General features: G+C 41.4%; 1 protein-coding gene across 1 annotated transcript; it reads right to left on the reverse strand.

The window, feature by feature from the left end:
* Window positions 1–11,672: 11,672 nt before the first annotated feature.
* ACSL3 (acyl-CoA synthetase long chain family member 3) lies at window positions 11,673–43,855 on the reverse strand. Its single transcript, XM_069865165.1, has 14 exons — window positions 43,467–43,855; window positions 36,406–36,583; window positions 30,270–30,379; window positions 28,899–29,037; window positions 28,414–28,564; window positions 27,834–27,957; window positions 27,488–27,559; window positions 26,856–26,995; window positions 25,998–26,170; window positions 24,838–24,912; window positions 23,665–23,856; window positions 22,316–22,430; window positions 18,759–18,916; window positions 11,673–14,742 (listed from the first exon to the last, which is right to left on the reverse strand). The coding sequence occupies exons 1-14, from the start codon at window positions 43,815–43,817 to the stop codon at window positions 14,579–14,581; spliced, it is 2,142 nt and encodes a 713-aa protein (XP_069721266.1). The 5' UTR covers window positions 43,818–43,855; the 3' UTR covers window positions 11,673–14,578.
* Window positions 43,856–72,089: the final 28,234 nt, after the last annotated feature.

The following is a 72,089-nucleotide window of genomic DNA, read 5'->3' on the forward strand; positions in this document are numbered from 1 at the left end:
AAAATCACGGTGAAACTGGATGATGAGCTGTGCCAGGCTGCAAGGTTGAGGCAGTAGGGCAAGAGCCACCTTGTTCTGGTCTTCTGCATGATGTGGGAGTAAATAAAATAAAATTAATCTCTTGCAGTTATGAGCAGGAGAAAAAGCAGCTGCAAAGTTATTCAGAATAGGGCACAGAACAGAAACCTCTGAGAATACCACACCGCTTTTTTTTGAATCACAGTTTCTAGAAATTCTGCAGGGGTCAGACTTCTCTTGTTGCTGAGTGTTGAGTAAGAAAATCATGCTCAATCAGGGACCTCGGTTATCAGAGAAGCAGCAGATTTACTGGTCAATGTTGAGGCCGATCACCTTCAGCACAGGCAGGGCACTGCCCTGTCTGTGCTGCAGCCAACACCGGCTTCCGTGGCTCTCTCCAGAGTGGACAGAACTTACTGGATCCTGAAACCTCCTGGCAGGAAGTTCACAGCCCCCAAGCAGCCCGAGGAATGCTCTCTCACAGACACCCACTACACTTGATTTCAAGGAAAGGAAGTCTCTCTTCTGTTGTGTCCCGTCAATGAGCACAGGCTCAGTCTGTGAACTGCTCATTCCCATTAGACACAACAACCCTCACAGGGTCGTTTACCACTGAATCATAGAATTATTTGGTTGGCAAAAACTTTGAAATCATCAAGTCCAACTGTACCCATCCACTACAAAACCATATCTCCAAGTACCTCATCCACCCATGTTTTAAACACCTTGAGGGATGGGGACTCCACCACCTCCCTGGGCAACCTCTGCCAGTGCCTGAGAACCCTTTTGGTGAAAAAAATTTTCCTGATGTCTAATCTGAACCTGCCCTGGCACAACTTAAGGCCATTTCCTCTTGTCCTATCACTTGTCACTTGGGAGAAGAGGCCAACGCCTACCTCTCTACAACCTCCTTTCAGGTAGTTGTAGGCAGTGATAAGGCCTCCCCTCAGCCTCCTTTTCTGCAGGCTAAACAACCCCAGTTCCTTCTGCTGCCATTCTGCCCTTTGGGCGCATACCTAAACCCTTTCCTGGACAGAATTCCCATGGACTCAGCTCTGTACACTGCCAGCCTCACAACCTCATATCCCGTCACTGCAAACAGCAGCCAGGCTTGGTCATCTCTTCATAGTGGCCCAAAATATCACATTTGTGTTACTACAAATCTGTCCCCTTTGCAGACATCACCGTAAAACCTCCAGTTCTCGTGGTTTAATGTCTGTGAGTGTCTGGGATAATCCTGCCATCAGCTCCCTCTCAAACACAACTCATTCAGACCCTTTCTTCTGTATCCAGCAAACAACAGGCTTCAATGCTTCATACAGAGGAAAGTCATAAAAGGCCCTGTCTCACCACTGGAAAGCTCCATGGGGGAAGCCTAGGTCATCACCAAAACACTTTTCCTGTTAGCTTTTTTTGGTGTTTGATTAGGGTTTTTTTCTTCCCGCTCATGACTGGTTTCAGGATGTGATCTGTCCAAAAATGACTAAAAGATACTGACATTGATTCAGTTCTCCAGTGCTCAGACACTTCAAAAAAATTGCCCAGCTTCTCTCTGCAATTTAGCTCAGGAAAGCAGCCAATTTGCTAAATTAAAAGAGTTTAGAAGTCTTACAAGTAAAGCAAGCCTAGGCTTTGGCCCCTAATTTATTAGCACTTTCATTTCATTTCTCTTATCTTACTCAACCCTTCATTTCAGAGCCAATCTTGTTTTAATCAAGCAGCCTCATTATCACATGGAAAAACCCATGTCTTAGACCAGTGCTATAGACTGTACTAATGTCCTTAAAAATAACACCTGCAACAGGAGTGAGCTACCACAATGAGAACCCAGGTCAACTCGGGCTTCCCTGGCATCCCACATTGCTACGGCTACAAGCACCGCTCAGAAACCAGCACTGCCACAGACAGGAGATTGCCATGGCACCCAGGAGGCCACGCTGGGCAGGTAACACACTCTGACTACTGGATGACATTATTTTAATTAATAAGGGAATATAGCATGGTCACGGGTAGGTAATGCAGGACTTTAGAAGAATTTCTGCTGAATGAAACATAGAAGAGGTTTCAATCTAGCTGTAAAAACAAATGGCAGAAATACAATATCTCATTAACAAATTACAGACAGGATATATTGGATTTCCATTGTTATAACAATGAAGTGCAAACAATTAATATGAACTAAACATGAAAAAAACCTAAATGAGGATCCCTTAAATCTGTATTAGCTACATATCACTGCCTTTCTAAATATGAAGGATAAAGATTTTCCAGGAGTCAATTACAGTGGAAGAGAAACCAAGCAAGGAGCAAAATCCTCCATACCAGGATTTTTAATACTAGAAACTTGTCCATGACTGGGGATGTACAGGACACAGCCTGTGTGATCATCAAGCACCCTTAAGCAGGATCCATATTATCAACTTCCCCCATTTAGCTAGGTACCTTGCAGTATTGAGAAACTCATCTCACGCTGTTCAGTTCTTGACAAGACAGCTTTCAGCTTCTGATTTCCCATTACCATCAGCTAATCTTCTTCTGCTGGCTGGTTTTCACAACTCCAGAAGGCTTCAGGGCTGCTACAAGAAAAGAACAATGCAAGAGAGAAATCCTGCTTGTTCTTGCAGTCAAAAGAGGTACAGCCCCATAGGTTTTGTAAGCCTCTGTTATTTCTTCAGTGTAATCATTTGGGGATCCGAGTTGTGATTTTTGAACAGTGACCGCCTTGGAGTTAGCAAGAGAAATAAAATTTTAGAAAAGCAGGCATGACCACAAGATACCCTCTTCTGCCTCAAGTGTTAAGCAACATTTCCCTCTGCTTACATCCACAGCCAAGTCCCTCCTCCTTTCCTGACAGCCCAAAACACAGCCCTTAACATTACTCAGTCACTTTCCCATGTTGTTCAAAACGTAGATGACTTGAGCAGAGCTTCAGAAAGGGTGCAGAAGTTGTTCATCCTTTGAGAAGCCACATCCTAGTTCCAGGATAGGGGAAAGCAGCTGGTGCTGCTGCCATGCACAAATGGTGAGGTTGGCATGGGCATGGTCAGAGATGCTAAAAAATTCCACCCAGCCTGATCTCAACCCATTATTTTGCTCTGCCTGTTGTCTTTGACACTGCTCTGCTTTGAGGATGCAATCATTGCACTTATGAAATGTTGTTTATGCAACAGTGAATCCACAGTGGGGAAATGGGCCCCATAGGTCTCAGAGTCTGAGCAAAAGCTAAACACATTCAATAATCACCATATTTACAGGGCTGCGTATTCTAGGCTGTGCACTGGTGTAACACCCAGTAGATGTGTTTACAACTCAGGAAGGAAGGTAACAGTGGTAGAGAGAGATTAACACCAAGGCTATAAGCCCATGACAGAATAACGTCCAATGACCCAAACTCCACTGTAGCAACAAGATTATCCCTACTCAAGAGATTTGATTCAGATCTTTTTTCAGCATAACTTGATATTAGTCTTCAAAAAAAGTTTTAAAAAAAACTCCAACTGCCATTGAGACTTAGGCCCTTGTATGGTTTTCCTAGTTACACCGAGAAAGTGGGTTTATGGCTCTGCAAAGGCTGGCACCAAGGATTGTGATCCCTTTGCTGGTCGGGCACCGGCTGCATGCAGCTTCGCACCAGCAGCATGGCACGCAGATCTGGCTGGAGAGAGAACGCAGCTGCCTACATACATCCATGCAGCCAGGCAGAGTTTGCTTTACTCCCCTCATCTCACCCAAACCACCAAGGAGTGGGTTTTACAGATTGGGCTGCAGTAGCACAAGACATCTTTGCTCTACAGGAGAGTCGCTCGCTCGGCTGACCTCTTAGGAAGACCCACATAAGTGGAACCTACAAGGCCTGGATGAGAAGATCCATGTTGGTCATGCCTGAGACTCCTCTTTCTTACAACAGGCCCACAGCACTAGGAGAGCCCCTGTGCCTGCTTCCAATTCATGCTCCGCGGGTGCAAATTCCCCTTGCTACACTCTGCTAGCTTTGAAGGCAGTTCTTAAAGCAGATTTTCTCAGAAGCAGTTGCCTGTGTGGTTAGCAGCCTTTCTTGCTCAGCCATCTCCCTGTGAGACTCAGAATCAACCAGAACTCGCCAGAATATTTGAATTTTTTTTTGGATGTTGATGCACATTTCCTATTTAGATACATTCCTTCACTCCCAAGAGCACCCTTGGCAGGAATGTGGGAAGCTGGTTGGTTTGAGGGGTTTAGGTCCTTGGGAGTGGTTTTTATGCCTTGGGAGCAAGCAGCTCACCAGCCTTGCCCAGCCTTTCCCTTCCCCGTCAGTTATGATTCATCCTCCCACATGGATGCTACTGCACTCTTGGACATCCCTGGTTAAAAATATCTCCCACATCCCAATTCATACAACCTCACCAGCCACTTCCCTGAGCACTCGGTGTGGCTGACAAGTGTTTTCCTTTGCCCTCCAGACAAACATTCCCCTCTCAAAGCCTGTGCCACCCAGACTCCTTTCCTCCAGCAGACGTTTTGCCTGCAGCAGTGCTGGCTCTGCTCCACACCTGGATTGTCCCGGAGGTGCCAATCGAATGATCGACAAGTCCTGAGAGCTCTGTCTCACGGGCAACTTGCAACTACTAGAGTATTTAGTTTACAGATATTTTAAGCTGAAGTTGAATACAAAGACCACATTATTTACATACACATAAGGCCCCCTCAACCTTGAAAAAGAGGTGTCCAGGATCTTAAAGAGAGTGTATGTGTTGGCCTATTAATAAAATACATAAACAGATAATTTGCAAAAATCCTACCCCAAAGTAACATTAGCAAAGAAACTGAGCTCTTACCCGGAAGAAAAGTAAATATCATTCCAGGAGCTCAATAATGAAAGTACAAATCTCTGTATGCAGCTGCAGGGCTCTGCAGAGGCAGGTGGGATATGGATGGCAGGACGTGGCTGCATTAAGCGCTGGCGCCAAGGCATGGACCCTGCTCTGCCGCGCATCCACCGCACTCCTCACCAGAGCCCTGCAAGGTAAAGGCAAGACAAACGCTGTCCTTGGAAGTAAAACAAACCAGATCAAACACAGCTGGAGATAAAGGCTGCGCTCTGTGCTGTGCATGGGAATAGAGTGAAGCCTGGCACCCCAGCAAGTGGCTCCCCAGAGCTAAAATCAAAACAAAGCCGTGAGGAAAGCAGCATGGGAATTACCCCCTAGCAACATTTTAAATAATACTTAAATTATATTTAAAGAGTATAAATGTGTATTGCCATCATTCATACCTACTCTCAGAAATAGTTTACTCACACTGCACTTTCAGGGTATGAACGCATCTAGACCATGTCACAAGACATCCATCCAGCTCCCATTTAAGATCATCCCATAGACCAGTGCAGAAAAATCAGTAGAGATTTTTGATTTCAAACTACCAACATTTCAGTTTATTAGCCTGGGAAACAACAAATAATAATTCAATTAACTATTGAATCCCTCCAGTGCTATGGGAGTACTCTCTCCCAGAGGAGCTGCAGTGACAACAGCCTCCATGGTGTTTATTTGCTGATCTCTCCAGCATCGCATGCTGGTTGGGTACCCTAGCATGTCAGACTCCAGCCCACAGCTCCTGCATCTGCAGCCGCCTCCCGAAGTGATGCCACGTCACCAAGCTTATAGAGGTGGTTTGAGGCATTAGCTCCAGAACAAAATGGGCCAAACAGGTGAAGAAATGAGGTAATGAAGAGAATTGAGGTTTCACTATGCTTACGAAAAGACACCGACCAGAGTTCTGTCTACTCAGTTAATAGAGAGTTTTTTGCTGCAGTTCACACATACTTCCTAATTTAGAAAGATTTTATAAATGAGTGGCAAATTACCAGATGTGGAGATACTATGAATGTTTGAGATGTGTCAATCTTCACAGCCATTTGTCTCCAAAAACTATGAGAAAGGCCTTAGCAACAAAGTCAAAAAACCATAGTAAGAAAAAAAACCACCCAGCAACACAGCAAATAAGATACTACTGAGTTTCTGAAAACCAAAGCTGGGTATCATTTTCTGAAACCTGTGCTGAATGTTACCACAGTAGAGTCCTTTGCTGTATAAAGCCACTTTTTACAAGTAAAGAGCTCTTATAAAGTTTATTCCAAAGGCTCCCAATGTCAGGAGGAGAAGCTCCCTTCGGCTGGCTGGGCTCTGGCACAAGTCCTGGCTCAGCAGCTGGCTGTACACAGTGGTGTTCAGGTGGTAACACATGCCAGGGCTCTGCTTTCCCTGCTGGAAGGCTGGCAGCACCACACACAGCTGCTCTCGGCAGCGATGGAGGACAAACCCCTTGAAAAGGGGGATCAGGAGTCCAGCTACCACCACTGTTCTCTGAGACATTGCCAACACAGCTGGTTCCACTTGGACCTGGAAAGCAAAGGGCATAGGAAACCTGGAGGTACAGCCAGATGCAAAGAAAAAGAATAGAAGTGTGGAAGAGAAACAACCAAACACTTTAAAAAATGTCTTAATTGAACAAAAATTGAAAGAAGACAGGGAATACATTGTAGTCCCACTCTGAGGTGGGAAATGACAAACTGTGTCAGCCTGTGATTTCAAACAGACTCTCTAAGGCTTCGCCACACTGAATCAGCACATCAATCTGCAAATCAAGTTTATCAAGGCTTCATATAAAACCAGGTCTCTGAAAGCAGCGCTAGCACAGTTTAACATCCTTGATGAGATGTAAAGCAGTTCAGCAGAACCCACCACCCTCCAGAAGCTCCGTGCTGGGCTGCAGAAGGTAGGGATAATCCAAAATACTCTGGCCCTGAATCCTGCCCTGTGGCAGGTAACCTACACAACATTTGCCTGTGCCTGTCAGTGAGCATGAGTGCACATGCAGAAAACTGAGTGGAATTGCACTCAGGTTGCCCAGAAAAGTGGTGTCTGCCCCATCTTTGGAGGTGTTCAAGGCCTGGTTGGATGGGATTTTGAGCAACCTGATCCAGTGGGAGGTGTCCCTGCCCATTGCAGGGGGGTTGGAACTGGATGGGCTTTGAGATCCCTTCTGACCCAAACCATTCTGTGATTATAAATCATAAATTTCTCAGCCCATTTTGAAACAGAAATTTATTCTTGTAAATCTACCTTCCCCCTGCTATGGTTATTCAGCTCTTACACAACTTTGCCAAAGAGGGGGAGGAACAAGGATGCGATGCTGAATAGGCCAGATTGCTCTTTGGCATCCCTAGACTTCGTGACAATTCTATTACGCTACTTCAGCTGGAACAGATCAAGCCTTGAATTGCAACAAAATTAAGCGAACTCATTTCATTTCCAAGAAGCCTGGCAGGAATACCCAGTAAACATGGGTGAGATCCAGAGGACAGAGCTGATGAGACACACAATTCTTAATGAGTTTTAGTGACTAGTTTCCTTACAGCTTATTAAACATCCACAATCTGCCTTCTGACTACACTAAATAGCAGAAATCATGCTTTCCAAGTAATTCTTGTATCTTATAAATTACATATGTAAGTTTAAAACCAACTATAGGTTCTAGGAAAGGTACGAAAACCAGTGAGTTTGCAGCAAGATCCTTGATGCAAATCTTATTTAGAAACAACCTGAACTGCATCTGATCAGCATCATTAAGGTAAATCTCTAAATCAATGTCTGCATTAACTAGCTAAGCATGCAGGGCTTTTCACCCAGTTGGAATACAGTGAAGTTTATGAGAATTTGATACATAGACACACTCTTTTGCTGTTAAATATTTTCATATTTCGAAACGATGCTACTTTGCCCACCACACCCCAGGAGCCTGAAGTAGCAGAAATGGAAATGTATAGATCTATGTCAAGATCTTGCCATTTCAGTTGGATTAAGGACTCTATCCACCAGGCATGCTGCCAAACAGTTCTTGTGGTTGCATACTAATGCAAAGCCATATGAACTTTCCCATTAAAACCATTTACATTCATAAAGTTGTCTCTCAGGCAAATAGTTGCAACCTTGCCACTAACAGAAAGCATTACAGTTTAAGAAAAAAGAAAAACAACAAAAAAACCCCAAACCTAAACACACACTTGTCCTAATAAAATTGGAAAGGGCATATCAGAATACATGGATATTCAGGGGCTAGGGATCAAAATTTGGTATGTGGCGGTTTTCCTGTTGTTGCACTCTGCAATGCTACATAACCCTGAAATGTGAAATAAAGCATCTGTGTGTTGATACACACATAGATTATTTCACTACAGAGAGCTGTGCGACCCTGTTGGGTAGATGTGCTCACAGCAAACATAACCTGCCCACCCCAGAGGGCAAACAGGGCTGGCTTTTCCACCACCCATCCCACCAGGGTCTTGGGGATGCCCATCCAGACACAGGTGGCCCAACAGCCAGCCACACACCAAGGCTGTAAGGTCTCCACATTAGGGAGAAGGGAGCACACACTCACCACCAGTTCTGGCCCAGAACTCCGGCTGCAGTTACCCATGTACAAAAGCTCTCTCCCCTGGGGACATTTCCAATTTTCCAGTTTTCAGTGGCACCTCAGAACGCAGGTGAAAACCATTAAGCCCTTTCTTCCTGAGCAAGAACTCTCTGCAGCACAAAGAAGGGGAGTACCTGGCATCTGTGCCCCTCGGCTCCCCAATGCCAGACAAATCACTTTATACATATGACTTCCAGGGGGAAAAGTGGTTAATTCGCCACACCATGCGCCTTTCATCTGCTCTCGCCTGTAAGAAAACATTTGAAAGGGGAGTGCACAAAGACCTACACCATCTCTGACCACAGCCCTGCTCAGCAAAGAGCAATTAGTAGGCCTGAATTAGTAAGCCTCACACTTAAGGGCGATTGCCACCCAGCCCAGACACAAACTCACTACTTGCACTTTTCACCCTTTATCACACACAGCACCTGAAAACAGGCACAGCTGGAGAAGTGGAACACAGGCACTAGTCTTCGTTTAACTTAAAGGCGTTTTAGCAGATGGAGATGCTAAAAAGGTGGGGAAAAAACCCAAACAACCTAATAAAAAAAAAATCCATTGAAGGTGTCATATTATGCTAAATTAATCTGAAATAAAAACTTGCCTTAAAAGAACAGTATTTTTGAAGGAAAAGAGATAACTAATTACTTTGAAAGTTACTGAAAATCAAGAGAAAGTTGGACCCTTCTCCTGTTTAACTAAAGGGGTAGAATTGAAATGGGCTGTGCAGCAGGGAAGGCTTAACATTTAGGCCGACATTTAGGCAGCACTATGACCTGAGGCATCTGAGGAGCCTGTAAATAAAGATCTGGAAAAAAAAAGGGAGAAGGGCATCTGTTAAGCTGAGATGCCTTCAGGTTGGATGTTTACCAGCAACAATTAGTGCACTTGTCATCAAAACCTCAACTTTAACTGCTCAAGATCTCTTCAGGAGCCCACTTGCAAACATCCAGCACCTCTTTGGGATCCAACCCTTCAATCCTCAAATGTAAAGCACATTAAACACAAAATTTAAGTCCTAGTACACCTGGATAGTGAAACAGTCAGAACCTGAAAGCTTTACATTAGGTATTAGTACAGTCAGGGCTCTTAAAAAAGGGTAAATGGCAGATCATATGCCAATAGAACAGACAAAGCAGGATGGTAGCTCTCCTGTTGTGAAAAGCCCAGCTAGATAACTCGTGTTCCTGCATTCAGCTTGAAACTGGCACATTTATTTTGAGCATCTAACAATACTTGAAATTAGTTTCAAAACCCATGAGCTGGCTAAATTCCCACTCCATCAAATTTCTTCTCTTGAAATAGTCAGCCTTGCACATAAGGACGATTACTATCCCGTCCAGGCACAAACTCGCTACCAGCAATATTAACACACAGAAAAATACATGAGCAATATCTGCATATCCCAAATGGCCCAGCAGTCAACCAGAATATTCCCACCCCACAAAGCACGCAGCTATTAACATTAAAACCATCAGGATACCAAACTCGAGTGATGCAGGGATGGAGGCTTTTACGAGTGGTTACTGGCAAACCAAAAGGACGTGCTCACCAAACAGGTTTCCCTGGCAATGCAACATTTTGAACTGTCCCACTGCCCTTCTTAAACAGCCATGAGCACAACCAGCAAGACTTAAATTCACTTACAACCGTGTTTCTCCAGGCTCAGATGGATAAAAGCAAAAGGACACTTAAAAAACTGGATTTATGGGCCTGATTTGCGAAATTAATTTTATTTTTGAAACATGATATCCAATTACAAATAAATAATTCATACAATATAACTCAATTAGGATATACAATGTTCAAGCATTTCATAGTAACAACCAAGATCACACTGAAAATGAGTTTACATTAAATAACCAATTACAATAATATACAACTGGTCATTCAATTCACACTTCAGCCTGGTCCAAGGTTTATGCAAGTTGAAGGCCGTTCCTCTTACCAGTAAAGAAACAGATGTACACAACTTGATACCAAGTTCAAAGTAGTTAACACATCACATTAATAAAAATTAAAAATGCTGTGTTGCATCGCCTAAATATAGTTTTAGTACAGAATAAAAGCTGGTGAATTTTAGCAGGAAAAGGGTTATTGCAAAGGAGTCTTACTCCTATCACAATTTCTGCACAAACTTACAAGCTTTACAGGACGTCTTTAACGTATGGTTTCAATTCCATACCCTTCTCTGCATCCTGTCTATAAAACCAGGAGGATGTAGGGATGGATGATGTTCTTAGCTTCAGCTGCACATTGGTTTTTGCTTTCCTTTCAGCACAATGCCTTACTGCTAAGATACAGCTTCCTACTGAGCTGCAGTCCCACTTGCGTGTGACCTGCTGTAGCAGCGGCATTGGTAAACTTGCAAGGTCTTTTCTGACATGGAATTTGTTAGTTCCTAACCTAGTCCAAAAAAGCTATTCTCTGCAAAGAACACTTCAGGCATCTAGATTGAATTTAGCCTAAAACCCTGGAATAGTTTTATATAATTGTAGGAATTTAAAGGAGATTGACAGCATCCTTGGAATTTCTTGGTCAGTCACTTTTTATAACAAAATAGGTAAATTTTCCCAACAGAATATGTTACAATTTCCAACGACTCAAGAGTCCTGGGAAATTCATATTTACATAAGCTTTGTAAAAAATCCCCCCCTCATGGGGTCCCTCAGGTGAGGTATTTACCCGTTGTTCTTAGTTTGAACTCAGAAAGACTGTTTTAAAGTTACAGCTCTTTCTATTACAAAAGTCCCCATGTGATTCGGACTGTTCCTCCCAACCATGCACTTTTCTTAGTTTACTCTACAGCTGTCTACTGCCTTTGGGACAGGAGCAATATGCTCCAGCAGGTACCTCTGCTGCTTTTGTGACACTGGGCAGGGGAAGACAGAAAAAAGGAGAGGGACCAACTAAATCCCTGGCTGGTGTGTAGTGCATCAACACTGTGTTCCAAAAAACTCCCCTAAGGCTGTCTGTCTGCTGAGGAACACAGGAGAATGTGGTGGCAGCCAAAAGTATCTCAGAGGCACAGCAGTCTCCAGGACTAGGACCGCTGGAGCAAGGAAGCCCGGTATCTGAACAGCAGCTCTGACTTACTGTCCCACTAGAGCCCTGGTCGCTTAACTCCAAGAAGCCTGAGCCCCCACAGGACAAGTGGTCTCACTGGGACATGGAAGTACTCAGACTCTAGTCTGGATTTTGTAATAAATCAAAAGAAAAGACAAGCTCATCACAAATATTTTAAGTCCATACAACTATTTTCGAAGTGTTTCCACCTTCAATGCTGAGGCTAAAATTAATTACCTGCTTTATTTTCACATTCTGTAGAAAAAAAATAAATGTGCACAATGAAACTGAGGTCTAAAGAAGGAAGAACTACATATAGTGACATCCATTTCAAATATCAAAAAAAACCTGTAAATCAAGTGCAGAGTTCAACTGCAACCCAATCTCATGACTGGATTAGAAAAATCAAAACTATTTTCAACCATTTTTAAAAGTTTCATTTCTGTAATTTATCCAGAAGTAGATTTAAACCCGTAGCAGAATAAAATACTGACTTCAGATTTCTTCTGAATTAACCAAAAGCAGATCTACGTTCTTCAATCTGCTGCACAACGCACCAAGTGATATACATTGTACTTCACCAATTAATTCATTTTCACTAAAAATCACAACAAAATATTTGAACAACGTACATCCTGTGCTGCGTGTGAACTATTTAGGAGCCTGTTAATGGAGCACAAATACATGTTTAAGTATGAGCAACGTCTAACCTGGTGTAACACTTCCCTACCCAGCTGGCAATTTCCACATTCAGATTCTTCCCTTTCCAACATCAGTCTTACCTCTACTTGCCAGAAGGTTTTAATTTAAGATTTAGATATCTAAAGGTATTACTCTCATAAAAGCTGTTCCGATTTCTTTTTGTTGCTTACATCTGAATAGTTGCAACAAAATTCACAAAACAGTAACAGCTTTTCATAGGTGGCGGCAAGGGAAATCCACGAATAGTGGGAGAAGTGGTAACCTAACATAAAATCGAGCACAAACCTTCTCATCATTTCATCAAAACTTAATCATATAATCACAGAATGGTTTCAGTTGGAAAAGACCTTTAAGATAGAGTCCAGCCATCAATCTAGCCCTGCTGAGTCCATCACTAGACTACGTTCCCAAGCAGGACATCTACCTGACTTTTAAACACCTCTAGGGATGGTGACACCATCATCTCCTCAGGCAGCCTGTTCCAACGACTGACAACCCTTTCAGTAAAAAAATTCCTCCTAATACCAAACTTACATTTCCCCTGGTGCATCTTGAGGCCGTTTTCCCTCATCCTGTCACTGGCTACCAGGGAGAAGAGACCAACCGGCACCTCACTACAATCTCCTTTTAGGTAGTTGTAGAGAGTGATAAAGTCTCCCCTCAGCTTCCTTTAAGGGAACTTACTTGGTAAATCTCTACTCCTATAGAACCGCTTTCTATAATGCATGAAATTATACAGTATTTCAGAACTTTTTAAATGGGAATTTGTGTACTGAACATCTTCCAAAACTCCCATGTCACAATGCCAGCAGCAGGAACTCCCTCTCCCAAACAAAGCTGCTGCTGTTCAGAATTGCTATGTGCTACCATAGCAGGTACTAAGTAAGCATCAAGACCTTGATTTTTTAGTACTACAAGTAAATGATTCATGACAGAATGATCTCCAAATTAAAGCCATTTAATATTTGCTCCATCACACAAAGTTGACTGATGTGTACCCTTTCACATTCTGATTTCATCCTGTTCAAAACATTCTTTCTAGAAATACTTGGAAAATAAAAATCCCATCTAAAACCAACCTAAAATACACCCATGGAAGAAGAAAAGAAGCCCCCATGGTTCTTGAAACAATGTTCACATATCTATAGTAAAACAGAAATTGTGACATCTTTCCGAAGTCAGAATTGAGTGTAAGAAGCAAACAGCATAAATAACGCTGGCTGACAAATACTTCAAATATCTGCTTTTAAAGCAAAAAATGCTAAACAACAGAATACAGAATTAAAGGGAGATTTTTAATGGCACAAAGGGCAGCTAGGCACCACGTGAGCTGAGAATGTAACTGTCATTATGACTTTAAAAATCCCCCCAGTAAGATTTGGGTTGCAGCTAGGGCAGAACAGGGGTCTGGCCAGAAAAGAGCAAACCCCATGTGGTATCCAAACCTACTGAGAAAAGACAAAGGTTGTTACAGTCCCACTGCAAAAACAACACCAACAAACTCAAAAAAGAAAGTGTCACGTGAAATTAGTGCTGAGAGTTTGTATTAGCTCTACACAACTCAGCTACTGGATGAAACAGTCACGAAGTATTTAGAAAAGGAGTTTCTTATATTTGAGCGATGATTCTTAGGTTTAACTTCTGCTGCGTTCATAGCATCTTTTGTATTAAACAAGCTTTAACTAACACCTGCAAGAGTACCTGGCTTTATGCAGAGCTGTGCCATGACCAGCTTCTCATCTTCAGACAGAATTAAAAGTAACCATTAGGCACATATTGAAGGTGTACGACACGAGCCAGAACGTAAAACATTTTCTCCCTCAGATTTACACTGAAAAATAGCACAGCAGCAAATAACCTGGTCCTGTTCAACAATGATCTCATTACAAGCATCTGCAATGTACATAACACCACAACATCAATACCTTCTTATATTTAAATAATTAGGTAAAAAAAGGCCCCCAGTATAACCATTTCATATATAGCCAAGTTCTCTCTATATACATCCAAATTTTAAAGATACAAATAAAACATTATACAGGATTTATAAATGTTTAAAAATTTGAGGCTTCAGAATTGTGGTTTCCCCAAAAGACTTGGGAAAATCCACAGACTGACAAGGTAGCAGAGGAAACTGGAAAAAAGGAGACAGACACAAGTTTGCTGCCGTAACATTTTACTCAACTTGCCAGTCATCATGGTGATGTTATCAGAAATAACAGTTTAAGCTGCAAATGAGGAATGGTGGTTTTGTGTGTTGATCTCAAGTGTTGAGACAGGCAATTCAAGTATTTCCTATTTGATCCAAGCTCACTGTAGCAAAGTGGTGCAGAGGAAAGAATTATTTGACATTTTTCCCATACATTCGATCAATGTCCGTTTGATAGTATGCCGTAAGCTCTTTGCGTTTTAGTTTGAATGCATCTGTCACTAGACCAGTCTCAGGGGTCCAAGGATCAGGGCTCAAACGAATTTTTACTGGTATCTCAAACTTCTCCAGATTAGCTGTAAAAATAAACATTTTTAATACAAAACAGAAACGTAACCATTTTTCTACAATTAAGCACAAAAGGAGGAACCATATTCTCAGACAGAAAGCACCCAACATAACTCAGCTCTCCCCTGTGGTCCTCCAAAAGGTGACTAGTAGAGTGATGGGATCCACCAGTTCTCTGGTTCCCCAGAAATATGGAAATAAAACTCAGTTGTCTGGGTATTGAAACTCCTCCCCAACTTCTGAAAAGCCTCAGTACATAGAACTGACATCCTCAAAATATACACTGTTTTATCAGTGTTATAATATCCATCTTCTGGGGATAAAGGGTTCCTCACTACTAGAAGGACGTTGAGGGGATGGAGTGCATCCAGAGGATGGTGGTGAAGGGGCTGGAGAACAAGCCTTATAAGAAGTGGCTGAGGAAACTAGGGTTGTTTAGCTTGGAGAAAAGGCTGAGGGGAGACCTTATCACTGTCCACAACTGCCTGAAAGGAAGCTGTAGCAAAGTGGGCGGTGGTCTCTTCTCCTAAGTAACAAGTGATAGGATGAGAGGAAATGGCCCCAAGTTGTGCCAGGGCAGGTTCAATTTAGACATCAGGAAAAATTTCTTCACGAAAAGGGTTATCGGGCACTGGGAGAAGCTACCCAGGGAGGTGGCTGACTCCCCATCTCTGGAAGTATTTAAAAAGACAGGTAGATGAGGTGCTCAGGGATATGGTTTAGTAGCGGACAAGTATAGTTGGATTCTATGATCTCAAAGGTAAAGACCTAGCCAAGTGATGATTGTATGAAAATCCATACTAATTAAGCTTGGGGGCAGGGGGGAAGGAAAGGGGTGGGCAGGTGTATTTTTTCCCCATACTCCTAAGTTGTCCAAGGAAATTAAGTTCATTCAGTAAGTCAGAAGAGTGCTCTGCTTGTTAAGCCTTTAGCACAAACCACTGTCATTTGCAAGAGCTTCTGCTATTGTTTCAGACATAAGAGAACTAAGAGAACAAAACCAAGTAATAAACAGAAGTAATCAACAGATGGCTAATATTAAAGAAAATAATCTATTTGCAGGTTAAATTAAAAAAAACATAGATGTATAATTATCCTGTGCAACCTGCAATTTTCAGCTTTTCCTTCAGCTTTTACTTCCCTTAACATTAAGTTATTGTTATTAAGTCTTATGAATTGTTATTGTCATTAAGTCTTATGAAACTGGGCTTGGGGTTTTTTTGCTATTCAACACTAAAAATCATAATATTACTTTTAAAGTAAAGCTCAAGATATCAAAGTGAAAAACATGAACAAATATAAAAACATCAAAATGTGCAAAAATTTCTCAGGATTACATCAAATAATCAATTTCATCAATTTTAATAGCATATTTAATTATCTTTAGTGCTGCACAAGAAAAGAAAAGGAAAGCTTTGTACCTGCTCTGCACTGAAGTACCTTTGTAGAATTTTGCCTATATACTACACACAGCAATGAAAAATGGACTAGAGGCATGGGGCAAGGAGAGGAAAAGAAAAAAAGTCTGCTGCAACGCTGAGAGTGCACTCATCATAGAATGGTTTGGGTTTGAAGGGATCTTAAAGATCTTCCAATTCCAACCCTCCCACTGGATCTGGTTGCCCAAGGCCCCATCCAACCTGGCCTTGAGCACCTCCAAGGATGGGGCAGCCACAACTTCCCTGGGCAACCTGGGCCAGTGTTTCACCACCCTCATCATAAAGAATTTCTTCCTGATGTCTAATCTAAACCTTCCTCCTTCCAATTTAAAGCTGTAAGAGTGCACTCCTGTAACAAAGTCTGCAAGTTCATTAATCAAAGTTTAATAGATTCACAAGTAAGGGGAAGGCACACAGAGTAACAAGACAAAGATAGTTGGAAGTGTAAAGTTATACAGGATAGAAAAGATGAGGACAAATAGCAAAAATTGTGCAGAAGAACAGTGTGATACTGAGTGATCACAACACAGAAGGCAAAAACCATTCATAGCAAAGCGTAAAAGAGAACGTATGTGAAAAATAAATTTAACATCTACAATGAGCATTTAAAAACCATTCCGCAGTCATAACTGACAGCTTTATGGGAAAAGCTCAGTGCTCAGTAATGAGCAAAAGCAAAAGCTAAAAACAAGACAGAAATTACAAAAGAACAAGCAAAATATCATTGTGCCACTGTTTAATTCTGCACCAGAACAGCTAAATAGACTACAAGAAATTAGCATGAAAAAGATACAGCTGAGGGGGATGTATAATGGACACTGAAAAAAACACGACTGAGCTTGGCAGAACTAAAGTGAACTGGCAGATGGCAGGGTTAAAACAAAAGAGGCATTTCTTCATATGAACATCACTGAGCTGGGCAACTCCACCACAAGACAGTATGGATACTGACACAGGGTATTTGCATCATTTCTAAATGCAACTGGAAGAGTTAATGGAAGAGAAGTAGACTGAAAATCATGAACTACAAAGACTGCTTTCATTTAAAATCCCCAAGATGCAAGTCACTGCAAGCTAGCAGAGTCCCTGTCACCATGGGCTTATATCCAACTATGAAGAAGACTGCAGCATGTGAGGCTATATGGTACCCAAGACAGATCATGGATCTACCAGCAGCCCACATTCTTTCGGACCAGCAGATAAGGCCAAAAAGATACTACAGGACACCTTAAAGAGCGACACACATGTGCATATGTATATGCTCTCACAGCATTCTGCTTGAGAAACTGTCAGCCTCTGGCCTGGACAGGCGCACACTCTCCTGGGTGGAAAACTGGTTGGATGGCCGGGCCCAGAGAGTGGTGGGAAATGGTGTGAAATCCAGCTGGAGGCCAGTGACAAGTGGGGTTCCCCAGGGCTCAGTGCTGGGTCCAGCCCTGTTCAATGTCTTTATCAATGACCTGGATGAAGGCATCGAGTGCACCCTTACCAAGTTCGCGGACGACACTAAGCTGGGTGGAAGTGTTGATCTGCTGGAAGGTAGGGAGGCTTTGCAAAGGGATCTGAACAGGCTGGACCACTGGGCTGAGACCAATGGCATGAGATTTAACAAGGCCAAATGCCGGGTCCTGCACTTGGGGCACAACAACCCTATGCAGTGCTACAGACTAGGAGAAGTCTGTCTAGAAAGCTGCCTGGAGGAGAGGGACCTGGGGGTGTTGGTTGACAGCCGACTGAATATGAGCCAGCAGTGGCCCAGGTGGCCAAGAAGGCCAATGGCATCTTGGCTTGTATCAGAAACAGCATGACCAGCAACTCCAGGGAGGTTATTCTCCCTCTGTACTCGGCACTGGTGAGACCGCTCCTCGAATACTGTGTTCAGTTCTGGGCCCCTCACCACAAGAAGGATGTTGAGGCTCTGGAGTGAGTCCAGAGAAGAGCAACAAAGCTGGTGAAGGGGCTGGAGAACAAGTCTTACGAGGAGCGGCTGAGGGAACTGGGGTTGTTTAGCCTGGAGAGGAGAAGGCTGAGGGGTGACCTCATTGCTCTCTATAACTACCTGAAAGGAGGTTGTAGATAGGAGGGGGCTGGCCTCTTCTCCCAAGTGACAGGAGACAGGACAAGACTCCTCAAGCTCCGCCAGGGGAGATTTAGGCTGGACATTAGGAAAAAATTCTTCACAGAAAGGGTCATTGGGCACTGGAACAGGCTGCCCAGGGAGGTGGTTGAGTCACCTTCCCTGGAGGTGTTCAAGGCATGGGTGGATGAGGTGCTAAGGGGCATGGTTCAGTGTTTGATAGGAATGGTTGGACTCAATGATCTGGTGGGTCTCTTCCAACCTGGTTATTCTATGATTCTATGGAATTGAAGTGAGCTTGTTCAGTTTGCCCTTTTTATATTCTTTCCTCAGCTCCTGGCCCCATGAACCAAAAAGACTCACAAACTCATCTCTTGTTGCTGGGGTTTTTTTGTTATGACAATTTCACATCATATAAGTTCTATGAAATACACACGCTCAAGAGACTGCATAAAGGCCTATGCTTACGTATTTCGTAGACACTATGGTCCACAACCCAGCTACTCACCTGCCATGGCAGCCTCAGCGAGCACCTTCAGTACCTCTCTTTCCATCTCGGGACTGTTACAGATCTCTTCCCAGGTTCCTTTAAATCCTTTCTTTCGAGCTAGTTCTGCAAGCTCCTTTTGATTTGGCACAACAAATCCAATGACATAAGAATGGAAACTGAGAAGTATAATGTACTTTAGTATGAATTTTGTAAAGTTAACAAGTCTTCAAAAATGACATTTCAAGCTGTGGGGGGAGGGTTAGCACTTCATACAGAGATATTGCTCTTAATAGTTGGCTTTTGTTCACCTGATCACCTTTCTGCAACAGTGCACAAATTCCCTCATCCTGCCTAAAATACAAGTAGAAAGAGAAGCTACTTACCTTACAGCAACTGGCTTGTTTTGAGATGTGCTGTCCATATGCATATTCCACTGTGTCTCCTGCTCAAAACTTTGGGAAAGCAGCACCCATACGATGTCAATGCACCCTACCTCTCATGTTTTGCATCCCAGTGTGAAGACTGCTGTGTGGCCTCCCTATCTCAGTTTCCTCTCAACTACAGAATCCAGTTACTGTAGAGGAGCAGAGGACTGCAGTGAAGAGGGGTTGGAGCGCAGGTTGTGGAATGAGCATAGGCACAACACATCTCAAAGGATACCTGCTTCTGTAAGGGAAGTGACTTCTCTTTCAAGTAATTGTCCATACGCTCACTCTACCATTGCCCATCTTTGTCTGCTCCTGATGTGCCTAGAACACATCAAGCTGTCATCTCAAAGTCTTTGAAAAATACAGAAGTACAATTCACCCTGAAAGAGAGATTCAATATTTTTTAAATGGTGTAAAGCTTAGATAAAATGTGAACAGAACCTCACACAGCAACTACACTTTCTAACGAAGCAGATCACTGACTCAGAGCTGAAAGGGATCTCAGATCATTCAATTCACTCACTGCCTTGAAGCAAGATCAGCTGTATCTAAACAATCTTAAGGTCATGTCCAGCAATACCACCAGTGCCTCCAGGGATAAACAGCCCTTAGAAGCAGTCAGTTGGCTGGGTACACCTCAAACTTTCAGTTCATCTAAAATTCAGCCTCCTGAATGGCAGGATACCTCCTCTGGACAAACAGGTTCATCCAACTATGCTTTTTCCTAGAAAAAGCACCATGATGCTCACAGCTCCTGGAACATCTCATTCTGCAACACTAGTTAGATCTTCACTTGTTGCAGTCCAAGTGCTAAAATAGTTTGTCTGAAGAAGTATCCTAAAAAACCGCATCTTCTCTCTGAAGTACCTGCTTCCCTCTCCACTGCCATTCTTCCTACAGTTTTTTCAATTTGCGAGCTTCTTCGGCCTTGCAGGTCATAAAGACAGTAGGAAGGAAGAAATTTGGTCCTTGGGAACTTCTTAGTCATCTCCTCCATGCTAACAGAGTTTGCCAAAACATCTCCCCTACACTAGGCATCTTCCATTCCTTTGTTATGTGTGAAATCCTACCCAAGTATGGTCCTCAGACCCACGGTAAGAGGCATATACAGGCAGTACATGTTGATAGCACCATTCCTATTCTGTAAATTCTGATCCTTACCAGCTCTCCTTGAGCTTCCTGCCCAGAACTCCCTAAGGTTTTTGCCATGTTTGCTATTACTCAGGTAACTACACTACTCATATTCCAGATGTGATGCTTCTGAGGTACTGAATGCATCTTGGATGAGCAAAGTGCTGATAAAGCAGGAGTCTCCTCTGCAGGAGCATTAATCAGGATTCTTTTCAGCAAACATTTTATTCTTTATCTCACTGAGTATTTTGTCTGAAGCAGTCAATGAACACAGCTTTTAAAGCAGTGATATCATGCAAATACTTTTGATTCCCTGCTACCATGGTTCAGAGAAGCTTTGCAGTCCAAGATCTAAGGACAAATCACAGACTTAACCTATTTGTAAAAATCTGCCCACTATGTCCTTTTGCATCTGGGAAAGAGAACAGCTAGAAATCAAGGGCTCCTCTTGCATATAAGATCATCCAAGCAAATTATAAGGAGAGACAAGATACAGAGAGGTCACAGGCACTGCTAACAGTCTCTGAGCTCACACTGCAGAGGTGAATATATACCCGCAATGAAGCATGCATATGGATAGTCATTCAGACAACCTGTATAACACGGCTTCTTATGCCAAATCACACACATGAAAGCATTAAGGAGAAATACAGTAGCAGCAGCAGAATAATCTGGAATGTACTTGGACTCTGTAAATTATCTTAAAAACTGCTTATAGGTTTTCCTACTCTTAAGTAACAGACAAAATACAGACTGTTGGAGTCAAGTGCCTGTGTAACAGGGGGGTTTTAGTCTCCAACATTATGCTGATGTGGCATTATGTTGATGTGGCAAAACCACCAATTTGATACTGCAACTCCAATAGCAAACTCCTAGAACAGCAGAAATCGCTATCTGCAGGAGCTTCTTCCTCCATAGACTACAGAGGGTGTTCAGAACAAGCATGCAACCTCAGGCAGTCAAGAAAACAAACATGGGACTTGCCCAATGGGCCAAAACCACAAATAAGGCCCAATATAATGGAATTTTTCTCAGCAGTGCCCAATACCTTTTGGCCTACTGATACAAATCTGTGAAAACTGAAGGCACGGGATTGTCTACTATTAGCTAACACAAAAATACCACAGAGAACCAGGTGAACAAACCAAACCAAAAGTTAACTTTCTGTTCACTACCACTGAGCAATTCTCTGGTGTGCTGGTCTTGGTCAAAGTTATCAAGTGGTACTTTCTAGGCCATATTGGACATCAGAATATGCCTGATTATTCAGGAGCTCCAAAATTACTTTCCAAACATCAAAATGACAACAGGAGACAAAGACCACGTGAAGTAAATTTATATGTAGAACTTCTGTTAGTCACAGGTAAGAAACTTTAGAAACAGAAACTTAAAATACATTTGTGCCCTTATGTGCCTCATTCAGTACTACATGGGGAAAGCAAATAGCAAGGACATTTGATCATTGTTTATTGTGTGTTTGCATAATATTTACAGTGTTTTCTCTCAAGCTTCAAGGCTTCTGCTGGTGCACTGCAGCAGTTAAAGAAAAGTATTTTTAATGTGCAAACCAGCTTTTGGGTTGTTGGTGGCTTCCCCCTCACCTCCTCTGAAGTACAATAGTACTTCTTCTGCAAAACAGACCACAGCTAAGTACAGCAAGGAACAAGGCATCCTAGGGCCTTCTACAGGTAATAATCTCTGAAGTGCTTGAGTGATGGCTCTAATGAATGTAGTCAGAGCTTAACTGCTTTTCAGATTGGGGAAAAGGGAATGAAAGACTCATTCTTGGCATTTTCCAACAGATTATTAAAAAAAAAAAAAACAGAAAGGAAAAATTAAGACATATACTTCAGATGTTGTAGCTTTGATAGAGAAAATTATTCTGTTGTGTTACAAGTAAAACGCTTCTTCAACTGGTTTAAAAAAATTCCACACATTGAGGGGCGAAGTTTTGTTTATGGCTTCAGTAGGACAGACAAAGAATACAGCAATAACAAAATATCAGCTGCCTCTTACCTGTTCGCATACACACAAATATTATCTACCAGAGGAAGATTCTTTAGAGCTGCTTCTACTTTGCCAAGAGAAACATATTCTCCTGCCTGCAGTTTTACAAGATCTTTTTTACGATCTATCGAGGAAAAAAGGGAATTAATGGTTAATTACAGAACATAAAACTTTAGACATTGATTTTATACTGCTCTGAAATGTAAGTATAAATGCCAAAGGCCAGGTGACACATATTTGTTTAATATACTAGAAACATTTAATATCAGGTTTCCAGACAGCGTTTTATGAATTTCCCTCATATGAAAATGAGGCACATTTCAATTCCACACACTTTCTGCCTTTAGAACAGCATCTCCTATATGATGGCACTGTCACGTGCATGGCAGACAACTAGGACTGTGCAACCACGAGGGTTTGGCCCAACACACACGTTTCATGCTGTCCTGTGTGGATGCTTAAGGCAGGAGATGCACCATTTGTGACATTTTGTTCTTTAATCCCAGGCTAAATCCATATTTCAAGATCAACTGCCCACCAGTTATTTGAAACACAATAACAGGAATCAAAAACTAAGCCCAAATAACCTGAGTTTATTTTAAGTAGCCCAAAGAACACAAAGGCAACTCCAGGTCCTTGTCCAGAAGTGCCTCTCCTTTGCTATACACCTTCATGCTGTTGCGCACAACCAGGTGAGGTAGCTTTGTAGCTATCTGACCTGTTTGACCAGTGCAAGGTAGCTGCAATGGGTCCCAAGATTTTTCTCATGTAATAAACTCAATAAGCTTAGTTTTCAGGAGCACAGAGCACCCTAAATCACCAAATGGCTTCAAAAGAAACACCAGGTAGTTAGCAGGGCACCTATTTTTATGCCTACATGTGTCAAAGAATTACAAGCATATCACAGACTTACACATAATAACGTTACCTTACTATATTTTTCTCCTAGTTCCCTTACGATAAAGGCATATTCTTATTATAAAGAATGACAAAATTAAAAATAGGCTTATTTAATTCCTGAGCACAAAAGAGCCCTTCTAAGTGAATCAAATTCTACACTTTATAAAATCTAAGGCACCTTATCTAGGTCAATTAGTTTATATTTAACTCTCTAATTACTAACTGAGTGGAGTCACTGCTAAGACTGTTTTAAAAGGAAGCAAGTTTTTCAAAAATCAGCTTTTCAAGCGTGCAATCAAGTTTAGGTTAACATATCAGATTTTCCCTGGGATACAAGGTAGGGTTTGAGACAACTTCATGCCAGGCAAGATAAAGAGAATTTCTTTGGTTAAGTACAGTACTTAGAGACCCAAAATATATGCGCATCTATATATATTCACTTGAATTTATTAACTCACCAATAATTTTTAGGCAACCATCTTGATGAAACTCTCCAATGTCTCCGGTATGGAGCCACCTCTGCCCATTCTCATCAACAGAGAAATCTTTTTTGGTCCTTACTTCGTTTTTGTAGTAGCCCACAGTCACATTTTGTCCACCAATAAGAATCTCACCTCTAGGATATGGTTTATCAGTGTTGTAATATCCACCTAAAAGTATGGGTTTTATTAAGTTAACAAGAATTAAAATACATCTCAAAGTAAGAATTCCTATTATTTTTACTATTAAATATAGAACTAAAAACTTGAGTAAGCCCTCAGCCAAAGTTACTACTTGCCTAGATAGTTCAGTAAGAGAAGAGGTGGTTTCAGCTCTTCTCAGTCTAGAAACGGCAATTGAAGATGTGTTTGCAAACAGTGAAATTCAAACACACACAGAGGGCAAACACCACCTCTGTGCAACCTCTCTGCCAAGACTAACAGGCTCTCTCAGCTTCATGTAGGCTCAAAAAAAAAAAAAAAAGATCAATTTTGCCTCATCTTTTAGGAAAGAAAAACAAACCTAAAAGACCCTTAGGTATCTTGTGTTTCTACTGTACAACACATGAAAGCCTACAGTGAAAGGAATCACCTAAATACATTTCAAACCCTTAAATATGTTACACAGCAAGCTCCTATTCCATATGCCAATTATTGAATTTTATTAATAATATTATGAAAATTATTTGAAAATAATTTCTTAATGGCAACAGAAGGGATCTTGTGTGTGCTTCAGCTGGAATCTCCTGAACCCAGCACCTCTAAGACGCAAGACCTGCACCCTGTCCTGCAAGAATGCTGATCAAAACCATAAAGTGGTACAACGTTGTATTAATTTATACAACATGCACATACAATTATAGTGACCAGGATGAATGAAATAGCAGAGCTAAAGAGAGCCATAATACAACCTAGTCAAAACGCCACTTGCATTGATAACTTCTGTCTAGAAACTGGCAATATTAAACGCTGAGGATTTTTTTACCTTTTTTATAACTCAAGATCAAACTTCTCTACGTAAAAGTAGCATTTAAAAGTTAAAAAAACCCAAGGAATAGCTTTCTAATTACTACTGAGCAAAGCCCAATAACAAAATAGCTACAGAAGTTCTTACAAACACACTATAATGTAATCACACACGGAAATTCTTACCTTCTTCCCAGTTCAATAACTTGATCTCACAGCAGACCAAAGGTGCCCCCACTCTACCTGTAGTGTAGTCCCAAACTAAAATTTTAAACAAAGGATTTTTCACAAAAACAGAATTTACCAAAAGTGATCAAAAAAATCTTTGTTGTTATGCACCTTAGTGAAAACCAACACTATTTATTTCTGAATTTTAATTCATAGAACAAAACTTTAAAGAAAACCAATGGATTTATCGAGATAACAGGTAAAATCCTTATCTTGCAGAGAGAGCAGATTGCTGTGTATACAAACGCCTCTAGTCAAATCAACACAGCTTTGGTAGGAAGCTGTCCATGGGGATCATGCTTCAGAAGTGGCACAATCACTTTAGTGTTTGCTGGACTCTGAAATAAGTGGCAATATTTCATAACAGTTCAGGGATTCTATATTCTAATTCACTTGTCTGAAGTCTCAATTCCTAACAATTCTGCATTTGGGCACCTTCCCAAAAGAGCATCACTGGAGACTACACAATTTGTATTACAGTTCCACTATGTTGGGGTTTTTTTCCAAGCTACTGTAGAAGCTGCTTCCAAAGACTTCTGGGAGTAAAACCCACATCACAGCAGTTTGTGGATCACCAAGGAACATAATGCATTTCTCACAGGCCAGCATAACCTAGCAATGAACTCCCAATACTCCTCATACAGTTCCTAGCTGGATCACACCATTACCAAAACATACTGCCTGTTTCTGCCACCACTGAACACCGGTGAAATTTTAGGACTTAAAGGCATCTTGAAGCAATTAAGGACTCTTATATGACATTAAAACCTGGTGCAGGCTTTTGAATCCCTTTTTTTATTTTCCTATTATCACAATCTACTCATTCAAATTAGAAATAATTTATTCATTTCATCTGGTAAGTGCAACAATGACAAGATGCCATTCACATAATTACAGGTTTCTGTGTCACAAATGAGAACATCTGTTTGCTGTGAAGGCCAGTGGCTTTTTAACACAATGTGTCAAAATGAGCATTCCTACTTGTTTAGGCATTTATGATTACCAGGATTCCCCAGTTATGTTTGGTGGCATACACCCAATGAACAGACCACCAGAGGTGACACACGCATAGCACCCAGCACGGATTACAGCACTCTGAGGAATGCACAGACACCCACCTTCTGTGATCGTTCCAGCTCCAGCTGATTCAGTGAGTCCATATCCCTGTCCTACAGGACAGCAGAAACAAATATTCATAAACCGCTGAGTTGCTGCAGAGAGTGGAGCTCCTCCACAAAGCAGAATGCGAATTTTTCCACCTAGCAGCATTCGTACTTTCCGGAAAATAAGGCTAAAATGCAAAGGTATGAATAAATATTTGTTGCTTAAAAACAAAACGAGCGAGTACCTCATTTTGTATCTGAACTGAAAGTTCCCACCATCTTCAAATAAACTTTTACAGTACTCAAGGAAAACTTTGAAGGAGCACATTTAAGTTTTCAAAAAATACAGACAATTATCTAGGCTTGCTTCCACATTACATGTTTTGAGAACCCAGATTTTGGTAGATAGTAAAGTTTCATGATTTTCTCCTCAAAAATAATTTAAATAAGCTGTATGAATTTTGCAATTATATTATCCTTTAGTCTGACTAAAGTTGGACTCAATGAGCCTTATGTGTTCCTTCAGATATTCTACAATTCATTTCCATGAAAATATTTAGTCTACAGTTACCTATTGGAACAGGCTTCCCACCTAACCCAAGGTGGTATAATTTTATTATTTAAGTCCTGATGAAAATAATGCAATGAATATAAATCTCCAACCAATTTGAAGTTAAATAACACCCACTTAAATTATATCAGGAAATATTTAAAACCATCACACAAACTACTAATGTTGTTTCAATTTATGATTACTTACAGACACATTCAAAGTGTCAGCATTCAAACAAAGAAAAGAACAAAAAATCCCAGATGCTGCTCATGTGGTAAGACTTTGAGGTGTTCGTTTGGTGCCATTAAAAAACAAATTACCTATCACAGAGCGGGGTAGTGTAGCCTTTGGAAATCTGTTCCATTTTGTAGTTGTAGGCCAATATAAATAGATTCCGCTGGAAACTAGTCATTTCATTCACTTTATTCATGACATTCTTGTAGATCCGATCCATAATTTCCTAGTCACATAAAAAGATAAACTATTACTCAAAGAAACAGACATCTTAAATTCAATACAACAAAAAGGAAACATGATCTAGAAATTCTAACACATTTCAGGTGACAACGCACTCCCAGGTTGCCTCCTCTTCCATTGTTAAGAGACACAGAAACAAGGAAAGCAAACATCTCAGCAGGAGCACTGGTTAACCCTAGACTGCCTGCTGCCAGCTATCCTTATCCCATTCATTGACTATGATAAACAGATGTCTAATTAAAATGGCAATCTAATCCCCAAAGCTATTTAAGCTTTGAAAACTGTTGACACTCCTATGACAAACATATCCCCACTGTACAAATACATACCAAAAATACTAATTTAAGCTAGCTTAACAAAAGGTTCTACCTTTTCTATTTACATTATCATTACATTAATTTTGTCGTTAAATCAACTGATTATTAATTATGTTTTTAAAATAATTTCAAAAATTATTTATCCTTCAGTTACTCACTGGGACAGCTGCCATTAGGGTTGGCTTCAGTGTAGTAACATCACCTTTGCTTCCTTTCTTTATTTTGGAGGACTAAAGTGAAGAACAAGTTTACTAGTAGATGCATTCAAGATTTTTAACACAAGAAACAAAATGACAGAGCACATCCTTGAAATAATCGTTTTCCTACAAAGTATTTTTTAACAATTACAAGTAGAGCACTAGCTACAACCACCAATATCCTGTTTCATAAGTTGCAGAAAACAAGATCCGTTGTAGTATTTTTTTTATAAAATATTACAAAGATCAGATGTGAGTAATTATATATTTGGGTTTTTACCACAATGACTTAACACCTACAACATACCTGGTCAGCCAATGTCTGAGGTGAAGAGTAACCAATGCGGCATCCGTGAGACAGACACACAAGTTCAGCACTCAGCTCCAGAACATGGGCTAGAGGCAAATAGCCAATATAGATGTCTCTTTCCCTGTAAAAAATATGTAAAAAGATAGGTTTATATTACACCATTACGAGTCCTCAGGTTAGTCATTAAGCTAAACTTACAGATATTACTGCTGAACTAGAGAGAGTGGAAAAATACCTTTGAACTTGAGAACATATTTGAAATAATATGGGTGTTGTTTCAGAAGCTGGATGCCACACACTTATCACAAGACAAAGGGATCACAAAGGGAAGCTTCTGAGCACTCTAGTACAAGGCAGCCTCAGTGTCCCCATCTTGCCCACATCCACAAGACAAAAGAACAAACAGCACACGAAGCAGTCCTGTCATTTAATGCAGTACTGGAAGATGCTCAGATATCAAACGCAGTATGATGTGTCACAGACAAAACAATATAAAGCAGTTAATATTGCACATAGTAATTTATCTAATATTATCTGCAACTACATAACTTCATTTTCTGGTAACTGTTGTACATACCCCAGATTTGGAATCCTCTCAGCCATTCCAGTTATGCCAGCAATTATGTTGCAATGGGAGATCATAACTCCTTTGGGAACTCCTGTGGATCCGCTTGTGTACATGATCACTGCGATATCTGAGGGCACAGGCCTGGCCTGCTGCCTGTTTCCTGCAATTTGTTTTAAGAAAGAGAATGTATAAAGTGCGGACAGCCTATTGAACTGGGAGATCTGATACACTAACATATTTCAGCAGTCATATGAGCTTTTTTTAAGAGCAATTTACTTTTATGAAAGCCAAAAGAAAAAAAACACCCATACTCCAAAAATCCAACCATAACCAAACCAAAAAACCTCACAGATTGTGTTTACAGAAAAAGTTGATGATAAAACTTTAATCACTGCAGAATTTGTTCAAGATCTGCAATTTCCCCAAGTTTACTCAACAAAGTCAAAGCAGGACAACAAATGAGATGATCCAAACAGAAAGAAGAGACAACCTACCAGTATCTGCCTTGGCCCCCATTGCTTGCACAGAAGCCATCGTGTGAACAATGACACCCTTGGGAAACTCTGACCACGTTGTTGGTTTGCCATCCACTGTGATGATGTGTCGCAGCAATGGAACTTGAGAAACAATTTCCTATGGAAATTAACATAAATTCAGAAATTAAATATGAGATTTGTGCCAACAAGAAGAAGAACACCAAATCTATCTACTGTATCCACTTAAAAAAAACCCCCACACAAAATCTCTGAAGATTTAAAATATCAGAGGATAAACTTGCCTAGCTTAAGTAGCTGCCAAGCTTGACACTTTCCACATTTACATTCACAGGACTAACTGAACTTCCCACTTACGAGTCCAAAAGATTTTCTAACCATTTACTGAGCTGAGTCTTATTTCAAATAAGACAGTAAAGACTTTTAGAGATAACAGACTTTTCAATCTCATAGTACGTGTGAGAAGAAAAGGTCCTGGGCAGCTGGCAACACTGAGCTCACAGTAATTCTTATGTTGCTCCTTGATTACTGTGCAATTTAAAATAGCAAAAATACAGAAAATTTAGTTGAGCACTAGATCATCACTTCAAAATAAATGTAAGTTCTAAAACAATTATCAGTGTTCTGGTGGAAGAAGGGGTCATAATCATCCTGAGCAGAAGAAATTCATTCTCCTACTGCAAGCAAAATTAAATTCCAGTAATATAAAAGAAAAAAGTTTAGGGGAATTCTCATTCAAACTTCAGAAACAGCACTTGGTTTTTAAATAAAACCATTCCCTTATGTGATGGGTTGACTACCCTCAAAATTCATCCTGATGAAGCTCATGCAGATTCATTATTCTGCCTGTGTTTTCCATGTGGGTCAGTAAGTCAAGAAAGTTTTTCGACTATTCTAAGGTTTAACAAGCTCTCTCCAGCACCAGAAAACAGCTCGAACTCTTTGAGCACCCATCTTTACATTTATGAGCCATTCCCTATTGGAAAAACAGTTAACAATGAATCAGGAGGATGATGCCATTTAGCTGTTCATATACAGTTTATACATTTCTCTGTTCTTCCCATTTGCTTCAACTGTTAAATTTATAGGCACTAAATCCACCTAGAAACCAGAGCAGTTCCTGTAAAGGTGTTGATTCAGGCAGCACTGCAGCACAAACGGCTCATCCTGTTTTCCAGTCACTGAGGAGCCTAAATCCCACTAATTGATGTTTTTCTCAGTACATGAAGACAGATACATAAATCTTATTCCAGAAGAAGCATATGCCCTATAGGAAGGCAATAAATGATCTTTCTCTACAGGGGAACCAGGCCATTTTAACAATAATGAGCAGATACACTGGAAAAAGAGAGAGAAAAAGAGTCTTCTAACCTTCAATTTTGTTTGCATCAGTTCTTTACTGGTAATAATGGTGGTCACCTCTGTTTCGTTGAGCCCATGTACAATTGCTGGGCCCCCCAGCGTGGCATACAGAGTCACAACTGGAATAGAAAATAGAGGGGAAAAAACCAAATCTTTATTTTACACTTTCAAGTACAGTTTACAACAAAAGGCTGAGATAAGCCTATTCTATATTAGGCAAAACTGTAAAAATGTTTGTCAACTAATATAAAGATGGTATAGTTTTGTGCTTTAAAGGATACACATTATATAGATTTAAATACAGGATAATTTTCAGTTACTCACAGAAGGGATAAGGAACAACCTCTGTCTCTGGGATCATACTGTTTCAACCGTTTTTCAGGGTCTAGCCAGAGATCTTCTAGACCTACTTTTTTATCTCCATAGCTTTTACCATTTTAGAAGCAGGCATCTGTCTGCAGTTTAATGCGCTGTTTAACAGTCCTCTTGCACACAGAAAAGAAATGGCTTTCATTTACGTGACTTCTCCTTTCAGAAATCACGTGCTTAGTTACCAGCCTTTCGCAACTGACTGCTAATAAGACAGGACTGTAATGTTGTAATAGATGTCATCAGCAGATTTAAGTCTCACAGTAATAAATCTGTGACTATCACATTCTCCCATCTCTTTAAAACAACATAAAGGTTTAGTCACCACAGTCATTAGACATCAAACCAACACTGAGAGAATATTAAACAGCAAGGAAAGAAAAATTGACTATTTTAAAATCACTTTCCTGTATTTAAGTACAGTTCATTATCAGAGTGTTAAACCACAATTATTTCATATCAACAACTTAAACATATTTAAGTTCCTGACATGGCAACTGCATGAGAAAAGACAAGAAAAAAGCAGCTTAAAAAGGTAGAGAGGTATTGCTTTCAAAAAAAATAATCCTTTCCTACTTTCCTAAGGTGAGAAAGTCTCAAAACCATTGTAAGGTCAATTAACACAATCATTAATAACTAATTATCCGAATTTCTTTAACATTTTAGGCAGGATTCAGTTGAATATTTAAACGACACAATTACTAAAACCAGACAGCACACTGCATGGCAGGGCTGCAACCATGCCACATTCACCACAGTAAAAATGAAAAATACAAATAGAATAAAATCAAACTCTGCTGTATTCCAAGAGTTGAAATCCAGGGAGTTACTGATCCAGTGCAGCACACTAAGGAAGAGCTCAAAAGCAGTTTTCTTACACAGAAAAGTAAATAGTTGACCTCTACTTATTTTTTCCCTTGTTAAAACAGTCCATCATAGTTCAGAACTGTTGCAGGGCAAACGCACATGCACTGTGTTTTCTTTAATTTGGTGGGAGCAGAGTCCAGAAGAGTGCCTCTCCTCGTTCCCACGAGCTCTCCCTAGTTACGGCAGTGACCCCTGTTACATAAACAGCAAGCAGAAATCCAGTTTCCCCAGGCCAGCAAGCACAACCAAAACGACACTGCCTGGAGAGAAAAGGAGAATCTCCGCAACAGCCATTTATGTAGTTAGCCACTCATCTACAAATCAGCGCATCAAGGACAAATGGCAGCTCTGTGAAGCTACACCATTTATATGATGGTGTACAGACATCACAGAGAGAAAAACACAGAGCAAGGACTCTGCTCTGAAATTCTCACTTCTCCACATTGGCACCTAAAACCTTTCCAGGCAAATCTGAAAAATGTAGATAATGTATTTTCCTTTCCTTTTCACACTGGGAAGGGGTTGACTTTTGTGTTCATCCTTACACATACAATAGCATGAACGAGCCCTGATAGATAGGCGGCTCTGCAAGTCCGACAAACAAAAATCTTAACGCCACTCAGTCTGCCAGCTTACAGACAGGAACAACGCCTTGCCCTAAAGAAATAAAATAGAACTTTTGACATTTATTTCAACGCAACTAAAACTTTAAACTGAGTGTCTCAGCACCCATCACACCTAACAAGTAAGAAGCAAAGTACACCTTTATAGGCTTCAGTCAAATGAATTCTGACAAAACTACTTTTGCCCAAGTTTCAGGAAGGTGTGATTGAAAAAAGAAACAGTATCCTTCCTGTTTATTTCATTATCTGGTTATACGCTCAGGTGTTTCATCTGCCCACACTGGTGAAGAGCTCTTCACACAGTTGAAGAGGAGATACATTGGAAGAACATCTGTTATCATGTTAGCACTTTTTTTTCCATTTTTGAACTAGCATCCCCACTCTATCTCCTGCAAACACAAGGCTTGGATAGCATCAAACAATGTAAGCTTACAATCAAGCAAGTATTTAATCACAAACCCATTTGTTTGTGTGAGTAATCCATAACAAAACAGAAACTACTTTCCCCACGTTAACTCTGTAGTACAAAGGGCATTCTCTCCAATTCTAGGTATGACGCAGGCGAACCTGCTCTCTCAGCATCAGCTCTGGGCATGAGCCACCAGATTTAATACATCTCACATTTGGAAAGAATGTCACAACCCCACCACAGCAGTTCACTGCTACAAAAATCAGATTAGCATTTTTTCAGTTTACAAGTCATTTAGCAGTATCTTGCCACACTACTTCAACATCATCTGTACATTATAGCTTATCCAGCAAAGGAACTACGTGAACACTGCATGGTATCATCATCATCTGCCAACACACAAGTCAGCCAAGTTCATGTAAGATGAAGTTCATGTAAGCATTTAGCTTAGATGCTAAATACCACGTCAGACAGTGTGCTGAAGCACGTCTCAGTAAAGGAATTGAAAACATTAATCCAACAAAACAAGAAACACACACATACCACTGGACACACGACACCATCCACTAGCTCGGATTTTTTTTTTCCTCCTCAAATTAAAAAATCTTCCTAGAATTTGTAAGTGTACTTCACTTAGAAAGAGAAAATAATTGATACAAGCCTTTGTATTTTATTCCCAAGACAGTCAGTAGGAATCCAACAGATCCCAAAAGCGATAAAAGGGAACTGACACTGTGTATTAGGAGACACATACTTTAAAAGCAACACGGGTGATTCATCCAAGAACAGCCTGTGTAGATCTCTGCTTTGGCAGGCGAGTTTGAAGCAGTCACTCGCTGAAGAAAGGACCAAAAAGATCAAGGACTTTAGGCTGGAAGGCACCTGGGAAGACCACTTTCACAAAACAGTTCATCACAGCAGAGTGCTCAGGGCCATGGCCAATCCAATGGTAAGTATCTCCAAAGACAGAGATTTCACAACCATTCCAAGCTCCTGTTCTGGCACTTAAGCACCCTCACAATGAGGACGTTTGTCCTAACATCTAATCAAATTTTCCAATGTTTCAACTCAGGCCAGCCTTAACGAAATACACTTCTGCATAGAGTCTGGCTTTATCCTTTCACTACATTCCCGTTAGTTTTAGCCAGTAACAAGATCTCAACTCACTCATCTTAATGCTGCACAGACCCCAGTCTATCAGCCTCTTCTCGTATGTCACGTTCTCCAACCGTTTCAGTGTCTTGGCAGCCCTCCACTGGACTCAATCCAGTATGTGAAGGATATTTTTTCTAATGGGAAGCCCAAAACTGAGCACAGTACTCTAGATGTGGTGTCATCAGCATTCAAACGGAAGAGAAGGACAGCTTCCCTGGACCTACCTGCCATGTTCGTGTTACTACCACCCAGGATGCTGTTGGCCTTCATCACAAGAAGGCACTGTGTACTCATGGTTGACTCACTATCCCACAGGACTCCTGGTCCTTTTCTACGAGGCTGCTCTCTATCCAGTGCCCCCCACCCTATTCTGGTGCATGAGGTTATTCCAATACACACAGAGGAATTTGTAATTGCCTTTGTTGAACTCCATGAGGTTCCCAACAGCCCTCCTTTCCAGCTGACAGGCCCCTCTGAACATCAGCCCTGCCCTCCAGTGTACTGGCTGCTCCCACCAACTTGCTACAGGCTGTGACCTGCTATGTTTACACTTTGTCCCATCATCCAGATCTTCAATAAAGACACTAAACAGTAATGGACTCGGTATCAATCCCCGAGGGCTCGCAGCTAACTTTGTCCTGCTGATCACAATCCATTCAAACAATGGATTAATGAATTTTCCATCCATCTTACCAGCTACTTATCCAGTTTCTGTCTAAATAATCTGAGTGCAGAGATGCCACGGGAGGCCATGCTGAAGGCCTTGCTAAAGTCACAATACATAACATCCACTATCTCCTATCATCATCCACTATCATCACACAAGGCAAGCAGGCTGATTTTGAAATGGTACGGGCTAGAGCAGTACATCTCACAACCAACTCCACCCTTAAAACTGAGGGAATAATACAGTGTAAGTGAACATACAAAATAATCACGCTGACCCACAGTAAAGACTTATTTAAATGAAAACTGCTATATTCATATTCTCAAACTGAAACAGATCGTGCTTAGAGCAGAGAAGGACGATCTAAGATACAATTTTCTTCTTTGGCTTGCTTCCAAAATCTGAAAGAAGTCTAATTGATAAACAGCTTTAGCGTAGGTAAGTAGTGAACCAGGCATTTCTACACATGTGGCTGTTACAACTCATCTCTTAAATGTGTTATGAGAGAAGAAGCCACTGCCTGTGAGAAACAGCAGTTTTTAGAGTGCCCCGCAGAAAAACAAGAAATGCCCCTCTTGAGAACATCACAGCACCCAGCCAGTCTGGGCTTACAGTCAAGTGAACGACATGTTGAGGAGCATTGATGAAAGAAACATTTGAAAACAATTCCAATACCAGGTTGAGATCAGCACTCAACAGGTTTCTCAGCAAGAGAAACAGGCTTAGAGCTCCTTCGCATATCCTTGTGCCTAGGCTCAGACTAGGTTAGGGTACACAGCAGGCTTTCCACCGCGGCAGAGATGTACCTCAGACAGTCATGGCCCTCGACATGCCTCAAGTAAAAGGGGCGAAGACTTGGACTTATATTTGTCTCTGCCCTGTGCTGTGGAGCTGCACAAGGACACCTCCAGCCAGTCTGTCCTATTCTGCCACTCGCCTAAGGCACATCCAACAGAGCCTGCAACTGCCCAGTACACATATCCTGCAAAGAAAGCACTTTTTTCTCCTTGTGCAGACTCAGCTCTGCCCCAACACAGCAGTTTCCAGAACAAAAGAGCAGAAGACTAAAGCATAAGCAGCTAGGAATTACAGAACGGGACTAGAACTGTCATCAGACAGAAAAGCCCAAAAAGACACTTCCCTTATGGTTACTCCATGACAAAAAGGAGAGGTCAGGGAACCTAGTCTCAGTCTGGTGCCTAGGTTAAGAATCCAGTTAGTGTACTATTAAACCGTATACTTCAAATAAGAGTGAGACTGACTTTAAACAGTTCACCAAAACTAAACACAGTCATAATGTTTCTGAAGTAACAACTAGGACTCAAGCTTGTCCTTGAGTGTAGTCTTAAATCAGCATTCAGGTTAAACCAGGAAGCACTAAATGACATGCAATGGACTATGAGAAAGTCAAGATGTGAAGACAAGGAACAAAAAAATAAAAAAAAAAAAAACCCCAAAAATTATTCAAACCTTGGTCTGAGCCTGATTAAAGAATTACTTGTAGTTTGGTAAAGGAGTTACTAAGCAACTTTTTAATCCAAAAGAACTGTCCAAAACAAGTTCAGGACTTCCTCATTCCTCTTCACTTTTTAAAGATAAAAGTACAATAAACCAACCAAAATCAAAATATAAAAGTTGACAAAATATCCAGCTAAAACAGAACTTGCAGGCACAGATAAAGGTTTGACGTCAACTCCTGAAACAGAGTCAATGAATTCATGTGTGATTTCTGTTTGTTTGTTTTCAGAAACTTGGGAATCTGTACTGATTTGAGATTAAAAGAAAATAAACCTCTCACAAATTCATTGAGCAACTGTTACTTACTGAAAGCATACTCCAGCTGCAAACAAATACACGGTTCTCCATTCAATAAGGCACAATGCTACAGTGCATAGTCTCTACCTTAGGCAGTTTTTTTAATTTGTGGTTTTAACTACTCCATATAATCTTTATACAAATTTTTCTTAGTGTGTAAAGTGAAGTAAAAAAAAGGCATGTTTTCAGACTCTGTTGTAAGATCACAAGACAAACATTTTAGGGAAGATGTGTACTTACGCTGGTAGTTACACATGAAGCAGGCCTGCGCTGCAATCATCCACTCAGCTCTCGTCTCACAGAAGATAGCAATGTTAGTCTTTGGTTGCTGACCCAATACTGCTAAGCCATTCCCAAAATTAACAGCTTTAACGTATACATCTTCATATGAAAGCCAGGTGTACTTGCCAAGGATGACCTAATGAAAATAATAAATCCCATTTAGAAAAAGAAAATACTCAATACATGCCCGACTAAGTCTTTACGCACGTGAAGAAACCACAACTGTTTGTAGTAAAACTTGCTTATATTCTAAAAGCAGCTGAATAATATTCAGCAATATTCAGCAAATATTCAGCAATAAAAGCAGCAATGAATAACATTCTTGCCAAAAACGAGAGGGACTGTGGAAGCTCCAACACAAATAGTGCAACAGCTCCACGCACATTATCACCTCACTTTCTGTTTCCACACTGGGAAAGCACACGATTCCCACTGTATTTCATATCTTCAGAAGCCTCCAAAAGGCCATGGTTATCTCACCCATACATCTTCTGATTTTTCACAAGGGCCTGTTTTATTTTAAACCAAGAGTGCCAAGACACAGCTCAGTACAATACATATCCTTTATTTGCTTTCTTGGATATCTGGGCTGCGATTCTCCTACACAATAGGATACTGTTTGTTCTTGTAAAAAAACTCACTAAACAGGGAAACTGGAATGCAGGCAGCAGTTTGTCAGTGGGTTCTCAGCCGGAAACTGTGAAATCCTCTTCCTTTTGTTTGTTCCGAAACAAAATTCAAGGGGAAGAGGAGTAATTTTTTTGGCCTTTTTTACTACTAAAAGCAGGACAGAGACTGGACTGGGATTTACTGGCAGACCTCAGTACTGAAAAATCATGTGGAAAAAGCTAAGCAATCTCACCTTTCTTTAGATGGGAAAGCTAGTGCACAGAAAATTTGGCTTCAATTTCCAGATCACTGTCACAGACTTCTATGCACACACTTACACCTTAGAGCACTAGTTTCTCCCAAAGCGATAGGTTATTTCTTTGATGATAATCTATACATTTTCATGTACAGTTATATTACAAAGAAGTTTTGCACTGAAAAAACAGGCTCAAATTATTACACCTCACCTGTCCAGTTATACAGGCACCTAGACAATTTTGAACACTGATTCTTATTAGTCAAGTATTTCCAACATTTCCTTAGTTGCACAGCATTAGCACTGAATGCAACCAAATGACAACAAAGAAAACCTAGAAAAGCAAATTCCTCCCTCCATTCTGTTTTCCAGATTTCATTTCTCAACTTAAGCTAAATTTCAAACTTGTGGGCTGTAAAATCTAATTACATTTTGGCACACAGCTACATTTCTAATGAGCCTATTTCCACATTCACCCCTTTAATAAAACTAATATTAAAATCTGACTCAAACACTAATAGAGAGCTACAATGTAATACATTTATTCCAACATTTTTTCAAGCTGCAGCAGTTCATTGCTGGGTAACCAAGCTGTACTCACCACAACCTTGCTGCATCTTGCTCATTAACTTACTTGCTGTGTAGGACAAGACTTTTTAACTCAGGACAGGTATAGACAGCTTCTTGGAAACTCCACAAATGTATTCATGGGTAAATAGAATTTATCAAAGCCAAAAACCAATACTTGCCAACAATAACTGTCAGCAGTGGCCCAAGTGGCCAAGAAGGTCAATGGCATCGTGGCCTGGATCAGAAACCAGGTGGCCAGCAGAAGCAGGGAAGGGAGGGATTGTGCCCCTGTACTTAGCATTGGTGAAGCTGTACCTCGAATGTTGAATTCAGTTTTGGGCCCCTCAGTAGAACATCGAGGGGCTGGAGAACGTCTAGAGAAGAACAGAGCTAGGAAAGGAGCTGGAGAACAAGTGTTACGAGAGGAGTCTGAGGGAACTGGAGTCGTTTAGCCTGGAGAAGAGGAGGTTGAGGGCAGACTATTGCTCTCTACAACTGCCTGAAAGGAAGTTGTAGCGAGGTGGATGTTGGTCTCTCCTCCCAAGTGGCAAGTGATAGGATGAGAGGAAATGGCCTCAAGTTGCACCAGGGCAGGTTCAGATTAGACATAGTGAATAATTTCTTCACTGAACAGGTCACCGGGCACTGGAAGAGGCTGCCCAGGGAGGTGGCCGAGTCCCCATCCTTGCAGGCGTTTAAAAGATGGGTAGATGAGGTGCTCAGGAATATGTTTTAGTAGTGGACGAGGACAGCTGGACTCTATGATCTCAAAGGTCTTTTCCAACCAAATAATTCTATAACACCACTTGGCAGTTTTGCCAGAAAAATAAAAACATTACTAACAAATATCTGCTTAGGTTTTCCTGTCCTATTGACAGAAACTCAGTTTTGTTGCCCAATACACTGTTTCAGAGCCAAAAACCTTCCTGGAGAAGAAGGATCTCATTGAATCTTCCAGCTGTAGGTAAGAGTATAGCAGAACTGCTGCCTGACTGCATCCGCGGCACCCTGGGGCTCACATGCTACCCACACTCACAGCTACAGCCCCTCAAGAAGGACCTGGGAGTTCCTTTCAGCTTCCACATATCAAGGTATTTCCAGTGTGGAAAACTTGTCCTGCTTCCAAAGAAAATACTGCACCTATTCCTATCCATCCAAATTTCAGTAACCGCGAATTTTAAATCCCATTTGGGACATCTCCCACCTCCCCAACCCTACAGTATTTTTGGCAGACCTGGAAATTCTTGACAAGCTCATCAGTTGAAAGCTGACAGAAAAGAATGAGGCGACAGGCCTTTCCACCCTTATATTCGGACACTGCCTCAGAGATGATGCTGCTCACAAATAATTAGGCTAAGAAATACAACCAGACTCTTGTTGCTGTTTCTGGCAAGTTGGTCAACCCATAAATGAGCAGGTTTTGGCAATCTCCATCATTTACTATGTAACTCATAGTAAATCAAAAAAATAAATTTTTTTAATAAAAATATAAAATATTTTTAGGTTAGGGTTAGCCTATTGCTAATATTCTCCAATGTTCCTACTGTAAACAGCTCTTAAGACTGATTTTAAGTGCCATAATCCATTTTAAATGTTCAATTTTACAACTTTCAGAACTTATTTCTGCTAGATAACTACTGATATAGGTAAAGAAAGAAACTGTAAAAGAGAAAGCAAGAGAAGAGCTGAAGAAGTTAACATTATTGAGAACAGATCAAACAGATCCATAAAACCAAACACTAAATCAGAAGAGACAGCACCTCTAAATGTTCTTTGAAATACGACATTAAATAGAAAAATGCTGCCCTCTAGTGTACCAGCTCTTGAACATACTTACACCACAAGTTATTCAAATATTTGAGTTATCCATTTAATGTATTGGAAATACTATTAAATATCAGTGTTGTATTAATATTTGGAAAAAATGCATATTTGAATGCTTCTTTAATCTGGATTCTAGGGCAATCATACTTAAACTTTTAGTGTGAAGGTGTCATAAAATGTTCTCAGAAAAGCTACAGGAACATGTAGAATCATTAACCTACCTGATCGCAGTTACCTTTCAATGTCTTCCTAAAATTAGCTTATAAGGCTTGAACAACAATTTACAATTTGGAAACCAGTGATCATGAATTAAGTATATTTCCTTGCAGAAAGTACATTAAAAATAATACAAAGGAGGTTATTTGTAATGTCCATTTTTGGCCTTTTTCACATGAAAACATAAATTGTAGGTGAACACTTCTGAAAAAACACATCCTAAATTATAATTTACATAGCAACCCACATTATTCAACATCATAAGCAGTTCTTTCACTGCTCAATGCCTTGGCAAAACAAAAATGTTCCTGCAACTTCCCAGAAAGTCTCAGTATCAGCTACTGCGACTAATATTTGGATTCCCAAGTGCTGGCCTATACACTTACTGTTTCACATACATCTCACAGGCTTTAGAAGCCATCACTTCCCACTTCCCCAACCATGTTTAGTTCTCCCCACTGTGTCCTATTTATTAGTGTTTACATTAATTCTGTTCCTTGTTACAAACCCTTCTTAAAACAGAAGAAACCATTTCCAAAACAAACAAGAGATCATAAACAAAGAAAAACCAACATACACAAAAGCAAGCACTTAACAATTTAACCTGTAACTAAACTGACAAAATAATCAACCAGCAGAATAAAGTTCATCTTTTGGGTATCATAAAACTTAAGCTCTTCTTAAATTATTTTTTCCAATTAATCGCATCTCGATTAGTGAAGTATTTTCACCATTATTTTATCCTGACTTAAATACATGTTTTATGAAATTAATAGTAGGTAGGCCCTCCAATCCATGGATTAAAAGGACCCTACAGAAGAAAACAGAAAAACTAACTACATTTGAAATACCATAAAATGCAACCAAGTGAGCAGAAGTAAGTATTTTTATTTTATTAACATACATTAATTTCTGCAACTTTGGCAACTACACAGGAATAAATCAATCTTTTTAACAATACAAAAATTAAAAAAATTAGATTATCTGGGATACCATTGTTCTCAGAATAAATTACTGTAGTATCTGATCTTAAAAATGTTGAATATCTAGCTTTAAATTATTTCAGCTAGAAGTGTGAGCACACAGTTATGCTAAGAATCAGAAGCTTAATATTTACTTTGAGGTATATACTCGCCCCACTATCAACTCACCAGTCAGGCTAATCTAGACCATTGCAATCTGCATAGAGGCACATATACAAACAGGTAATGCAATTCAGTGCACAGACCCATCATCTACATTCAGATCTGCCCCTGACTTGCAGTTGACCGCAGAAAAATGTATCAATCATTACCCACCACTGTGTCTAACTTCTGAAAGGGAAGATACAGTTAACAAGTTAGGCTGCTCTTGTAAGGTATAGAAATTCCAGGGTTTCTATCCAAAAATTCAAGTTGTCATGCACCTTTTTTAAAAGTTGCACCCAATAAACCTCAACAAGTTGCCTTTGCTAAAGGGAACCAGGCAGTAAAAAGACTCAAGTTATGAAAGACAAAAAAGACAGAAAAATAACCTTGATATTCACAAAGAAACTTGCGAAATTTTCCGATTTTCCTCACTTGCTAAAATATGTGAGGAGGTGTTGAGAAAGTGTTCCTTCACGAAAACAAACTAAAAGCAGACTTAGGCGACTATCACAGAACCATAGAATGGTTTGAGTTGGAAAGGACCTTATAGCCCATCCAGTTCCAACACCCTGCCCTGGGCAGGGACACCTGCCGCTGCATGAAGCTGCTCAAAGCCCCATCCAGACTGGCCCCGAACACCTCGGGGTGGCTGCTGATGGAGCAGCCACAGCTTCTCTGGGCAATCTGAGTCAGGGCCTCCCCACTCTCATCATGAAGAATTTCTTCCTAATGTCTAATCTGAATCTTTCCCCTTCCAATTTAAAGCCATTCCTTCTTCTAGCACTCCATGTAAAAAGCCCCTCCACAGCTTTTTGGCAGGCCATCTTCAGGTATTGGAAGGCCACTATAAGGTCTCCCTCCAGTCTTTTCTTCAGGCTGAACAATGCCAACTCTCAGCCTGTTCTCACAGCAGGATGCCACGACTTGGACCAAAAGACCACGAGGGCAAGTATAGCACCCGACCATAATGAACTGTTGTGTCAAGCTTAGGCAAAATTACCTAACTTAAGTAATTTCTAAGTCTAAATACCAAGAAACAAGTAATCTAAGTAGGTCAATACCAACTTTCTTCAGCTTTCCAATATTCAGAATACTTTGCTTGCATAATGGAAACGGCTAAAACTCCTAAATTCTTAAGCCTTACATTACTAATTCTGGTTAAAAAACAGAGCATGGGCAGCCAGAACCGATTTGCACTCACTAGCTCACTTTGTACAACATGACCTTTCTGTTTTATTTACGGGGCAATGAGGCAGCAAAATGAGCACCAAGAAAGGTTCCAGGTACCCATTTTTCCCAGCACTTCCTCCATACTGAAAAATTAACTCCACTGCTTGGAAGAAGCTTCAGTACCAAGTAAAGCTTTTATGAAGAATTTAACAGAACTTTACTTCCCTGTGTATTGTGATATTAACCAAATTCTACTATAAATATTATACTCCTGTATCACAATTAAAACTAGCAATACTTAAGGAATCTTTTATTATATGAAGAGATCATTTTTTCTTTTTGCAGGAAAACTAATCTTATGGAAAAATTGTCTTATACCACATAGTCAACAACTTTAAGACACAAGTGCAGACCTTTAACACCTATCTGCACATACAAGAGTATCCCATTAATGGTATTCTGACACGCTTCTTCAGTCAAAACTGCCCTTTTAAATGCCTCTGAACAAATACAAAGCAGCAACTTACAACACAGGCATGACCTTTAAAGACTATAAAAAGTCAGCCCCTGAAGTAACAATTTCATATTGAAATTACACCTCTTCCCCCACACTATGAGTACAGATTTAGTAGATTTCATTCACCTTAAAGGCAATTGAAAGGGGAAAAAAAAACCAAACCAAAAACTCCACACACCAAAAAAAAAAAAACCAAATCACAAACAATAAATCTTCCAATCCAAGTCTGTGCAATCCTTTTCCAAACAAAAATTTCATTTAACCCCTGAATTCACAGGGCAAACCAGTAAATCCTTAATTTACAGTTAAGTTTACTGGAAAGGCACATATGATGACAGACATCTAGTAATTCTTCCATACCTCTGATTATAGTTCAGAATAACACACAGGAAGACTCTTCAATTCACCTAGAAGGAAAACTTTAAGGCTGCCACACCTCCATCATCAGCTGAATATTAAAAACAAACACTTAAACTACATTTGCGGGTTTTTGTTGGCTAAAACCATAAAAGAGGATATCTACTCAAGAATGCAAGAAGGGTTCAGTTTGTTTTAAATGCAGAACAATAAAAGATCGGGAATTTGAGAATTTAACTCTTTTCACAACTACTCCATTTAAGTAGAGAAACTTAGTTTTTCCCTTGATTGGCCTTACTGGATTGGAGGTGTTGCAAAAGAGAATAAAGAGTCTTTGAAAAAATCTGGAGAGACAGACTGCAAAAAGACTTACCTTTTTAAAAACTTTTCCTGATGGCTGGATTTCATCTTCCTCTTTTAGGATTTCACGTGTTCCCAAGAGTTTTTTGTCCTTATATTTAGTTTTAGCATATTTAAAAACTTTGTCAAGTGTGTCACACCCAGGATATAAAACAGAAGCTAAGCAGTGTAGACTGTTCACAGATCTGTATGCACCCCCAGGCTTGTTATTCACAGGTTTAGCTTTAACCTGCTTGGCTTTTGCTATAGCTTGCCGTGATCCTGAAAGGATGTACCATGGAATGTACGTTACAAAGGTGTACACCAAGATTATCAAGTTTATGAACTGTAGAAGAACAGGGTTGATGTTATGCTTCAGCTTCATTTTGGCTGCTTTCGAGAGTTCAGAAATATGGATCAATTAAGAATCCAAAAAGATCTGGGGAAAAAAAAAAAAGACAGCATTTGTAATAAATTCTACAGCTTTTGGCACAGGGGTTGTTTACAAAGATATTATTACAATCCATATGAGAGCAGGTCTTTTTATGTAGTAATTAGGTTAAAAGTCTTAACCCCTAGCACAAACAGAACAAGACACTGATAGAAGAGGGGAAACTCTTCCATTCCCACTCAACAGACTGCAGCACTTACTGGTATTTTTATTTCTTTGGACACTACACAACACAAATGCAAAACACAAAGATGATCAGAGGGCTGGAGCACCTCTGCTGTGAGTACAGGCTGAGAGAGTGAGCGTTGCTCAGCCTGGAGACGAAGAGAAGGCTCCGGGGAGACCTTATAGTGGCCTTCCAGTACTGAAAGGGGCCAGAGGAAAGCTCAGAGAGACTTTTTACAAGGGCATAGAGTGACAGAATGAAGGGAAACAGCCTTAAACTGGAAGTGGAAAGATTTAGATTAGATGTTAGGAAGAAAGTCTTCACAATGAGGGTGTGGAGGCACTGGCCCAGGTTGCCCAGGGAAGTGGTGGATGCCCCTTCCCTGGAGGTGCTGAAGGTCAGGTCAGATGTTGCTTTGAGCAGCCTGGTCTGGTGCGAAGCATCCCTGCCCACAGCAGGGCAGGTGGAACTGGATGGGCTTTAAAGTCCCTTCCAATCCAAACCATTTTGAGATTCTATGAGCATAGGGAATCCAGAACATGGTTTTAAATTTATTGACATTTGAATAGCAGGTATTAGCTGAAAACATGATGTGATTTAAAAGATTCTCTCCTACCACATCAGAATACCTACTTGCATACCTTCACTATAAATCTTTATGACCTGTGACTGTAAATCATCAACCTCCACGCCATCCTTAAGAGAACAAGTAATGCCACTGCTCTGTACATGGGAATCCTGATCACTAAGTATGTAGAAATGCTTCCTAAAGGTTATACTGGAATGCCTCCATAAGAGAAGGAAACTGCAATCTTCCTATGGGGAAAACAGACACGTATATATTTTAACTTTAAGATCAAAGGCAAAAACCAATGGCAAATAAAAATAAAAACCTTCAATAAATTAAAGTGCAGATTCAGTAATCGTTTGACGAGACTTACGATCTTTTGCTGTCACCAAAGGATACTTACAGCAAATAATCATGTGTCAGCCAATAAGCTACCGCTGTCCAGAAAAATTACTCTGTTGTTGATAGCAGCATAGAACATGATGTTTTTTAGAGCTCAATCCAGAGCGCACACACAAGTTTACCCACTTTTCAATAAGTCATACGCTGTTCTATAATTTTGTTTCGCTCAATTCAGGGCAGGTGGATGCATTTTTGTTCTCCTTATAGAGCTGAGAAATTATCTCTGCTACAAAGCAGAATTAGAACTTAACCAAGCACTGTTACAAGCAAAAATGAAGGCAATTGATTTAACAGCTTAACTGAAAATTGTTCTCCAAAGGAACTCCCTGTCTGACGAATAAGGGAGAGCCTGTCCAAAAATATTTTTTCTGGGTTTCATAACTTTCCTTCATTAGAGAGGCCGCGAGCCCTTACAGCGTTCTCCCCATATGCTTTTGCAGTTACCCAAACAGCTTTATTCCTACCTCAGAAGGACAGAGGAACCCTTTCCACCATTATCTATTATTATGTCAAACTCTTCTGGCTTACCTGAAACAGCATAGAACACCCCCCACCTGGAAATGTTCTCAATGAATGACAAATCATAAATTGTGCTATGCCCATAAAGGCTGCAGCACAGGGAAGGGTCCAAGGACACTCCAACAGGACAGACTAAGGGGAGTATTTTGGAATGCCACCCTGGTTCACAAAAGTAAGTGGCCAGCTCTAAATCTGTGCGATGCACATCTGCTACCTTAAGTAAATCACTGAGAACTACAGCTTCCCCTTCAGGAAAGCCAAGCTATTACCAGTCACCTATTTCAAAGTGATGCTTTTAAAAATTATCTTACAAAAATAGTTTTTCACTTAAAATGCATTTTTTAAAGGACAAAAAAGTATCTTTTGCAAATGCAGCTCTTCTTAAAGGCCAAATAAGGCTTTATTTTTCTTTCTTTAAAAATCTTATGATTAGGAGAACACAAAGCAAGAGATAGTGGTCCTGTGCCAGTCTCTAATAATCTGGCAAATGATTCCAGACTGAAATACTGACACAACAACTATGCCTGTAAATAATTGTAATCATCATCACTATTGTAATTACCATTGTAACTGGGAGTGGGAAAAGGGTGGTCCCTTTTGGAACAAACAAGAAAAATATATTTTAGCCTTCTCGTCAGAAGTTGTTCCAATACTTTTTTAGGGTGATGGTTCTAAAGAGAGTTGAGCCACAACATAAAGGAAGTTTCTTGGTGGCAATATAAAGGCTCCACCCTCTTCCCCTGTGTAACTGAAGAGCACAAGATGCATTTTAACTCATCATCTTAATTGTTTACTATGTTTCTGAACAGACAAAACCCAGGAAAGCAAAGGAGATGCACTATTTCAGTTTAAAATGCCTCCATCCAACAGATTCATCACTGCCACCCCAGTAGAACAACATCAAAATGAGCTACATGGATCACTAAGCAACCAATAAAAAAAACCATTTTGATGACAATGTGGAAACAAAACCCTAACTTGATACTGGAGTGCTAGCACTAAGACAATTATCATCATCGTTTACAGCAAGCAAAACCAATGTAGCAGATCATGACAGTACATTTTTGGGTTAGTTTGTGTGTTTTGGGTTTTTTTATGATAAAAGGTCACTTAATCTCAAAAAAACCCCAGTTTTAACCACATTGTAGGAGAAAAGCATTGTTTACATCAAGATACAAAGTTTGCACATATATTTTTCTCTATAACAATTGCCATCTTGAACTTTTAACACATGGATTTTTAAAAAAATCAAAATGAAAATACATAGCTAATAAGCAACTTGCAGAACTAACGTGAAAATTAAAAGTTTTGGGGACATTTTCAAGCTTATATAAAATGTGAAAGACATGCATTGTTTCCTGTGTAATATACTGCCTTTAAAAAGTACTAAACAAAAAATATCCTCTGAAAGAATTAGTTAAATACTATAATGGGGCTTGAAAATTTCATTGAAATACAATTTGTGGTCCCCTCATTAATTTTGGAAGCATATGGCTGCTTTGATTGTAAAAGGAGGGTAAGTAAACCCAATATTTTGACACAGTGAATGGAAAGCAGGGGACAAGAGGATCCTGAATGGTTTTAGTCAGTATTACTCGAACTACGATACTGCAATGAAATCCACTGCATTCACTATAGCAGAGTTCTGTTCTTGGGTAATGCCAGCTTATTCAGTGACAAATAAAAATACATGGCACGTGAAAGTATCTTTAACTTAGTGGTTCAGCCTGCAGATTAGCTGCAAGCACTCAGGTTCTTACAGCACATGCATCCATTCTAGTTTCACATAATCCTGGTGTGGTTTTTGAGGAACTGGTGTTCAAACCCTGACCAGTGATGTAGGAAAGGTTGGCAGGTTACATCTTGGAGCGGGACCTGCTAATTTATGCAAGAACACAACTTACATAAAAACTGTGCAAGCGAATATTTCTGCACCCTATCTGTTCAGTTGATACATAATTCTAGTTCGTGAAGCAGTCACCAAAGACAAGTGTAAGGCCACAAGTAAATTATTATACACTTCTTCAAGAGTGATAAGAAACAGCAACCAGCACTCACTCATGAGTCTGCAGAAGTAAACCAGCAGTTTCCAGGACTGATCCTACTTAATACATAATCAGTGATTTGCCCTGATACACTGCTTATGCTAATGCTGTTATAACCTTTAGGGTTTTTCTAATTTAACAGAAGGTTTCTTCTAAAAAAAAAAAATCCTTACAGGAATGTGTTTACTAACTGACCTGCTTATAATAATTACACTACAATAACAGCATGAATTAACAAGAAAACAAAACCTTATGCAACTTCTCATCGTAGCAGGTACAGGTACAACAGCTGATACGAGATGTTCCCGTCTCAGTTTGCTCAACAGCAACAGTCACAGGCAACTGCATAAAATCTAAAAATAAAAAATCCCTTTTAAATATGGCAATTATAAAATGCATCATCCGTTCTTTCACTTATCTTTTGTAACAAATAAATAAACCTTTTATTCCTCTAACACTGCAATGTAAGACCACAGACAGTCTTAGCTCACTATGTCTAAGTTAAGTAAAGCCTACACATGATGAAGCAGTCATGGTCTGTACCCAAATACAGCATTACCAAGGTGGCTGGAACAGCACTGGTTAAATTCAGTAGCTCCACCACTTGGCTCCCGGACAAACTACAAACTCCCCAGTGTCTTTCAGCATAACAATGGTCCTACCATTTGGGGTTGAAAATAATCTTTGTATACCTGTCTATCCTGAGACTACATTTCAGTCTGAGCAATAAATATTTCTGGATGTTTTTTAAAAAGACTACATAAAATAGTAATCACTACAGGTACTGACTTTGCTCTGTAACGCAGCAAGATTTGATTTATTCCCCTTTGTGGAAATAAGTCTCACCTGAAGACCTGTGCCAGCGATTCATATTTAAAACATGCAGCAAATGTAAACACTTCTTACCTCTTATCTGCCTGCAAACGTTATTATTTACACAGCTATTCAGCTCTTGGGCAGGTAATCTTTTCCAGAACACTTGCAATGGACCGACTGTTTGCTGCCTGAGGTTAAGTACCCACAGCACACAAGCCTCACTTCTTGACTTTCATGATTTCACATGTACTACTTGATCAAAACCAAACTCAAACCCAGAGATTTCAATATACTCACACAAAAAAACCCTCATCTCAGTCAATAATTTATAGTCATGGGAACACACATTAGGTTCCTCTTATCAGTGAATTTTACAAAAAATACCCGGATTTGTTAACATTCACAGGAAGGATAAAAGGGCTGTATACACAGTTAGGCTGTATTAGATAAAACATCCGAGTATCTTCACATATTGCCAGATACCTTCACTGGAAAAACTAAATCTGAGTGCTCATGACAACAGAACAAAGCCTGTAATACAGAAATTTAACCGTACTGGAAATTAGCCCCTACTAGTTGACATCTGGACTTAAAGCAACATCAACAACCCCGAGGAAGTAGGTTTTCTGCTACATCTGAATTTGCTACAGAGGTGCCAGCAAAAACATTTCTTTGCAGGCATTCAGCAAGGGAGCTTTGACTTTACAAAAAAAAAAAAACTAAAAAGATGAAATTACTATCATTCACTTACAAATACTCACGTACTCATCTATATAAAATTAGAAAATTAAATGCACACAGGAAGCAACAACTTGTGCTTCACAAGGAAACTCCAGTGACTCTGAAGCAAGGTGGAGCCTGAGGTCACCAACAGTGCTGAGGAAAAATCCCAAGTGCAGAGCTATCTAAGCCCAAGATCTGTTCTGCAGTATGGACTGCAGACAGTTATACTTAAAAGCAGATGTTCCTCACAGCTACAACATAAGTGTTTTCACACATTTCTTGAGAGAACAGAAATCCCAGCGAGCTCCAGAGAATAGTGGAAATGATGCTTTGCGCTCCAACGAAGGAGTGCTCAGGACATTTCCCTGAATTTGAAGTGTCTGCAGAGTGAGCACAAGGACCTACCTCAGCTGCCATACTCACCCACCCTGGTGCTGTCCACAGCAAGCCTCTGCTCCCCACCACCTCCCCCATCCTGAGAGCCTCTGCCACAGGACTGCTCACGGACCCATTTGCTTCCCAGGACTCAGCTACCATCAAGCCATCCTGGTGGTCCATTTTTTTCCAAGCCCAGTGATTTTTGCAAAAGTACAAACACTGCCCTTGTCACCTGCTTACTTCTTTTTCAGCCTCTCCAATCTTCCATGACACCCTTCCCCAGGCCGATGTCCAGGCCTCAGCATCACTTCTAGAGCAAGGGAGACCTTCTATGCGCTTCTAAAACACCTTCAAAGCCCTTCATGACGCAGATCTGAAACCCTGTTCCAAAATGGACTGCCTCTATTGAGTCAAGTTGGGAACAGATCCGCACCTCTCTCTGAAGGACATCTGCCTGCAACAGGAAGAAAAGGCTCGGTGCACCACCTCTTCTGTTACCATGACCCACTGGAAACAAACCTAGCAGCGGGACCCTCCTCAGCAGCTCCACCTGACTATGCAGGGCTTGTTTTGGTTACTGAAAACACTTTGCTAAAGAAAGATCCAAGACTGTGCGATTGTAACAGCCTGACCTGTATTCAGAGGCTTCCAGGAAACTTTGTCAAGCAGGCAGAACCAGAAGGAAATTAATTCCCACATCATTTCCAGCCTGCAATTTCTCACTCCAAGTCTGAACAAGAGATATCTGTTTTTAGGAATAGACTTTGCCCTCCTTGCCACTTCACACCTAACTGCTATTAGCTTACAATGAAAGAGATACAGTGGGAGACTAAAATTACTACAGATTATTGCTTTTCTCTCAAAAGGATGCAGGTTTTCGGGACATGGGGAGAATAACTCCTCTTCACAAGCACACCTAGGGTAATTTTGAACGACCATGCTTGGGTTGCCCTGGAGCCTCCATCTGCAAGCCACATCTTGCACAATCCTGGGTGAATACCCAGGCTCAGTAAACGTGAGGAGGAGGAGGATTCCCACAGCCACCTCAGCACTCCCACCCCTGCTCACACAACTCGCACACCCGGGAGGCTTCAGCATAAACAAACTCACAACCGAACTCCAATCTCGACAGTGCTCAGGCGCTTCTTTGCACCACTGTGTTTCTGAAAAGTACACTAGGGCACACACAGACCCATCAGGAAAGACACACCATGACCTGGAACAAACCAGTTCAAGGTAAGTATTTAACAGACCGCTGGGGCAGCCAAGGTTGCCCGTGAAGTGCACAGCCTGAGGGTATGGTTTCAATTTGGCTCAAGCAAATTTAACACTGGTCTGCTAATAAAAGCAGACTGTTCATCTCAAAAACATAATCCAGCTCTTTCCTGCCATTGTACCAACATACGAGTGCCTGTGTGGCTAGGAACAGGTCAGATTAACTTGCTGATCCAGTTTAAAACCTCCCCTTCTCAGGGCAGAAGGGTGGATTTTCCTTTCTATCAACATCAGTTCTGAACTGAGCCCAGGGTGAGTCACTGCAGGCACCTAAACCAACAGAAAATTAGCACTACAAAAGAAGTTATTCTTATGTTACCTCAAACTGGATAACCGTGAATAGACAGGCATTAATGCCACAGCAAAGAGGGAACGTGCAGCTGGAGGAGAAGGGGGAAGGTCATGCTGTAAATCAAACCCCCCGCGCAGTTGTAGGAGAACCAAGATCAGGACAAACCAATAGGCAAAACACCTTGTGACCTGGTTGTCACCAGGACACGGTGGGATCAGGGAAGAGCTGTGATCTGAAGGATTAACCTTCTGCTCTCATTACTAATGATCTCACTGCCTACTTTTTTTGGAGCTCACCCTTGGTGGTTTCAAGCACTACAGCCTCAATACCTTTAAACTTTGGACGTAGGCTATTAAACATTCCTATAAACACAAAGAGGTTTAAATTATGTTCTTCACATTTCATTTTGATGCTGCATTTGTAAAATGCTATTCCTGTTTCCTTTGGAGGCAGTCAGAAGGCATGTTATTAGGATAAATATATTACTACATACTTGTTGGACACTATAATGCTGTAACGGTAGGAAAGACATGAACCGAAGAAGTACTTTACCCTAAGGAGAAGCTTCCTACTACATTACCTAAATCCTGAGACAAAGTGAATAGTTTTACTATCTAGAAAATTTTGCAAAACATTAACATTTCTTTTCTTCTTAACTGGTCCATTTACACCAAGGGGGGAAAAAAAAATAATGACACCTAGAGATGGCAGACAAAGGGAGACAAATGTGGTAGCACAGAATAAAATTAGATAGAAGTAGCTGACATTTCCAGAGGGCAAAGACCTACCCTCTCTTTCTCTTAAATGGATCTTTGCTATATCCAGTCATTTCTAAAAAGGCAAGGGCAAGTCGGTGCTAAAAAAATCCATTTGCCATCAGCCCCTTGTACAAATTCCCATGCCCCACTTGTACAAACTATCCCAGCATTTTGCAGGAAAGTGAGAGGCTCTAGTTCATAAATTCATCTCCTGCTTTCTAATGAAACAAATACAGTAATATTTATAAGGATCTGAAAGCTAAAGTGACAATCACAAAGTAGAGAAACAGCCTTAGAAGTAGAGAAAAAGGGCCCAAACATTACAGGCCCTTCAATGCACAGTCTGACTGCATGGGCTACAAACTGAAGTTACTTTTCACTTGTAGCAAAGGTTCGTAAACTGAATCAAAATAGGATCAGTCATGGCTGCCCCATCCCTGGAGGTGTTCAAGGCCAGGCTGGTTGAGGCTTTGAGCAGCCTGGTCTAGTAGAAGGTGTCCCTGCCCTTGGCAGGGAGGTTGGAATTGGACAATCTTCCCTTCCAACCCAAACCATTCTAAGATTCTATGATTCTAATTCAGGAGCAAGCACTGCTAAAGCTCTTGTTACCTAGGACACAAATACCCTTCCAAGATACTAAAACAAGATGAAAACACAAACCCCATTGCAATTCTGAATCTTTGAAAACTCAAAATACTTCAAAACTTAATTTCCCTAAACAAGCTGCCACCTCTGTCCCTGGCAAAGTCATGGAGCAGATCATCCTGGAAACTGTGCTAAAGCACATGGAAAATAGAGGTCATTGGTGACAGTCAGCATGGTTTCACTAAGGGTAAACTGTACCTGACAAATTTGGTGGCCTTTTGCAACAGCGGTTACAGTGTTGGCAGACAAGGGAAGAGGAACTGACATCATCCTCCCAGACTTGTGCAAAGTATTGAAAACTGTCTTGCACAACATTCTTCTCTATAAACTGGAGAGAGAAGAATTTGATGGATATACCATTCAGTGAATAAGTAATTGGCTGGATGATCACGCTCAAAGAGTTGTGGTCAATGGCTAAACGCCCAAGTAGACACTGGTGATGAATGGTGATCCTCAGGGGTCAGTATTGGGACCAGTGGTGTTTAACATCTTTGTCGCAGACATGGGCAGCGGCACTGGGTGCACCTTCAGCTGATGACATCAAGCTGTGTGGTGCAGTCAACATGCTGGAGGGAAGGGATGCCATCCAGAGGGACCTTGGTAGCCTTGAGAGGTGGGCCTGTGTGAACCTCATCAAGTCCAACAAGGCCAAGCACAAGGTCCTGCACCTGGGTCTGGATAATCCCAAGCACAGAGACAGGCTGGGTGGAGACTGGACTGAGAGCAGCTCTGAAGAGAAGGACTTAGGAGTGCTGGTGGATGAGAAGCTCAACACGAGCTGGCAATGTGCACTTGCAGCCCAGAAGCAAAAACGTATTCTGGCCTGCATCAAACGAAGTGTGGCCAGCAGGTCAGTCCTTCTACTCTGACCTTGCGAGACCTCACCTGGAGCCCTGCTTTTAGTTCTGGAGTCCTCAGGACAGGAAGGCCATCAATGTATTCAAGCAAGTCCAGAAGAGGGCCACAAAGATGAGCTAACAGCTGATGCACCTCTCATACAGGACAGGCTCTAGGGAGACCTTATAGTAGCTTTCCAGTACCTGAAGGGGGTTGACAGGAAAGCTGAAGAGGAAATTTTTACAAGGGGCATGCAGAGACAGGACACAGGGTAACGGCTTTAGACTGAAAGATGGTAGTATTCGGTTAGATACAAGGAAGAAATTCCTCACCTAGAGGGTGGTGAGGCACTGGCAAAGGTTGCCCAGATAAGTCTTAGATGTTCCATCCCTATCCATGGCAATGGGGAGCTTTAAGGTCCCTTCTGAGACAAACCATTATATGATTCTAATTTTTTAACTTCTACAAGACAGATGACACATTTAATGGATTGATTATTATGTTTTCTATTAATAACAGTAATAAGACTCAGCTCTAAGACAAAAACTTGTCAGCAAACCTGAAAATAGTGCCCAAGAAGTTACTGTGACTGGTACTACTAATACAGAGAAGGAAACAGCGTAATAAAATATTCAAAGTCATTCAACAAAGTAATGGCTGTGCTAGGACCACAATTCAATGCTGCTATATCTTTGTCTCCTTTTCTTCCCACTACGTAATACGGCTTTACGGCAAACCTTACTCATTTCAGGCACCTGGACTTAGCAGATGTTGTCAATACATTGCTTTCATTCCTTCTCATAAGCAGTTATGAGAGCATTTAGGACATTTATTTAATGCTAAACTAAATTGTTTTCATGCATGTGTCAGAGAAACAAAAAAATTTTATATATAAAGCACCTTACTAGGAGAAGACCTCAGAATAACTCCGACACCTGCAAATTAACTATCAGAGACAGACAAAGCCACCGATTTCCCAAGTACGGTCAGGAAATAAGAACTAAACTTTTAAACCATGGATACAAATTAAACATGGAAAAGCACTTAAACAAAAACACCAACACCACTGCACACACAGTATGAAAAAAGTCTGTATAGACATAAACTATCATCATTACCCTCAACCTTTGGCTACTGGAGAAAAGGAGTAACAGCCCAGTTACCAGTAACACTTCATCACTGTCCAAATTCCTACAGCCACTTTCCAATTCTTTAAGACAATTCTCCTAAGTACTTCCACTGGGAGGCAGACTCACTTTCCATTTGAATGGAAGAGAACCAGAATGGTTTGATATGCTATTTTCTACTACAAAATACAGCCTTAGATGTGTTCTCCAATTTCTGGGAAATCTGTGATGCTAAGGAGCAAACAGGTCTGATTTGTTTGTTTCTTAAAAATCAAACCGGAAATAGATGTTCTGTTGTCCTGTATTCAATGTGATTGTGTGCTACACTGTAGTCATTTGAATTCATCAGATGAGAACAAAAAATCCAACATAACGATTGCAGATTTTTAGCAGTAAAGCTTCTGGTTTTTCACTAGCACAAGCTAAACATGCATAAAAACGTTCTCCTTTACTTTTAGATGAATTAGAGTTCAAGTGGGTGACAGGAAAAATTATCACCCATTATCCTAGATTCATTTAATAAAAAAACCCAAACAACAGGTGGCCAGCTGCAAAATCTGGTCTTTGTCTTCTTTCTGTAACAGTTCTTCGTTTGATGGGCTTTTGTTAGGGACAACCTTAAGCAAGAACCTCTTTAAAGAGCAAGCAGCAGATGAATACGCTACAAAGCAAATGTGAAAGAACAAAATGATTATACAGGCTTCAGAAGAAAGAGTACAGGATTTATTTCAAGTCTTTAGAGAAGTTGCCCACAAGAAAAACATCAGCCAGGTGAACACAATGTTTTCAAGAGGAATCCTACAATGCAATTCAGAGGAATAAGGACATCCACAGCACAATCAAAGGCACCAAAGTGACAAAGTGGAATGTTTCAACACTTAATCTGGAAGGCTGAGCTGTTGACATTTTCAACACATTTTCTCTTTTGAAGGATAAGTATATTTTCGGGTTCAAATTGCTTGGGGTTTGGCGTATTGGGGCTTCGGGTTTTTAACAATATCATTGTATCCAGTAATCTAGAGGGATTTATGACCAAAAATCATTTAATGAAGAAGTTCCCACAAGAACATCTGCTTTTCTCCCCCTATTTTCTGCTGTGTGACATCTCCAGAACAGGGGCAACTCCTCTCCTCTGGCCAGCAATGGAAATCTGAAGTCCCTCAGAGGGGACCACTACCATTTCAGGGTAAGATTGCTGCTCCCAAGCCCACGTGTACACTGCAGACTGTGTTTTGCGACATCCACTCTCAATATAGTGAAGAGACCCCTCCAAGCCGCACAGCAGAAAAGCAACAGGAATACAATTTACACAAATCACAGACCCAGGAAGCATTGCCTCAAGGCAGCACTTGCACAAGACTCACTGGGCATTTCATACCTCATGAAGACAACCACTCTGCAAGGGCTAAGCAAGACATATCGAAAGCAGTACTTCACTCCAGCAACTACAGAGATAGAGAAAATAACTTGTGGAGCTTTTCCTACGCACAAATAGAAAGGGAGAAATGAAATTTGCTCAAAGTTCTCTGAATATTCAATTTTCAAGTACACTTTCAGTAATTTTGCCTCTGCCATGATATATATCTACTCTCAAACACAGTGTCTTCTGTTTCTCAGAGTGCTTAGGTTAGCACTCGTGAAATCCCATCTCCTCAACACACAAGCTTACAGGTGATTACCCTTGATGCCTACACTGTTTTAACAGAAATACTCCAAGATCAGTTATATTTGAATACAGACCCCAACCGAACTGCAATGCAAAGAAACTTCCTTTCTCCTAGTATTTCTCATAACCTAATGCTAAAAAATCACCTGGCTTATTTAACACCAGATTTCAAAATTACTCAAACTAAACCAACAGTCAGTACTGTCTACACAGTCAGTAGAAATAGAACAAATGTTTCCTACAGATATAAGCATGACATTATAAACACCAAGTTACCAAAAGGACCATCAGGTGAAAGCCACTTACTTAAGAATTCTCCACCTTTGTCAGAGAGGCCCAGTCCTGTTGTCTACAATAAAGCTGGTCAAAACAGTTCCTTGAACTAAGCACTTCATGAAGTCCAGGGAAAGCTACCACAGAAGCAGGTTTCACCTGCTCCTGCTTCAGTGTCATTCTCCCACATATTTATGGGCAGACAGCAGTCTTTCTTTGCACCCACAGTGGGGGATGACCCACAGGGAGTCACACAAAAGCTTCAGTTACAGAAAAATGAGCAAGTTGGTTTACTGCAAATCACTTTATAAGGCTCTTATTTCTCATGGCTGCTCTAAAATTCCAGGGACAGTGGGGAATAAAACACTACAAAAGAAAGAAATAGCAAAGGAAAAAAAGAAAATACTTCAAATTCAGCATTTCCTAAAGAGCTACTTTATCTAGGTCTTATGTCCATACTGCTTGGGGAAACTAATCCTTTGTTCAAACTCCAGCACTGTAGTTTAAGGATGCCACTGTAGCATAAGGATGCCTACCCTGCTCATTTGAGTTATCATGCTATTTTCTAACTGTAGAAGTGACAGAGTATCAGGTCAATCTCTCTCCTCCATCACAATGGAACAAATATCCTTTTCTCTCTTTCTATCCTCTCCTTTTTGTAAGCAAAGCAAGACAGGTTCAGTTATCACCACAACTGCCTAACATGAAACAAATGCAAAACAAGGACTCATTCATTAAACTAGAGGACGTTTTATTCTATGTGAAGCAGCATTAAGGAAGTGTGCCCTTCTTTGTCACCCTCAAAAATAAAAGCAACAAATGCAAGGGTTGAAAATTAGAGGGCAACATCCAGCACCCACAGACACGGACTGGAGCGGATGAAGGTGTGGAGGGAACTAAATCCTCACGGGTGATAATTCAAGTCAGTAGCTCAGAATCAGTGTACAAATACTATGTAGGTAGGAGGTGGTTTTGGCAGAAGGGAATCCTGTTTTTCTGTTCAGAGAAAACAGACCAGCCCTTAGACTCTGATTATGTAAACACAAGCAAATTACTTAAGTACCTGGCTGGGCAGCGCCTTCACCACTGAGTTTTTAAATCAAGAACACAGACCTCTTTGAAAGGGAAAGGTACCACAGTACCAACAGCATTTGCAGGAATGTGGCAAATATTCTCAGGCAAAATTATTTTCCCTGTGTAATACAGATGGTCAGATCAGATTAATGCAAGTCGACAAGTTGGAAGTCCAGACTAAAATATTTCTAGAAGAACCACCTAAATAAAATATTTCATGTTTCATGAGCCACTGACATTTTGAACACAAAGAGAAGCACTTCTTGCGTTTTTAAAAAATCCCCCAAAGAATCGTGAAGGATTAAGCTAATAATGTCACTAAAGCATACACAATTTCAACCATAGTACTCTTAGACTCTGGTGTCTTAGACGGACATAAATCCACAGACACATAGAAAAAAAACACTCAGGCTAGCAGATCTCGTCATTCTCTCATGCCCTGGACCTGGCCACAACTGCACTTGTGAATGCACAACACAGGATGGGGACCAAGCAATTTTTTTAAAAATAAAACTTACTTTATTGGTGAGTGTCAGATTTTTTTAAAACAAAAGTTGTCACCAATTTCTTTAGGAACATCTATTTTAGTCTGCATTCCTCCACAGCACCTTCCAACATCCACTAAGGGCCCTGCTTTTGTGGCTGGGACACACACGTGAGCTCACAGCCCTGCTATGGTGGATTTGTACCTTGTTCTGGAGAGTATTGTATGTTATCAGGTTAAGCTATTTGTGCAGATCATAAGAGAATAAGATAAACATCTTCAGAAGCATCTTCTCCCATAAAGGTAGAGGAGGAATAAAACCTACACAGTTATCAGCATAGCAGAACTGGAAAATATTTTCTAGGCATCTCAAAACCGTTCATTAGGAGAATCATTTGTCTATGTGCAACTTCCCTAGGACAACACAGTGCAGCAATGCTTCATCAGAACAATTCAGCTACAGCTATAAATGACTGACAAACCCTGGTGACAGAACTTCCCAAGTAGTTTGTGGACAGACTGTTGTGGAACGCACTGAATTCACATTTTGCCACATGAACAATCGAGCCCCAGTAATGCCTGAGCACTGCTGGGACCACTGTCTTCCTTCTATGCCTGCTGCCTTACCTCTCTCCTCCACAGCACTTACTAAACATGAATCCTTACAAGATCTGCAAACAAAAAAAAAAAAATCAGACGCATCTCTACATAACCACTTAAATCCTCCTGCAAAGCTGTCGCCTCCTGTTTCCCCCGTTCCATTCTGCCTTTCTTCAAACTTGCATCCTTAAAACAGACTGCAGACAGCCTCTTTACAAATACACATTACATATGTATCTGCTTTTTAAAAACTAACCACAGATGCTGCACTTGCCACATTTTTCATAAGTTCTCACGTGATGAGACCTTAAACTTTACAATTTCAATAATGACTTGGTGAAACAATCACAGACCATGCTCCACTGTTTCAGAGACTATCATAGAACAGTTTGGTGTGGAAGAGACTTTAACGCCCACCCAGTTCCAACTCTCCCGTCATAAGCAGGGACACCTCCCACCAGACTATGCTCCTCAAAGCCCCATCCAACCTGGCCTTGAACATCTCCAGTGATAGGGCAGCCACCACTTCCCTGGACACCCTGTCCAGTGCCTCACCACCCTCATCGTGAAGAATTTCTTCCTAACGCCTAATCTAAATCTTCCTCCTTCCAATTTAAAGCCTTTCCCTCTCATTCTATCACTCCAGAGCCTTCTCTTCTCCAGGCTGAACAGTCCCAACTCTCTCAGCCTGTCCTCATAGCAGAGGTGCTCCAGCCCTCTGATCATCTCCATAGCCTCCTCTGGGCCCGTTCCAACAGCTCCACATCCTTATGTTGGTGATTCCAGAACTGGACACAGTACTCCAGGTAGGGTCTCATGAGAGTGAAGTAGAGGGGGAGAATCACCTCCCTATATTCTGATTCTGTGTTAAAGCTTTGGTTAATAGAAATCATACTGTATGTCCAATCCAAAAAGACTTGTGTCACCATGCACGCTGATGTATGATACTGTGGTAGTTGCTCTGAAGTCTTCTGGTCAAGAAGCAAAGAACCCATAAAAAACCCTCCTAGGATGGTCGAGGTTTCTCACATCTCAGAAGCACATTCCATACCCTGTTCTGTACAGCAGTAAGGGAAAGGCAGAAAAGTCTTCCCTCTGAAGATGCACAAAAATTAGGTTTATACAGTTTTCAGTTCACAGTATCCTTACGAGTTTATCACAGAAGAGAGAATGTTCTACACAGACAGTAACATAGCAAAGCAAATAGATGGAAGCAACACTCTTCCTATGCTACTCCTTAATCTTCAGCAAATCACTTCTAATCTTTATTATCTATTTCTCCTTTCCAGGTCTCACAACAGTTTCATCTAGCAGATATAAGCATTCTGAGTAAGTATGGTCTTTGCACAGCACTACAAAACAAAGCACCAGGTTTCCTATTTGTCAGTGAAATGGGCTAAGGCTTGCAGTTTCTTATTGCTTTTTTCCACTATTAGCAGTGAAAATCCTTAAGTCAGTAACTCAATAACTCCATCTTCCCCACTGTTCATGAAACTCTTAAAACTGAAAAGCCACCTGGTCCCATTTCAGATACCATAATTAACCAGCACATCTGCCTGATAAACACAACACACAAACACTGAAGGAAACATGACTTCCCAGTGCACGGGTGTTGACAAACAGCTGTCAGCACCTCCTCACCTTGACTTCCCTGGAACTGCAGGCTCACTTAAGGAAGGAGAAGAATATGTGTGAGCAATTCCCTCCAAAGGATCAGCAAAGACTGTTGCAATTTTTTAAATGGGCCAATTCTAAAACCATTTTTAATTTTGAACAAGTTCCAATTGATTTAGAAAGCAACACATAAAGACAGTTTAGCTTCCTTCAGAGAGCTGCACTTTCCTTCCTCGACCCCATCATAGTCCTGGATTTAGTAACATCCATTTAGAAGGCACCATTAGGATATGGCCTTGTGCAGGTGATTCCCTTCCACATCCTGAAAATCATTAGATCCCAAAGTACCTCAAAGTAGAGTAACAAAACCTTTGAGAGCCCTTCAGACCTTACTACATGGCAAAACCTGATGCAGATCAGGATCTCAGGCTGAAAAGCAGTTTTTCCAACTCTAACTGCATAATTAAACAAAGTCCTGCCGCTTGAGAGCTGCTTAAGATTGGCTTGAGTGCTTGCTATATTCCTCCAAGTATCATGAGTAAACCTGCACTGACAGACTACATGCAGTCCTTAACAAGCTGGCTCAGAAATTTCCACTGCAACTGCTCTGTGGGAAGAAACTAAACAGAGCCACAAGATAATTCAGGTGGGAAAGGACCTCAAGAGATCTCTGGTTCAACCTCCAGCTCAAAGCAGGGGAACCAGTGAGATCACACTTGCTTTCTCAGGTTTTACCTTGTTGGATCTTGAAAACCTTCCTGGAATTAAGACTATGCAACCTCTCTGGGTAGCAAGTCCAGCTGCTTGACTGACCTCACGATGAAAAAAACCATATAGACACAGACTCCTCTGACCTCAATTCACATCTGCTGTCTCCTGTCCTCCCATCATGCACCACTGTGAAGAACCAGGCTTCAGTCTCTTGAAGACCTCCCCACAGGTGCTGGAAGGGCTCCCCAAGCCTTTTCTTCTCCAGACTCAACAATAGGCACAGTTCCTCTGCCTTTGCTTACAAGGCAAAAGCTCACACACAGATCATCTTGGCAACTCTCGACGGAACTCACCCCAGTTTATCAACACTACCTTCATCCCCAGAGGCAGCACAACTGAATGATGTATTCTGGATGTGGTCTAAAGAGGATAATCGCTTCACTTGACCTATTGGCTATGCTCCCGTTAATACAGGGCACCCGGCTGCCCAGTGCTCAGCTTGCTGTCCACCACCACCCTCAGGGCCTTTTCAGCAGAGCTGCTCCCAGCCAGGCTGGCCTCAGGCTGTGCTGCTGCAGGGGTTTACTCCTGACAGGAAACAAAGCCAGGAAGCCCCCACCCTTGAAGAGCTGTTTAAATGGTAAATTTGCTTAGTAATCAGCAGCAGATGAAATGGATAGAAATTGAAGCCAAGTCTTCTTAGTGTTAATACACCTTACTTAGTACTACTAAGTCGCATCTTAGGGCCATATTCAGATGGCCTAAATTCCACATAAATCCTTCTGCCTCCTATTTCTTATTAGCAGGCTTTCAGGCAGCTCCTCATTCAACATCTTATGTAAATTATTTGAACTGGTCTCCAAAACCACCTAGATTTCTCCATTGATTGAGAAAAAGGGACTTGAGTGGAATTCAAGGCACCTAACTTCGTGTTTAAGGCCTGGTAATGTTGCAGCATCAGACTACATTACTCCTTTGGTTTTGTCACCCTGGCGGTTAAGTAGCAGCTTGTTTGTCAGGACACGGTTTGGTTTAGTTTAGTTACTCTGGAACACGCTTTTTAAATAAATGTTGATTTCTAAGCAATTCAGGATTCCATTCTTCCTGCTATCTTCTGGAAGTTTACTCCATAGTTGGGTTTCCTTCAACAAGAATTCTTTATCCATAGTCCAAGAATGCATTATCCATAATTTAGCATTTTGTCCTGAGCCACGTGTGCTGCTTTGTTCCAGATGTCTTGATGAACCAACAAAAAAAACCCACAAACAAAAAAAAAAACCCTGGTCTTTAGTATGATTGTGGCTCACACCATTTACTGGTCTACAGAAAGGAGGAATAAAAGCCCTACATTGACACTAGATATGGGTTGGGGAAATCAGCGGCTTAAATGCTCACCAATCCAGCAAAAGGACATCATGCTTTAAGTCAAGTACAAAGACATTTTCTGTAGTTCTTCTAAGAGGTACAGTTTTGAAGTAAATAATTTTGTCAGGCTTCAGGCTGAACCTGATCTCTTCATTTGAGGAACTACTTCTTAGAGGCATTATTGCTTTATAACAGTGTTGTAAACTGAAAAGTTATACATCCCAGCATACACAGCCCAATACGCTGTATTCTGTGGTCCTGCACAATTGGGATCCTCCAAGCAAAGGGGATGGAGGGGGAAGATAGGAAGTACCTGTAACACTTCTGAAAAAAGGAAACAGATTCAACACACTGCAGTACTGATGCCTCACATCCAGACATTCCCAGCATTTCTGTAAAAGCCCCAGAGCACTCTGGATACACCAGTATGGACAGCCTATCCTTGGCCACAGCTCTAAGCTGGATCTCTGTCCAAAACGTCACAGCACGCCACCAGACATATAACTGTGAAATACTGAGACTGAGGATCATTATCTACACAATTACTCTGAGAGGAATGGGACACTCGGAGGTAGCACAGCTTGCAGAACCAAGTGACAGCTCACTGACGATCAAATGAGCTGTTGTAAAAGAAATTCAGTAGGTTTGCTTCCTCTCCAAGGGATTCCATTCCCATCAGTCAGAAGCTTGCTTTTCTGACCAGCCAACAGAGACTGGATCCCACTACAGGCTGTGTTAGGTGTTTCAGAAGTTTTGACCTCATAGATCAGCAGATCAGATTCACTCAAGTCTGTCAGGCAGCCATCAAAACCGAACATACAAGGCATGAAATTCGGACCTAACTCCTCTTTCTAGGAGCTAACAATAACAAATGTGCTGAACAACTACCAAGAAAAGAAGTCTTTCAGTCACAACATTTAGCTGCAACCATTCCTGAAGCAAAACCCATAGGACAAGGAGGAATTATCAGGCTTAATGTCCTTCCTTCACTTTTTGAAGCACACACAACAGGAAAATACTATGAGATGTGCTTGTCCTTTGTGTGATGCAGATGGCCAGGAGTACAAAATCTTGTAAATGCACCCTGGTGATAATCTTTCTCTTAGAACATCTTTAAGGCCTGATAGAGAATCCACCATTTCTGATTTTTACTTCTTACCCCAGGGGGAGAAAAAAAAATGTCATATGCCACAGTGAATTTTTAGCATAATGACATGCTAAGCCCATCCTGGAGAAAGGCTATTTCTACAGCTGAATGTAATCAGATCAAAAAATCTCACTATGTCCTTTTTGTTTGATTTTGTGCTTTTTTCTTTACATGATGCTGAGAACAATATAACAAAAAAACCTCCATGTCAACTGAAATACTCCTTAAGAGTTCTACAACAGGGTAATAGTTTTAGGCTGAAAGAGAGGAGATTTAGATTACATCTTAGGAAGAAATGTTTTCCTGTGAGGGTGGTGAGGCACTGGCCTGGAGTTGCCCAGGGAAGCTGTGGCTGCCCCATCCCTGAAGGTGTTCAAGGCCAGGTTGGACGAGGCTTTGAGGAACCTGATCTAGTGGGAGGTGTCCCAGCTCATGGCAGGGCTTTTGGAACTGGATGGGCTTTAAAATCCCTTCCAACTCAAACCATTGTGTGATTCAATGATATTCTAAAATATTTTAAGTAAAAATGAATGCCCTTACTCTTAATAGACTTTTTAAAGTACTCAAAATCATTGGATTTACTCTTTTTTCACAAGTTCTGTATTAATAACAGCACTTTTCAAGTTAGAGAGGGAGACTATGTAAATGCAAGAATTCCACATCCGGTGTTATCAAATCCATTTTACAGGCTAAAATAAAAAGCAACTCATGCTCTAAAATCTGGTACTTCTAAACCAAATGCAGTACACTTCATTTAAAAACAAGTATATAGGTTGCTGCACATAATCATTACATGTGTCTTGGGGGTATTTCTTCAGCAACATTAAGCAAAAAAAAATCTAGCACTGCTCAAACTACAACTTTTATTCAAGTAACTGTTTTGATTTTTTGAAAGGTTACTGTTTGCTTATTTCCCAAAGATTCTGTATGGGTCCCATAGTAGGAACCTCACACTGTCTAAGAAACTATCTGAAATATCTTCTAACAGTTGCTCCTCTCCCACACACTGTGAATGAGGAATGTTCCTCTGCTATGTTTCCTAATCAAGTACACGAAGGGAACAACCCTCAGCACTAAATCCAGCATCAAACTCCTGGAAACAGGCTGAGAGCAGCCCTGAAGAGATGGACTTCGGGGTGCTGCTGGCTGAGAAGTTCAACATTAGCCAGCAAAGTGCGCTTGCAGTCCAGAAAGCCAACTGTATCCTGGGCTGCAGCCAAAGCAGTGGGACCAGCAGGGCGAGGGAGGGGATTCTGCCCCCCATCCCGCTCTGCTTTGTTGAGACCCAACCTGGAGTCCTCAGCACAGGAAGGACATGGACTTGTTGGAGTGGGTCCAGAGGAGGCCACAAAGATAATCCGAGGGCTGGAGCACCTCCCATCCGAGTTGCTCTGCCTGGAGAAGGCTCCAGGGAGGCCTTACAGCATCCTCCCGTACTGAAGGGGGCTCCAGAAAAGCTGGAGAAGGGCTCTTTATCAGGGAGTGAAGGGACAGGACAAAGAGCAATGGCTGGAAGAGGGGAGATGTAGCCGAGATCTTGCGAAGAAATGTTTTCCTGTGAGGGTGGTGAGCACAGGAGGGCACTGGCACAGGTTGCCCAGGGTTGTGGTGGGTAGTGGTAGCTGCCCCAACCCTGGAGGTGCCCAAGGCCAGGCTGGACGGGGCTGTGAGCAGCCTGATCCAGTGGGAGGCGTCCCTGCCCGTGGCAGCGGAGTTTGGAACTGGATGGCCTTTGGGGTCCCTCCCGACCCAAACCACTCTGCGATTCTATGAAACCAGAAGGACATCAGCACACCGCGGCGGGCAATGCCGCGCCTGCTCCAGCCGCCCCGGTCTCACGTTACCGAACCCCTCGGACCGGGGGCTGCAGGCGACACCGCAGACCCCGCGCAGGCGCCCTTTGGGGACAAAACCCCGGGATTCAGGGCACCGGGCGCTAGCGGCCGGGCTGCGCCCCCCTCCGCCCCTCAACACAACGAGCAGAACCGGCCGCGCCTGCACCCACCGCCCGCCACGAGCCCATGGCTGCTCCCGTCGCCCCCTCCCCCGCCCCGCACTCACCGCTGCCGGCGCCGAGGACGCGCGCGGCCGGCGCCCGGGCCGCCCCGTGGCTGGGCTCAGCGCAGCCCGCCGCGCGCGCTCATTGCGTATGCGCCGCGGCGCCGCCCCATTGGCCCGAGCCGGGTGGCGCGCGGGGCGGGGGCTCCCCCCGGAACGGGAGGGGCGGGCGGCGGGCGGGACGGGGTTACTGCCGGTCAGCCGCGGGGAGGAGGGGGTGTGGCCTCCCGTCTCCCGCGCTGCGGCCGCACTGCGCGTGCGGGGTCGGCGGTGGCCTCCTTCGCGGTTAGGAGTCACCCCAGGGCTCCGATCTGCGTTCCCGTGTCCTCCGTCCCTGTCGAAACGTCTGTTAGTGACCTGCTGTTGGCCCTTAGCTCATTACAGGGGCAGGAGCTCCTGCGGGGATCAGTGAATCGCCACGGAATCATAGAACCGTTGAGGTTGGAGAAGACGTCTAAGCTCCTCCAGTCCAACCATCAGGCCAGCCCCACCGGGCCTGCTAAACCATGTCCTGAAGTGGCACGGCCACATGCTTTTTGACACCCCCCGCCCCCATCAGGGATGGAGACTTCACCACTGCCTCAGGCTGCTGGTTACAGAGCTTCACCACTCCTTCAGTAAAGAAATGTTTCCTCATAACCACTCTAAACCTCCCTCAGTGCAACTTGAGGCCATTCCTTTTCATCCTATCCCTTGTCACTTGGGAGAAGAGACCAACACCCGCCTTGCTACAACCTCTTTGTTGGAAGCTACAGAGAGTGATGATGTCTCCCCGCAGCCTTCTCCAGGCTAACCAACCCAGGTCTCTCAGATGCTCCCATAATCCCTGTATTTCACACCCATCATAAGCTCTGTTCCCCTTCTCCACATGTGCTACAGCCCCTCAATGTCCTTCTTGTAGTGAGGGGCCCAAAACTGAACAGGATTTGAGATGCAGCCTCACCAGAACCAAGTACAGAGGGACAACCCCTTCCCTACTCTTACTGGCCACACCATGGCTGATCCCAGCCAGGATTATGTTGGCCTTGGCCACCTGGGCCACTGCTGGCTCATGTTCAGCCACTGCCAACCAGCACCCCCAGGTCCTTTTCCATCAGGCAGCTTTCCAGCCACAATTCCCCAAGCCTGGAGCGCTGTGTGGGGTTGCTGTGACCAAAGTGCAGGACTCAGCGCTTGGTCTTGTTGAATCTCATACAATTTACCTCGGTCCATCAATCCAGCCTCTCTAGATCCCTCTGCAGAGCCTTCCTGCCCTTCAGCAGATAAACACTTCTGCCGAATTTGGTGTCATCTGCAAACTTGCTGAGGGAGCACTCAGTCCTCTCATCCAGATCATTGATAAAGATATTAAACAGAATATTTTTTTATCAGCTCTCCTGTACCTGCCAAGCTCCAGGGTTTGAGGCTGCTGTTAAGATTTTACCAAGTTTGAGGTTTAAGTGGAGGTGTCTTGAGCGGCGGTTGCAGCAGAGGTTTGTGCATAGAGCTCTGCTGACAGAACTGAACAAACACCACTCATTTCATATCAACTGCCATCAAAGCTGGTGCCACTTGGAGCAAGTTTTGCTTAGTACTGCTCGAGGGCGGTTCCTATGTAACAATTACCGAGGGCCTCTTTCATTGATACTGACTTATTCAGATCCTGCAAATGTTCCTGCAGAATTAAAGATTTAATTTAATTTGCGTAATACAATATTGAAAGACAAAATAAATGAACACTTGTCAAACAGAAGAAAAATAAAAACAACATATGGGAAGAAGATTTCAAAGCCCAGAAGAAAGATTTAATTACAGTGGGTCGTGTGATTGTGTCTGCCTTTGCTAGAACGGTTAGGTTTGTTTTCCTCCTGTCACATAGCCCTTAAGGCCAAACAGCTCAACGATCCGAACTGCACAGCACAAGAAAGGCGAGAGTAGGACTGAAAAGCCGAGGGCAGTGGTCTGGGCACAACCTTACCAACAGATTCTCAGGCAGTGCGTTACTTTGTACTGTTTATAAACTACACAGCTAACAACCGCACACGGCGAATATCCCACAAACAGTCCTCCCTCCTTTCCTCTCACAGATACCACATTTTAGAGGAAGAAGCACTGTTTGCATCTCTAGTCACCTACAGTCCTTGAGTGACAGGGAATATGTTCACTTTTGCTAAAAGTAAATTCACAGGATACGCTCTTCTGATCCAAAAACCAACTCAGTCACCTTGGTTACTGGGAAAAACACTTCCAGGCGATTTGAACTAGAACAGAAGAGATGGCCACTGACAGCTCTGAAAAGCAGGAAAACATTATCCACTGCAGTTACCTGAGCTAGAGATATCATGAGCTACACAGAAAGGGTCATTGGGCACCGGAACAGGCTGCCCAGAGAGGTGGTTGAGTCACCTTCCCTGGAGGTGTTTAAGGCACGGGTGGACAAGGTGCTCAGGAGCATGGTTTAGTGTTTCACAGAATCACAGAATCCCTTGGGTCTCTTCCAACCTGGTGATTCTATGATTCTATACCCAAGCAAAAAAGTGGTGCTACCTGAAACATGGGTAGGAGGATGGAGAGGTTAAAAGTTTCACACGCACTGGGAAAAGTGAAAAAAGGATAAGCAGGCTTGGAAGGAGAAGAAACCTATTTTTCAAAGATGGAAAATGTAGGCATTTCTCCAACAGGAGAGGAAAAGAGTCCTTCAGCATCAGAAGGGAAACATCATCTGCATCCCGCACTGATTAAGCAACTTCAAATTTAGAGACATCTATGGTTTAAAAATATATAGAGACAAACAACAACATACTGATTTAAAGAGATTCCTACATGCATTCAGGATTTTCTTGAGCTTCTTCATAGATTCCCAATGTTTACATTTAGCATAGGCAAAGCTTTTCATTATATCAGCGATTTTACCACGCGTTTTTGCTTAAGCGTAGTTATTTACACAGCAGGGCTTTGGAAGATACTGTTGTAATGCATCTTTTAGACTGTAACTGGTATGAATCTATGCTGAGTATCCCATAGGGAAACCAAAGAATTTGGGGATTTTTAGTAGACACAATAGTCACCTGTGAAATTATTGATAACGTGTTTGTAATTGGAAATGTAAACTGCCCAAGACCTTTCTTATACAAGCTACACACAGTGATACAAGATGATCAGTTAAAATAGTAGCTTATTTATATTTTAAATTTTAAAAAGCACAATAGCACAATTAAAGGCAGGAAAGAAGTTCTTGTATCACTCTGGAGCACTCTGGCAGGGAAGGAGTATCTATGAAAACATTCACGGCTCCTCCTAACCACATTCATGTATTCACAAATACTTGATTTTTTGGTTTTTTTTTAATTTCCAGAAGGAAAAGCTCACTAACTATTCTCACTTTCGCTTTTTAAAAGTTACAGGCACCCAGTCAAGGGGAAAAAAGAAACACTGCCATATACTTTGATCAGCAACAGAGAATGAATAGCAAGTGGTAAATAGGAGAGAAGATTTCAGATGATCTTATGAAAATACTGATTTGAAGTACAGTCCACTGACTCATCAGGAAAGAGAACAGAAAGCCAGTGTTATATTTGGCCAATTCTAACTAATATCCAGTGGGAATTAATAAAAACAAAACTATGAGCCACACTGAAAGAGGAGAGCCTATGAATGGGTAAGTATGTGTGGAAGGTTGGCATTAATCTTTGATGAGCATGCTGCTGCCTGCTGATGCTTTGGAAGAAGCTAGAGGAGGGGAAAGAACCAACAGCATCACAGATACAACAGATGTGAGAGCTTTTGGCTATTTAAAAATCCCTGGAGGGACACAAAATTAAGTACTTCAAGAAGGTTAAACTAAAAACAAATCAACTTCTTATGTGAAACAACAGGGACAATTAAAGAAGGACTTGAGTAGAACAAAGCTTGTGATCTGGATAGAACATATTTCATTGTAGCCTTCAAACTTGTGAAAAATAAATTACTATAATTAGCAAACTTTCTCCATGACTCATTAAATAATTGAACCCAACAAATTAATACAGCATTAATCTAAATTAAATGAATTTTAACTAAAAAGAAGATAATGTTTCTAAACTGTTTGCTTATAACTTAATTTGCTTTAGCTGCAGACAATAACCAATTCAACAAAGGGACTCAAACCCCTTGACATTTTCAATTAAACAATCAAACTGACATTGTGAAATTCTATTCCTAGAGGTATCCCGGTAGTGTGGCATTTCTAATACCCTCATAGAGAGGGCTGAGCTAATACTGAAGGGGCAGGGAGAGTCAGCTGGGATGCGGGTTCTCGCAGCAGAAACAGCTTGTGTTCCTGAAGTGATCATTCCCAGAAATGTTAATTCTGGGCTGTTGTTTTAAAAGAGTGGAAAAACGTTTCTAGAGCAAGCAGCATGAGGTGTCAATGCTAAATAGTCTCCACATACCTATCAGTACATTTGACTCACTTTTATCTATGAAGCTTTCTGTTTCCAAATAAAGGAGCAAATAAGTAAGTTGCTAAGAACAAAATCGGAAAGCAGCAAACTCTGGCAGCATGCCCCAAATGATGAATTATTCAGCAGAACATTTGGCACTGTGGTCATGCCCAGAGCCAAGAGAGATTGATGACATTAATAGTAAGGTGATCAAGGATACAGTGTAAAATTTATCACTGCTTGACACAATGCAGCTTTGTTAATGTTTGAGTACTTCTTTAAATCCCCATCTTGTATTTTCTCACACTGTAGATGTATTGCCAACCTACTGCAAAAAATCAGAGCGCCGTTCAGGTATTAATAATGTGATAACCCCCCAGAACTTAACATTTCCAACTAGGGAAAGCATATAAGTGGGGTGGGATCTGTAAACCAAGCTGCAAGGCCCACTCTGCAACACTGCTGCACCATACATGAACCACCATACTATGAGAAATTGTCGCCCACAGAAATCAGGCAGGATTCAAAATAGAATTTGTTTCTGCTCTTGAAGCTTCCTGCTCGAAAGTTGTCTGTTATTTTCTAGGCCAATGAAACATTAGAGTGGAGCTGACAGCGTCAAAGGCAGCCAAGAGGAATCAAAAGCATGAAACAATGAGTAGTGGCTCGAGCCTGCAGAAGAAAGATGATCCCTATGGGCTCCCAAAACAACAATGTTCGGAGTGACCAGTGTCTTACAAGACAATTTAATCATCAAATAGACCATAAAAACATCCAAGCCCAGGTCCAAGTCCACATCTGAGCCCCCCCCCCCACTTCTTGCACATGAGCGGCTGCCCCGGCTGAGCTCCTTGCACTCCGCTGTGTGCCTGGGCTTTGCTCCGCAGGTGCAGATGCTTCGGGCATGCTGCAGCCCAGTCCATCAATAGCCCTTCCAGCCTTGGCTCTCCTGGGCACAGCAGAGATTTAAGATTGCTCCTTCACTAAAGCAGCACTGACGGCAGAGCCCGTTTGCCTTTTAGATCACCATAGTAAGACTCACTAGGTTTGCCTGAATTACTCTGTGTCTGCCTGATATTTGAGAAGAAGGAAAACCAAAAAATACCCACTTCCCTGGATAGACCTGTTTTCTTCTGCAATTCTGAATAAATAAACACAGTAAAGAGGTAGTGTTACAGATAGAGCTAGTAGTTATAAACCCTGTCATGCAACAGCGAGTGACTAAAACAGTCCAAGAGTAGTTTCCTGCCAGCTGCAAAGGCTTTTGATAGTTTGCTTTTATTTACTGGGGTTTATTTAGTCCATTACTGTGCAATGTTTTCATAAGCCAAAACTATTTTACTGTCTAAGACTTCAACCAGGAGAAAATATGGCCAAGGGTTTCCAAAACAGAAGCTTAAATTCAGGCTTTTGTGCAAGTCAGATGTTTGGTGTTATTTGAGAAAACTGAGGTAAATCTACTGAGTATTTGGCAGTTTGAAAAACACCTTGACTTAATTTGGTGCCCAAATGTACTCAAGACACGTTCTGGGAAAACATCCCCCATTTATCCTGTGTCCCGTGCAAACTGCATCCATGGTGGAACTTTTCCTTCACGTTTGCAATGCACTTTTTCAGTTTGAGTGGGTCTAAGGCTGTTTAACAATTTCATTAAATGTGTCACCACTACTCCATTATATTTTTATAATGCTACTTCCATTGTTTAAATCCAAGAACCCCAACCAGCAGGAAAAGTTCCAAGCTGAGAAGCAGAAGGAGGGGGAATGAATGCATTTTCTTTCTCTGGGATATTAGGTGGAGACAGACAACAAAGACAATTTAGAGCAGACCAAATTTCAGACACAAAGGTGTAACTAAGTGTAACAGTACTAAACTTACAAAAATTATACTGAACTTTTACTTATATAATCATAAAACTTATAAAATGATGAAACTTATAAAATTATACTGAACTCAGTTATGCTGGAAAATACAGAATTATAAAGGTAGGAGTTAAAGGACTTAGAGTCCTGCCGTAATTATGAAGAAAGCTATGAAGTCATTCAAGCAATGGATAAACGTGCTACAGGTTGATCAGATAAACCTCTAGACAAGTTATTCCTAGAAAACCCAAGCTGAATTCTGTATAGAAACAGGCAGTTGAGATGTGCAAGAGACAAAACTAGAGAATACATTTTGAACAAGAAAGCCATTGCACTAAGTCGCAGGCCTGGTCTGTAAAAATCAAGTGTTTTGTGACTCACAGACACCAAGGTGCTGTTGA

Source organism: Phaenicophaeus curvirostris, chromosome 10 (assembly GCF_032191515.1).
Source record: "Phaenicophaeus curvirostris isolate KB17595 chromosome 10, BPBGC_Pcur_1.0, whole genome shotgun sequence".
NCBI lineage: Eukaryota > Metazoa > Chordata > Aves > Cuculiformes > Cuculidae > Phaenicophaeus > Phaenicophaeus curvirostris.

Coding starts and splice junctions, on each gene's coding strand:
- ACSL3 (XM_069865165.1), bottom strand. CDS start 43,817: ATGAAGCTGAAGCATAACATCAACCCTGTTCTTCTACAGTTCATAAAC. Junction 26,171..26,855: donor ACTACCCCGCTCTGTGATAG/GTAATTTGTTTT, acceptor TTTGCATTTTAG/CCTTATTTTCCGGAAAGTAC. Junction 23,857..24,837: donor GTTATTGAACTGGGAAGAAG/GTAAGAATTTCC, acceptor CCATACTTTTAG/GTGGATATTACAACACTGAT.